The 71,722-nt window shown below is 43.2% G+C and overlaps 1 protein-coding gene across 1 annotated transcript; it reads left to right on the top strand.

The window, feature by feature from the left end:
- The first annotated feature begins 5,925 nt into the window (after window positions 1-5,925).
- On the top strand, window positions 5,926-49,980 carry RAB2A (RAB2A, member RAS oncogene family). Its single transcript, XM_075704741.1, has 8 exons — window positions 5,926-6,015; window positions 15,366-15,437; window positions 19,125-19,192; window positions 28,004-28,086; window positions 29,469-29,561; window positions 33,800-33,911; window positions 45,962-46,030; window positions 48,367-49,980. The coding sequence occupies exons 1-8, from the start codon at window positions 5,970-5,972 to the stop codon at window positions 48,460-48,462; spliced, it is 639 nt and encodes a 212-aa protein (XP_075560856.1). The 5' UTR covers window positions 5,926-5,969; the 3' UTR covers window positions 48,463-49,980.
- Window positions 49,981-71,722: the final 21,742 nt, after the last annotated feature.

A 71,722-nucleotide genomic window follows, 5' to 3' on the forward strand; every position in this document is an offset into this window, starting at 1 on the left:
CTTTAAAAAAAAAAAAAAGTGTGCCATCTAACTCATATTAAAGAAATATAAAAAAAAATTAAAAAAAAAACAGTGTGGGTAGCAGTTGTGATAATCCACTACGAAAGTAACATATCCATAATTTCACCACAGACAACGTAAAAAGTCAGTAAATACCACTGCTTGATGCTGCACATCAAAGACATTACAAGGGCTTCTACCATTATTTCAGTTTACAAGTTTGGGACAAGTAAAAGTATTATGAACCTAAAAACAAAGTACTAGACTCTTAGACTGGAAGGAGGAAGTACTACACTGATCAGTTGACAAATCTTTCTCTATGCCATTAAGATAATGATCATTTTATGATAATTTCAGATGTTTTCTCAATAGGCTGGATTGTCCATGTAGTCCCTAACCTTAATAACATCTAAAAGGGATTCTATGATGGAATTTGTAAGACCTCAAAATATCCTAGATCTTCTATAAATAAAGGAAGAACTAGGATGGCTAACAAGGAGCTGTTCACTTTTTATGCTTAACAGGTACCTAGAAATTCTCTTTCCAAAGGCAGATCTTCATTGAGATTTATATACGTTTGACTGTCTTCATGCAGGATCTGCTCTGCATATTTCCACATGAGGTGGGGTCCCATTCTCAACATTTATAATAAATAAAATATGCTATATATTGCCTTGTTACTTGCATAAAATACAAATCTAATTTAAAAATTATTAAATAAAATTCACAAACAAGATAAATTGTAGCATATAATTAATGTTCAGAAAAAGTACATACAGACAGATTAAATGCCAGACACTAGAAAATAACATTTCCTATTCAGCATCTGAATAAATAATTTAACAGCACAAAGGAATGATTTAAATATTGTAAGCTAAACTGAAGAGAAGGTAGAGATTGACTTCTAACAGTTAAATGACAGTACAGTACAAATTGTAATTAAAGTGTGGTTGTATTCAAATGTTGTGCTAGGGTTCTGTTTTTGTGGTTTAGTTTCCAGAAAAAATTCCTGTCTAATGTTTTGTTCTGCAGAGCATCTAGAGCTTTGGATATCTCCATGGCTCTTTCCTAAATAGTACTATCAGTGGTAAGGATCCTGCAAACCCCAGGTCTTTGCTATAAACCCCAAGTGAGTTTGCACAGTGATAAATGACAGAAATTTAGGGGAAAACTGAGTGACACAGAAAAAAGAGCAAACTCTAGTTTTCTCAAGTGTATTAAATTTGCCACAATATTGTCCCGATACTGTCATTTTAGTGAAATATTTCATCATATTTCTAAAGAGTTTGTTACATAAAATCACTAACAGATAGCATGTATTATTCAGGAGAACATTAACAAAAAAACAAAAGCAAAGAAACCCTCTGCAAGCATTACGATTCAATACTGAATAACCACTGCTTCTTTTACATCTCCTGGCTAATAATTTTTTTAGTAAGTGAGACTGAGTCCATGGTAACCTTCTATTAAAGTATTAATGCTTACTGAAAGAAGATATTAATTTGTCTGGAAACCAGAAATTTAGACAGGTGACAAGTAAAAATTTTAAAAAATACAATACCTATTCACTTACATGCCTCTTAACAGCATTTAAACAAATATATGTTAACCATAACTTGGAGGAAAATCAGTTTTGCATTATTCTCTAGTTGGAAGCATCTGAGGTTTGCAGGATGGCTGATAACACTCAATAACTCAGGCGTATGATCGCTTATCCAGCACCAAATTAGCTTGAATTTAGCATGGGATAGCGTAAGCAACAAATTCTTGCATGTTATCCTTGCAAGCCTCTACCAAACACTGATTCCGTAAATATCCCAACAGCAGCATCGCAAGCAACTGCAATAGTCCACGGCTGCGCACATGTAAAACTTCTCAAGCCCTGCCAGCTGCCTGGCGAACCAGAAGAGGTCTGGCTATCTCCTCACTGTGCAGCTGCTGACGCAAGCCGAGCAGCCAGCGAGCCGCTCAGCGGGGCATAGCCCTGCCGCGTGGGTCCCCTCCGAGGTGGTTACCTCTCCGTCTTACCAGGCTGCCGGAGCAGAAACAGGCAGGGCTGCCTTCTCTGAACCGTCAGTCACATCGGCAGGCTGCTAGATGGCTAAGCAGTAGCGTTAGAGATACCCACCCATTTCACTGGAAGGTCTGCAGTGTCTGTATTTTCTCCCCGTCAGCAATCTGTACTTTTACAAAACGGCAATTCCCTTCCCTGATCAGATTTAATTCAATCACATCAGGCAAATTCTGCTTGTGTCAAGCCTGAAGTCTAGAAGATGACATGATTTGGAAACTAAGAGACCACATCACATCAGTGAGGTAAACAGAATCACAGAATCATAGAATCACAGAATGGTTTGGGTTGGAAGGGACCTTTAAAGGTCATCTAGTCCCACCCTCTGGCAATGAGCAGGGACAGCTTTAACAAGATCAGGGTGCTCAGAGCCCCGTCCAGCCTGACCTTGAATGTTGCCAGGGATGGGGCATCTACCACCTCTCTGGGCAACATCTTCCAGTGCTTCACCACCCTCACTGCAAAAAATTTCTTCCTTATATCTCGTCTGAATCTACCATCTTTTAGTTTAAAACAATCACCCCTTGTCCTATCACTACAGGCCCTATTAATAAGTCTGTCCCCATCAAATACACTGGAAACTTATTCCCCTGGGATGTTGAGGAGAGATTGTCAAGGCTTGACCACCCTCAGAGTAATACCCTTTGTGGCTCAGCCATGTAGGAATCCCAGGAATCCCTGATAGCACCAGCGGAGACTTGGAGCATGTCGTGAGTGACTGCAGGGCTCTGGAGGAGAAGGTGAAGGACACGGAAGCCCACACAGTTCTCCTTCGTATTTCCCAGCCAAGGGAGAGGGTCCTGTAGGAGAGCAGACTGGGTCAGTACCTGTCTGTGTGACTGGTGTAACAGAAAGGGCTTTAGCCCTCACAGCCACGGGACCCTCTTTCAGAAGTGAGGACTGCTCGGCAGAGGTGGGATCCATCTGGCAAAGCTGTCAAAAGCATACAAAAGCATCTCAAAGCACATAAAAACATAGTCTGTGTGGCTGTGGGACAAGAATGGATTTGCCTGAAAGTTAATACGGAAAAATTAAAGCTTAGCCACTCCAGTTCCCCGACTCAGCGGATGACTCTGATAGTGCCAGAACAAGGACGGGTCCAAGAGCGGGTTAGTGGGGGCAGAGCTGCCCGCCCCGTCTCGATGAGCAGCAACCTTCCCTTGTACTGGATGAAATCTTTTCTGCTTACGGCCTGGTTTCCTGCAGCTTTGTTTCCTGTGGTTGAGGACGCACAAACCCACGTGAACAGCGTGACCGCCAGCTGAAGGTCTTAGGTGTAGAGGGAGCACTTAGGAAGGCTTGTTTTAGCGTGATTTCTTGATTGGGTTTAACAGCTGACCCCAACTGCAGCTTTTCCTTCACCCAAGGTACTCCACTCCATCCAGATGCCAGTTTTCATGATTATTATTAGGACAGGGAGCATAGAGGCAGACCCCTACACGCACGGATATGTGAAAGCAGAAGCCCAACTCTCACAGGAAACAAGGCAAAAACCGGTTTTCCTGTGAAAACTCATTCTGGATAGGAATTGCTAACTAACAAAAAATTCTATTGAAACTTCACTTCTTGTACATAAAATAATGGGGAAGTGGCTTTCTTCCGTGTGTAAAGGGTTTTTAAACTAGGAGAAAATGTCACATGCTGCTTTCCAATGCTCTGTCTTGTCCAGGCAAGACCTATTCAGTATTTTCATGAACAACCTGGGTAACGAAATAGCTGAGATGGAATAAAAAAATCAAATATGTTTGACAAACTGAGTGGCCCTGATCAAAATTACTGAAATTTAGCGAAGGGGAAAACAGTGCTTAATAAGGAGATACCAAACGCATAGATACATTTGGGTACTAACCTAGAATAGAGACCTAGGATGAAAAATAAAATTCAGATGCTATTGGAGAAAAAAAAAAAAAACAAGAAAAAATCACATTCAGAGAGGAGCAGAACTGGAGATACGCATATGACTTTGTTTTGAGGTGATGAGGCTGGTGTTACAGACACACGAGAACTGCTATTTTGGTCTCTACGCTTTACAAATAATGTTGAGAAACTGGGATAAGTACGGAGGAGGGAAAAAAAAGAAAAATGAAAAGGGAACATAGGAAGTGTGAATTTTCACGTGAAAAAGGTAGATATAATGTTTAGAATATATAACGGAGCTCCCTTTTCTTTATAGCAATCATTTTTTTTGCATGTCCACAGGGAAGAGGGCAATTAAAAAAAAAGCTTAATTTTGGGTTTCAGGTAATGAAATATGAAGACAGGATTTGGCACAATCAGCTTCATTGAAGGTTTTTACAAGTAAGTTAGACGCACATGTGTTAGAAGTGGTCTAAGTCAATGTTGTCCAAGTTGTTGACCTGACGCACCATGAATAAAAATCTTTATAAGGTTAAGAGCTACCAGACTGGTACAGCCAGAAAGGTAGACCTGTGAGTTCATATGAAGAAAATGTCAATGGCTCTTCAACAGTCCCACCAGTTCACAGTCCGCAAGCAGGTGAGCTGAAGGGCACCCCAAAGCATCAGCGGCCTTAGCACCTGAGTGGAGTCCTACCGCATTACCATTACCAGGCATCTGATGCAGCCTCGCCGTGGAACCGACCTGTGACCCAAGCTACCTTTGACTGCTCCAGGGCCAAAGGTCTGGGTACGGGGGACACCTCGTGAAGCAGCTGAGGCTAAGGAAGACCTTGAAGCTTCTTCCAACTCACCAGTCCCACGTGAACTCAAAGTAGAAAGTCCTCAACGGCAGCTGTGAACTTAGGCTACCCTCCTGGCTCATTGTTTCCAGTCAGATGAGGAAAGACAAGAAACAGAAAGGAAAAAACAACCCTTTCCAAGCCAGAACTCAAGTTTGATGGTGAAAATAAACTTGTACAGAATGGCTTGCTACTGTTGATGCTTAAAGGCTTCTCTAGCTCAGAGGTGGCTTCGCAGCCTCAGATCAAGCTTTTTTCCCTGGACCCTCTCATCCAGAAACACCTAAGGAGGCGCTTATGCTTCCAACAGCAGCGCCGGGTTCCTGTCACCCCCGCTCCTACTCCAGCACCCCTGACCCTGGCGCAAGCCCGGGGCCGAGCAGCACCAAGCGAAGGCCCGGCTGCCGCCATTCCCCGTCTCCCAGCCTCCCCCCGCAAGGCGCCTTTCTCCCCGCCGCTCGGGGCTCACCGCGGGGGAGACCCCGCCGCGCCCGCCGCCGCCGCAGCCCGCCGCCGAGAGCCCGGCCGCCGGGGCCGAGGCACCCCGTCACTTCTTCCTCCCACCGAGCCGAAGGAGGAACAGCTGCCGCGGGCCCCGGCACCCGCTAGAGCGGGCGAGAGAGGGGGATCAGCCCGAGCCCCCCCCGCCCCGCCCCGATCCCCCCGAGGGCTCCCGGCCGCCGCCTTCCCTCAGCCCCCCCGGCGCTTGCCGGCGGGGCGGGGCGGGGCCGGGCGGCGGAGCTCCGCCCCTCCCCCTCACGCCGGCGGGGAGGCGGGAGGCGCCAGCGCGCGCGCCGGGCCAGCGGCTACCTCAGCACTTCCGGGTCGGGGGCGGGGCGGAGCGAGGAGGTGGGTGCGTGCGTGCGTGACGTTGCCGGAGGGGTCCGGGGCCGCTCGGCGCCTGTTATTGTTCTCGCCGCCCGCTCTTCCCGCCGCCGCCTGCCTTCCCCGGCGCCTCGGGGAGCGGCGGGAGGGCAGCAGCGACCGAGCGAGCCCGCCGGCGCAGGGGCGGAGGTAGGAGGGAGCGAGCGAGCGAGCGAGCGGTGCCCGCGGAGGCGCCCGGCGGGAGCGGGCCGCCGCCCGGCGGCCGTTAACCGTTTCCAACCTCTCCGCAGCGCGAGCCCTGACAAGCGGGGGCGGGGGGAGAGCGCGCGCGCGCGCGTCACGAAGGAGCGAGCGAGAGCCGGGGAGCGGGCGGCCATGGCCTACGCCTATCTCTTCAAGTATATCATCATCGGGGACACAGGTGAGCGGCGGGGGCGGGGAGGCGAGGCCGCCCCGGGAGCGGGGGAGGGGCGGGCGGGCGGGCGGAGCGGGGAGCAGGGCCCGGCGCCCCGCTCCCATTTCCGCAGTGCTGGCGTCGTCGACGTGGTGGCTGTGCGCGAAGAGGCGGCTCCCCCCCGCCTCTGCGCTGGGCCCCGCCCGGGGCCTCGGCCTGCCTCTCGGCAGCTCCGCGCCCGGCGGCCTTGGGCCCCGCAGCAGGCCTGGAAGCCTGGCAGCCGCCTCCGGGCCCGGCTGACAGGCCGCGGGGCAGCTCGGGCTGTGTCACGCCCCTGGCTGCGGCATCTGCGCGGGGGGGGCGGGGGGGGGGGGAGGAAGAAGGCGCTGTCACCGCAAAACTTGCACCTGGGTAGTGCCCCTTCTTCGCGTCCCCGCGGCAGTGAGGCCTGAGAGGTGCCACGTGCCCCCCCGCAGTTTTGTGGTGAGGCCGCGACTATTGCTGTGAGGTACCTTCAGCTCAGGCCACAAGGATGCCCTTTCCGGCCCCGGCTGGAGGTGCTGTAGCAAACTGTTGAAGTATCGAGACATACTGTCAAAGGAAAATTAAAAGTCCTGGCTCTTGTAATTTACAGGGACTTTTTTTTTTTTTTTTTTTTTTTTTTTTTTGGACTACTGCTTTCCCAGATAGTTCAAGTTGCTTCTCCGTCTCCTCCGTTCCTCACCCATTTGCTTGCCACTCTTCAAAAACTTGCTCCATTCTGTTTGTCGTTGGCTGCTCGGTAACAAATACTAATGCTTATGAATGCTGCGGGCATAACTATATGCTGATAGGAATTGCTGTTTGAAGCCCCTTTGCCAATACATTCCATGCTTCCTCAGGATAGTGTGGATATAAGTAGCATACTTTCATCAAACTGTTGTCAGGACCAGCTAACTAACATAGTTAACTATTGTGCATCTTTCTTGTTGTTTTCCTCATACCTGAATAAATGCCTTCTTTAATAAGTTTGATGATACAGCTGTCATTTTACATGCTATTCTAAGGATACCTGCATAATTATGCTTCATACCTATGAACGAAATTATCTCTTGCTAGACTATAATTATACACTACAGCTGCATTACACATGAGGTTGTTAAATATACTAGATGCAACTACTGTGTGATTTTACCTTTTCTTAAACCTACATTTAAACTCTGGAAGCTTTTTTAGACTACTACAGTAGCAGCTGTAGTACAAATGAATCTTAAATATAGCAAATACAGAAATATATCGCAGCTATAATGACTGTGTTGGAAGCATTAGGCTGTAGATAATAAGAGAAAATTCTGATTTTTCTTGAGCATTTAGGTGAGTGACAGCTTGTTAAAGCAGAGGACAGGAGATTACCTGAGCAGATTCAGGGGAAGTAAGAAGAGGTTTGTCTGCATGGGATGATGCAAAATGGTAGTGCAGAATTCGGAATGATAGCGGCCAATTCTGATGCATCTCTGAAAACTATAATCGTTCAAGTGGTAGAGACAACAGCAAACAATTGGTTTGGTACATTGATCGTATACTGATTAAATTTTTACAATGAAATATCCTCAGTGTAATCGTCTGTGCTGCACTTTTGTGTTTCAGTTGCTTGAAATGTGAAATACGGAATGGATGTGTGTCACTTCTGAAGTTCTTTCAGCTGCTTAAGAGCCAAATATGGGATGAGTGAGGTAGAGAAGGGAAATGCAGAGAGCAAAACAGCTCACAAGCTTGTTTTTTAAATTCCTGTGGCTTTTATTCAGAGTTGCTACAGGAAGCTAATTAAAACTACTGCAACGATCATTCTTGAAGTGAATTAAATATGCCACTAGTGGTAAGTTGGTTTTGCTTTTATTTAGATCTCCTATGAGCTTTTTAAGTATTCTAGTATAGCTAGTACCGAAGATCCAATTTATGTTGTGCACAGTTGTTTGTTGCCAAAATGACTGTGATGGTTTAGGTGTTACTACTGTTCCTCAGACAAAGGCAGTTGAACTCGCAGCTCTGCAGATGGAAATTAAAGAGTGGATTGGGACTGTCCTCTTCAGTTCCGGTGGTGGTCTGCCATGGTGTTCCAACCAGTGAAGATATGCCAGTGGCCTTGCAGGCCATGTAATTTTCATAGTGATCATGAAATATATCTCTGGGACTTGATTTAGGGTCTTTGGAAATGGATCAGCTGCCTGGTGACTCAGCAATTAGTTGTAAACAAACTGTAGGAGAAAAGTAAGACAGCATCAGCTGAAGACAGATGTTAACATTTAGCTCCTCTGCCTTTTCAGCACTACAAAACAAAGTGGGTTGTGTGAGCCATAAACAAACCAGTGAAAAACCCCTGCAGTTATACAAGACACTTGCATGTGTCTTTTCTGAATTGTGATTCCACATACTTTCATCTACTTAAAACACAGGAATTCAGTATGATCTCAGTCTCTTAAAATGACAGCCACAGAAACTGGCTGTGCAAGACTGCTTTTTGCTCAACAGCTCTTGTCCCCTTGCATTGCTTGCTTGGTTGCATTCAGAGACTTTTTCTTTTGCTGGTACTTCAGGCACGGTAGGTTTATGAACATGGGATTGATTCTATTGTGGTTGTTACATTCTTTTAATCTATAAAAAAATACGTGGGTTTTGTGTAGTCAGAACTGTTTTAAGATCTAGTTAGTTTTCTGTTGTGGGAGAGACCTGAAATGGCATGGCTGTCTTTCAGGTACTCAAACAACATGGTCATAAATCTGCATGTTTTTTACATTGTATCAGTGGGACAGTAGCTGTGGAATTTCATGGAGTTGGTATCTTTAAGAGAAAAATACAAGTGTTAAGGAATACTGACTGCTGTGAGAGTTAACCAGGAAAAATCTTTTGATCTGGGTATTTCCAAAACATTATAGGATTTTGCAAATGCATTTAGAAGATATGTGGTGCATTCTGCTTAGGGCTCTGAGACCTTTGCCTTGGTGGTTGATGGGGTCTGTTTCATTTTGATTGATGGTAGGAGTTGGTGTGTTCATCCACTCTTCCCTACACATCTGGTTTTGGCCACCAGTTGAGGTGGACTTTGATCTGAGCCAGAGTGAATATTCTTGGCACACAAGTATTGCCTGTTTTTGCAGTTGGTGACTGAAAGTCTGTAAATTTTTTACTGAGAAGTTTTTCTGTATGCTGGTGAAATCTTCTTTTCTGCTTGATTGTTTTTGTTACCAGCAGTGTACCACATGGGAATAAACTGGGAATGATACATGAGATTTCTGTGAAGACTAGAGCTGGAATGTTTTTTTTCCAGAATATTTATTATGCATTAAACAGGATTTTCTTAGATTAGATTATGTTTACTAGATTCCACCAGAGAATGCTACTGAACTTTATTATGCCTGAAATACCAGTTTTGCAATGGCCAGATTTCTTGCCACCAACGTAACTTGGTAGTTGTATCCCACCTAAACGTCTCTTAATGACGAGCGTTGCTGCATCTTCCATGACCAGGTCTGTCTTCAGCTTTCCTTGAATGTGTTAGTAGCCCTCAGAGCTTCTTGCATAATGAACTTTCACTTGCCTTTCAATTTCTGCAGATAGTTGCTGGTTATAAACCAACAATATCTCAAAGTTTTTCTTATTAGGGGAAGATGATGAAAGAAAATATAATTGCTTGGTGATCTAATTCTCCTTAAGTAATCTGTCTAGTCAGCCATTTCACTTGTCTAGGAGATTCTCAAATGTTGAAATTAAGCAATTGAATTGGCTTTATTTTTCAGGCCTCCTTGTGAAATGCTTCTAGTGTCAGTGTACTTTGTTCTGGAACAGCAGCTGCTATTAGCTAGCAATGTGCATGACCAGAGCCTCTTGCCTTTAATTTCTACAAGTATGTAGCAAGACTTCTTAACTAAGCAGGTTTTCATCTCAGTAGAACTGGTGTTAACATCCCATGATAGTCTGAGAACTTGTTCATACTGAAATCCAGAGTACTGATCTGTACTACTTACGTCTTGCTTTGAGACCCTTTCGATGATACTTTGATCCCTAAAAGGGCGGATACTAGGTGTTGTATAGGTACATCTTATTAGCTTCTTAGAAGTTACCTAGAAATAACAAACTGTAAGTAGATGCCCATACAAATGGTTTCATGAGACTGTTACTGTGTGCTCTTGTACTAATTCTAACCTTTAATTATTCCCCCCCCCCGCCCCCCCCCCCCCCCCCCCAACCTTGACTAAAACCGTTTTATTATGAATGGCTGGCAGTTTTCTAAGTCTTTTGTGATCATCCAGGACACAAAAGAGGTTTTCTACAGACTCATGTAGCTTAATTTTGTTTGGAAAGAATATTTATTTAAACCTGTAGAGTTAGTTGGGTCATGCCATACTAAATGAAATGTGATCAAGCTGAACAGCTCCTTTCAGTTCATAGGTCTGCACTAATTTTTATGTAGAAGGGAAAACTTAGATCATTGGCTTCAAATATGCTGTTGTAAATAATTTACAGCAATGTTTATTTAAGTATTGAAGCTGAGTCATCTTTAAAAGAGTTAAAAAGCCATTTTTATGATATTACTTTCCCCAAGCTTACGTAGTCATCATGAAAGATTTTGGAGGTTATTTTCTTCCCTTCTTGTCCATGCTATAATTGGTATGTGAAGTCCCTTTGCTCTATAACTGGCAGTTTGGAATTTTCTAGTTTGTCCTTCCTATTAATTTAAATTAAATTTTCGCATTTGATGATGGAGTTGTGACTAACAGATAATTGGCTGAAAAGAGGTTAAGAAAAACCTTTGCTTTAGGTTAATGTCTCATTATGCTTAGGCCTGTGAAAGGATAATATTGCACTTTGAGTTGCATAAAGGTGCTGTGGTTGGAAAGGAAGGAGAGAGGGAATGAGCTGAACCCTGTGATAAGGAAAGGGCTTATGAAACATCTGGAAGCTGTGCAGACTACTAGAAAGAACCAGGAGTAGCTCATAAGCCAGGTTAGAGGTATGTATCTTGTGACATTTGTACTATTTAATTACCTGTTTTAAATCTGAGTTGATTTTAAAATCTGTGTTATTTGAGACTTGTCTGTTGTTTGAGACTGTCCTTAAGCTATTTAAAGATGTATTTTTGTTTGTTTCCTAAAGGGAGGTAAGAGAAGCAGGAAGCTTGTTACAGCTCAGTTGGTATTGGAGCTTCCAAGCTGGCATAGTTGATTACACGTGTAAGGAGGAGGTCTTGCTCCCCTTACCTTGTGGTGACTTTGATAGTCTACCATGAGCTGAATCAACCTGCTAACACAGTAGAAAACTACCTACTTATGGGGGTAACTTTTTGCTTGGTAGCTGAATCAGCTGACTTGGCCCAGGGAAGTGCTTACCAAGGTCTGGAGTACTTTCAGGGGAGGAAACTGGACCTGGGAGGATTGGTGAGGGCAAGATATCAAAGGGGGAGTAGGTCTTCATCTCTGTGGGTGGTGAGCTGATTGATCACCCTATCTTGTGAAGCAACAAGAAAAACATAGTTCTGTGAGATGGCTGAGTTAAGCCAGTGTTTATCTGCTGCCAAAATGGGTGGACCTGGTTACCATTCCTTGTCTCAGCTGTGAATTTCTTAGCTGTCAGCATCAGTGCTTGTCTGATCCTTCAGAGAGCCAGTTCAGCTCACAAAGATGATTTAAAGAACAAAACCAAACAAAGAGCAGGTACGGTCAGAAATATGTAGGAGCCATTTTAAGTAAGGAGGTGGAACTGTGTGGGAAGGAGTGAGTCTCCCCATCAGAGGCAGCTAGCAGATTAACGGAAGAGATTTGTCTTCTGGATTCAGTTTTGATACCCAGGCTGGGATGACTACTACTGCAGTTCTTTTCCTCTGTCACCTTTCTTGGGCTACAATGGTGCTGTAGGAGCACTGATGAGTTTCAGCTAGTGGTAAGAAAAGCCTGGGAGTTTTCCTCATGTTGACAGTAGTGTACCTCTGACTTTGCAGCTGACAACTGAACTTTCCTTGCCCTATTGACAGGGAGTCACAGGAGCTGAAAGGGGAGAAGGATGCAAGTCAGCTTTCTTAGCAAAAGCCATTTAACTGGCTCAGCTGTATCATCACCTGTGCTATGGTTCCAGAGCTGCTTTTTAATTCCCATGAATACAGCCTGCTACTGAAAAGAACAACCCTTCCCTTTGCTATATATTTTGTAACCCTAGTCTCGTGCGCATACTAGTGTTTTGGGTGACTGTAGTTTTATGCTGGATCCGTTTCTTGGTTTAGCTCATTGCATAACCTTATGAGTGAGAAGGGAGAGTTTAGCTTTATCACATAGCTGTTCTGGCTTGCAGAGCAGTGAAATGAACACTAGTGTTGATAGAAGGAAGGGAGGTGTTGGAGCATGGCTGGGCCAAGGTGGACAGTTGCAAAGCTCTGGCAATGCTTTGCCTAGGGAAGTTGGCTGCAGAGTGGCACCCAGATAAAGAGGAAGCTGTTAAGGGAGGCAGAGGAATTTAGAGAACCGGCTTGGGCTGATGTTTTGGAATTCAGAGCCAGAGGGTAAAACTACTGCAGCATAAGTTCCACTTTCCATCACTGTTTGGGTGCTAAGGAGTGATGAAGGGATCCTAGAACAGGCACTTGCAACGAAGGATGCTGCTCCCCTCTGAGCACATAATCCATTGTTTTAATTTGCGTTTTTTTATTGTGTTTGTTGGTGAAGTGTATCCAAGCTCTGCTCATTTCTTGTTTTAAGATACTAAGATCTTTTTTTTTCTCTGGGGGTGGTTTATCTGAAGCTATATTAAAGTAATTGTGGCAGTAAAATGGAGAATGAGTTAATAACTGAATTTGTCCCCTTTGTGTTCTACAATTGACTGTCATAAGACATGCTAAACTGCTTTTTCCAGAGTGTCTGCCTTGTTTCAGGTATAAGATTTACAGTGCTAAGTGAATGAGATACCTGGTAAACAGCCACTTTGCTCCTAGAGTTAACTAGTGTAGTTACTTTAAACCATTTGTATGCCATGAAATTAGCTGCCATGCAACTGTTAATTGATCTTTGCAGCATCTGTTTATATCACAAGGTGATACACTGCTCAGGACTTTGTATACAGCTTCTCTTCCTGATGCAGGTTCATGGCTGTGTCTGTGATAGCACAGTCTGCTCAGGCTCTGGAAGTGAACAGGCCACAAGCTATTCTCATAAGAACTTTCCTGTTGCAAACTTGCAATGTCTTAAAACTATAAAATTAAAACAAAATATTACTATTAAATGTAGGCAATAAAATATTTGTAAGTACCATCTAAAGCAGATTATAACCTAAACTTAATGGGCACTGCAGCTTCGTTTGCAACTTTTGGAACCTCTTTTTCAGTCAACAGCAGTACAAAACTTAGGGACTTCCAGATGCTTTTTGCTGAAAAGTTCTGAAGTAGCAGGAATGGCACTGAACAGAAACTAGTTATTTCTACTGTTTCTGTGTGTGAACCCATCTGTCTGCAGTCTGCTTCTAAAAGGCCTGATACATAGAAGTAACTAGAGGTGCAGTCATCTTGTGCCAGTTTGAGATGGGGCTTGCCTCAAAGGGGCTGTGCTTGTCTGTCATCTTCGCTGTGCTGACGCTAGTGTTTGTATGTTCTCCTGAACCAATAATCTGGTCACCAGCCTTACAAGAAGAAGGAATATCACATTGCCACTTGAAAACTAGTACTGGGACACCTAATCGAGTGTTACTTTGTCGATTAGATTCTGAAATATTTTTCTAATGTTTGTAAGATTTGTACAGGAATATTTGATAGTTTTGAGGCTCTAGTTTATTCAACGATACTGAAATCGCTTTGTAAAGTTAATGGCAAAAGCTATTCTACATTCTATTTCTGGTGTTATTTATAGGTTGTTTTTTGTAAGTGGGATGGTGATTATGTTCTGTGATGGGACAGCTGTATTTCATTGGTGGTATAAAAGTTATCTTATTAACTCTATCCCAGCCGAAACCAGGACAATATGTAAACAGTGCTCTGCGAGTAGAAGAGTTTTTAATGTTTTAAGGTTCCTTAGAGACTTGTGTTCTCTGTCCCTACAGCTCCAGTACTCTGCCTTTTCTTCCCCCTTCTTCCTTCTTACCTCCAGCGCTCTTCCCTCATTCCTCATTTCTATTATGTCCACTAATTTTGTTGAAAAAAATCTATACCTGCTTCCAAGCTGCTTGTGTTCTGACAGCTTGCTATCATAAACCAGAGAGCTATAGAAATGAGATCTGTTAAGGCCGATGCTGCAAACTTTGCCTTGGGCTGTAGTTCCATGCCACTCTAAGCTGTTGATCTGCTGGCTGCTGCATTTTTCTTCCCTCATTTGAACTAACTCTCATGCTTGTCTGACCCTTTGTGAAGCCATTTGTTTGCTTTGTCACTCTTCTTGTCAGGTTAGTGTGCTAACCCAGTGGACAACTGAAATGGCTTAGATGAGTTCTGAAGCAGTATGGAGAAAGGGGCATGAACATGCTGGAGGGAAGAGGGTACGGATAGCAGCACCAACAAGTGGCTTAGGCTGCTGGAATTTCTGCATTGCTTGGGGTATTAATCTTGGAGTGTCATCAATTTGTCACAACTTGTTTTGTGACAAAATTAAATACAAGTCTCCTGTTTCTGTTAGATGTGATTGAAACTGGCCACTTAGCTTTTAAGACCAAAATGACAGGTGGGCAGTGATTATGATTGTATAGGCTTTGTTTCCTCATGAAACTGTACTAAAAAACCATTGAGAATGCTGAATTTAGTAGTAGAAAGATCAGTGTCACTATATGCAAACCTCTGGTATGCATATCTTGTGTTTTGCAGTATGGTTCTTTTCCTTATCCCTTTGTTTGTCTTTTATTACCAGATATGTCACTCCTGATCAGCTGTTGCTGACCTCCAGTATGTGGCTAAAATAGCCTTATCTTGCTGGACAGATAAGAAAAGTACAGTGGGAACTTGGATGATACAGGATTGTATGTTATGTGATGTAGTTCAGAATTTCAATGTACGTAACCCAAATGTATGACTGTCAAGTTTAAAAGGCTGAAAAAATGAAATTTGACTGAGCAGAATGGGAAGAATGACCCTCCAAGTAGAAAAACAAACCTAGATAGTTTGAGTACTCCTATTGACTGCATTAACTTTTGCTTTTCTGTGCTTTCACTAACAGAAGAAATTGCCCTTTTGCAAAGGTTTGTAAGCATAATAGTTTTTTATGGTTTAATTTTCCTTGTTCTTTTACTTGGAGGAGGTCATTCTAGGTGAAATCTAGTATTTCAAGTTCTAATAATGAATTTTAGCCAATACATACCATTCACTTTAATTTCTATTGGTTCTTAACAGATTTGTTTTTTTAATTTACTTAAAACTTCTTTCTTTTCTTTTTTTTTAGGTGTTGGGAAATCATGTTTATTGTTACAGTTTACAGACAAGCGGTTTCAACCAGTCCACGATCTCACTATTGGTAGGTCTCTTTTGTCCCCCACAGTGCTAATGGTTGAGCAGCTAGGGTACCTCAGCATACCTTTATGAGTTTGTTGTGCTGCGGTAATGTAGGATTTGTACTGTATTAAGGTAGCAGTGAATCTTTAGCTGATTAATATTTCTTAGCTAATAAAGCCAAGTGGAGGCCTTTTTTCTTATTGGGAAGGTATAATCTGAAAGAATTTTTAAAAACTTATAGCTGTAGTATCTCAACAGTCTCTTCAGAAAAGCTAAAAACTGAGTATGGAAGCAGAATTGGCCAAGCTTGAAATGCATTGATGGTGATGAAAATGGCAGATTTTTCACTAGGGGATGGAATACTAGCCTAGCCACAGAAACTTGAAGAAAAGTTACAGATGTAAACTAAAGCAAAGTTAACCTTAAAGATGAATAAACAAATTTACTATTTCAGAAGACTAACTTTAGTTAGTTAGATAGAGAAGGATTGAAGTGTGGAGTTATTCACTGTTTGGAATGGACAGGGGGTTTTCTTCCTGACTCCTCAATTGGATGTGGACCATTTGTGTTAGGTATGATTTGCTATTGTTGATACTAGGGGAAATGAATGCATGTTGACAGAATGCATTGCCTCTGATCTAATACAGTAAATTATACAAACTTTTCTTTTATCTTTCCACACAACATATGAGGAATAATGTGGGAATAAATTCTTCTGTAGGCAAGCTTAGTCTTCAGATCAGCTTCAATGTTAAGCATGACAGATGCTAGCCTCTGATAAGGTTGCAGAACCTTTGAACTTCTTGATGTTATTTCAAGGAACCTATCAGCTCTAATCATGATGAGCTGTGCACAAAATGTATCCCTAGTCTCTATTTTTAGTTTGTGCCCTGGAATAGGTAGACTTCCTGTGTTTGGGAGTACTAAAATAGACGTTTGAAATACAGACAAATATGCTTCATGTAACAGAATGTATCAGGTGGTTTGGTTATGGCTTCCCTTTCTCTCCATAGTCCTCCCACACCTTGTGTGTGGCTGTCTAATATAATTCAAATTCTTAGGCTAACATCAGTTTTCAAATATTTCTGAGGTCTTGGCAGCAGATAGGCTGGCTGAATGAAGAGCCTGAGTTCTTTAGGGAGGCATGAGTTATTGTCATCTTTTCTTCTTTAGGCCTGCCAAATACATGACACCTTATATATCACTTATGCCTTTGGCAGCCCTGTCACATCAGCAAACTGATAGGCTGTGGGAAACAGCTTTGCCTCAGCAGGGTGGTTGTAGTGCCAGTTCTTTGCCTGGCATATAGCTACCTGGAATTTGGGAGCAAAAACTGAAGTTAGTGGGATGAGAAGGTGAACCTGGATAGCAGTGTAATGAAGCATGTAGGAATGGAGCATGGGAAGCTGCTTGGAAAGGGGAAGAAGGGGCACAGGCTGAAAACACTTCTCCTTTCACTTAACTGACAGGGCACCTGTGTGTGTTTTGGCCAGGAGAATGCTTCTCCCAAGTACCCAAACAGGTTGAGAAAGACAGAGGTAAATAAAGAATGTGGGTTCAAAGTCATAGGAATGCCCATGCAGGGTGAGATGGGACGGGTTGATGGTACCTAATGCACTTTCACCTGATGATGTTAAAACTCCTGAGAACCTGTAGATTGAATAAAAAGGCTTGTGTTACATAGCCTAACTTTTTTCAATATAATACAATGTTTTTAGCCTATGGAAGTGCAAATTCTATTCCTGCTGTGAGCAGCTCAGAAGAGGAGAAGGGAAACTGAAATTGGACATGTGGAAAAAACATATTTCATCTAGGGTTGTTCCAAATTCAGCCCCAAATTTTAGTATAGCTAGCCTAAAATGTTGTCTCCAAGATTTAAGAAATTCAGAGAGAAATATTACCTCTAATGAAAACAAGATGGTGGGGAGGGGAAGATAGGTCAAGTACATAGAAGCAGGTATTCTTCTTTGAGCTACACTGAGAATTGTGTATAATTTTAATAGTGTACTCTAAAAGAGCTTACAATGCAACAACTATCTCGATTATTTTTCATGTGGGAATTGAAGTATCTGTTATTAAAAGAAATGAAGGAGGGAGGGAGAAGCTGCATTGATGCTGTTGGGGTGGGGAACAACCAAAAAAACCAAATTGAACAACAACAACAAACAAACACACACACAGATAAACAACTGGAAATAAAAAAACACACAACATTTGTAGGTAGACATGGGTGACAAAAAACACTGTAAACATTCTATTTGGTTTGTCCGTTGCCTTTAGGACATGCACTTACTGTAAACCTGAACAGCTTCTGTTCCTTCTTTAAAGGAACAAACTAACCATCAAACTGTGTGTGTCATTTCAAATTCAGAATTTTCTCTCAGCAGGTATTTTGATGGAACAGGATGAATATTCTTTTAATTTTTCTATGGGGTTGTGTGTAGAAACTAAAGATACAGGATGATTGCTGGAGTTAAATCAGCAGCTCTATATCTCCATTTTGAGATCAAGTGATACCTGCAGTGTTGACACTTGTAGTAGTCCAAGTACCTTCCCCTGGCTTTGCAATCAACTTCAGAGAGAGCATTGTCATGCACCTGCTTCCTCCTTTCTGCCCATCCCCCTCCATTCTTTCAACTTGTTTGCATACAGTTACTGCAAGCTATTTGGATGCTAAAGAGAGACAATTTGGCCCATGACTTTTATTTGACTCTGGTATCCTGTGTTGGGGAGAGTGGTTCCTCCCTGTCCCCTTCCCCAGAAGTCATTCTCCAGAAAGCAATGCTCTCCCCCCAAGTATTCTAAACAAGCTTTTGAAGAGGCGTTTGGGATACTTCAAATCAGGGCTGCTTAACTGGAAGACTTCAGTCCAAATCTAGACAGTGACCATTTTTAGACAAAACTTAAGCTACCAGATCTTCTTTTTTTCCTGAAATAATGGGTATATGAAGCATAGATTAATGGAAACTTGATAGCCTTTAAATATGTCCACTATCTCTAGGTATTTGTCAGATTTTAACTACTGTAATAACAGCCTCAATTTATGCTTAATTTACTATTAGCAATCTTAAAATTGCTTTAAAGGATGGTACAAAAGGCTGAATTTTTCCTCTGAAGAAATTCCTTTTGTTTATTTGAAACACATTAATTTTTTCCCTCGGTTATTAAATTTGATCTTTAACTAGCTAGAATTTTGGAAGCACTTTTTTTTTCATAAAGGCAGATGAGTTTTAGTTAATACAGTAATAAAATTTATCTTGTTGAAGGTGACGTTTGTATGCTTAATAGAATATTGATAAAGAATCGTAGGTTTAATTTCTTCTAAACTGGCTTCAGCAGTCTGTCATTGGTAGTGTTAAAATAGCTGTGACTCTTCAATTTCCTGTTTGCATTCAAATGGACATGTTTTTCTGCCTCTGATCTAGAGCTACTAAATTGTTTGGAAAACTTTGTAGGAAATACCTTCTTGATGCTTGCTCTAATTAATGCATTTTTAAAGCAGGTGGAAAGTAATAGTTTTTTTCCTATTAGAAAACTTTCCAGCTCTTTCAGGCAGCTGGAAAATTAACTAAAAGCCGATTGTGAAAGAGATTTTTTCCTACAAATACAATGTTGAGTTAACTTAAACTTACGTTCTTGCTTTCATAGTACTTGGCATTCTTCTTTCTGATATATGCTAATAATGTAATCTTTTGTAAAATCTATTCAGGTGTAGAATTTGGGGCTCGAATGATAACTATTGATGGAAAACAGATAAAGCTTCAGATATGGGATACGGTAAGTAATAAATAATAAAAATTATTTAAACGTATGGCTCCGCTAGCTTTCCCTTTGTTCTGGTTAAGCTCTCTATCGTCAGCACCCATGTGAGACGCTGTACTTTGTCTTGCACCTTTCTTTGTTTTCTATGAAGATTTAAAATTTGCTAAAATTTTCTTTTTTTGTGTGATGTTTTCTTAAAACAGTGCAGATTTCTGCTGTTTGCACTGTAACTTCCTCGAGTAACACTTTGCCAGATTTGTAAGACTGGAATTTGTGCTGCCTCACTTTTTTGTGAAAGTTTTCTATGTTATTAGGAACTTAAATTTCTCTAAATAGTCTTTCTCTGCGTTCATGCAAGGTCTGGGTAATATAACATCCTGTTAGCAAATTGTGATGTGTCTACTAGCTTTAATCAAGAATTCTCTAAAGGAAATATTTGCATTTTCAATGTAGAAGAAAAGATAAGGCTCACTGTTTTCATAGAAGGAGACTTAAGAGCTCAAGTTCACTGTAATCATGAAGATAGTAAATACTTCAGACGATCAAGAAGGGACGGGTAAAAGCTTAAATTCTCAAAAAGCCTACCAAAAATCAGATTTTGACTTTTGAGGGGGTTCAGTTAAGAACATACATTAGCAAAGGCAGGTGTTTTCTTCTTGTCAGTCACTTTACCATAGAGCAGTCAGCCTCAATGTCTACACTTGTTGTGATGCAACACAAGACGCTCATGCTGATAGCTGTGTCTTTCAAATGTGCTTAACTGTTCCCTAAGGCAGGGCTGTTTGTTTCCTTTTCCAAAAGCATTTTAGGATACCTTTAGAAACTGAAAGGTAACATGAGCCATAGCCTCATGTATGTGCTCTTTTTGGTGTAGCAAATCGATGAAGGGAGATACGTTTGTATATGCATGCCTATGTACATGCACGTGTATATAAAAATGTAAACAAATGTGATATTTTAGCTAACCTCGTAAGAAAGATCTAAAGTACCTTACTTATTTTACAATTTCATCACTTGAAATGGCATCTACCACCTGTGCCAAGGTCTGTGAATCCTTGGGTTTCACTTTTCCTTTCTGATGCATTTAGGCCAGTCAAGGAGAGTGCAGGTATTGGACCAAATTGTTCATTTGTCTTGTCTGTCTTTAGTCTCTAGATTATTTCCTTTCCTGTGTCTTTAATCTTAGTAATGGTTTTCGATAGTTGGACAGACTGAGAAATATTTTTGTCAAAACTGGTTAGTTGGTAATTGCCTACTATGAGAAGTTAAGCTGTTCTTTTGTGGAAGTATGGTTATTTGAGCTAGTGTCTGTTACAAAAATAACTTTTAGGGAACTAGAAGTGAACAGAAGCTGGTAAGGATCAAAATTACTGTTCTGGGAGCTATTAAGCTTTGTGAGTTTAAAGAAGCTGTGTAGATGAGGTTGGTTGTCTTGTGGCAGTGTAACACCGAGAAATATTAAAATTTCTTCTCCTCAGAAGAACTTCATTGTTGTAGAGAGATACTGGGCTTGTTACCAGGCTGAGTCAGTAGCCCTCATTTTGTTGTTGAGGGAGATGTTCTGTATTGTATTGACTGTTACTAACAAGTCATTGTTGATGAGCAAAAATAAGCAGTAGTTGAAAGAGGGAATTTAAGTTCTCTCAGATGCTGCAGGGGGAGAGATCAGTGATGATACTAAGTAACACTACTTATGTTCTCTAAATTGATATGAATGAGAATTTTTCCTGTGTATTTAAATACAATATTTTTAATATCTATTTCTGCTTCGTTTCATGGAAATAAGTTGTTAAAATGTTTACTTTTAGTGATTATTATGTTTCTATAACACCTTAGTCTTCTTTAGACTAAGACTAGTCTCACTCAGACTGAGACTAAATTTTGGGGGGGCCAGCCTTGTTTAATATCTTTATCAATGATCTGGATGAGGGGATTGAGTGCACCCTCAGCAAGTTTGCAGATGACACCAAGCTGGGTGGGAGTGTCGATCTGCTGGAGGGTAGGATGGCCCTGCAGAGGGACCTGGACAGGCTGGACTGATGGGCTGAGGCCAACTGTATGAGGTTTAACAAGGCCAAGTGCCAGGTCCTGCACTTGGGTCACAACAACCCCATGCAACGCTACAGGCTTAGGGAAGAGTGGCTGGAAAGCTGCCTGGCAGAAAAGGACCTGGGGGTGTTGGTCGACAGCCGGCTGAACATGAGCCAGCAGTGTGCCCAGGTGGCCAAGGCGGCCAACAGCATCCTGGCTTGTATCAGGAATAGCGTGGCCAGCAGGAGCAGGGAGGTGATTTTCCCCCTGTACTTGGCACTGGTGAGGCCGCACCTGGAATACTGTGTCCAGTTTTGGGCCCCTCAGTACAGGAAAGACATTGAGGTGCTGGAGCGTGTCCAGAGAAGGGCAAAGAAGTTGGTGAAGGGTCTGGAGCACAGGCCTTATGAGGAGCGGCTGAGGGAACTGGGGTTGTTTAGCCTGGAGAAAAGGAGGCTGAGGGGAGACCTTCTCGCTCTCTACAACTACCTGAAAGGAGGTTGTAGTGAGGTGGGTGCTGGTCTCTTCTCCCATGTAGTTAGTGATAGGACGAGAGGAAATGGGCTCAAGCTGCACCAGGGGAGGTTTAGGTTGGAAATTAGGAAAAATTTCTTCACGGAAAGGGTAGTCAAGCATTGGAACAGGCTGCCCAGAGAGGTGGTGGAGTCACCATCCCTGGAAGCGTTCAAAAAACGGGTAGATGTGGCACTTGGGGACATGGTTTAGTCTAGTCTACCCTTGATTGGTTTAGTGTGGACTTGGTAGTGTAGGTTAATGGTTGGACTGGATGATCTTAAAGGTCTTTTCCAACCTAAACTATTCTATGATTCTATAAATATCTGAAATAATCTTTTCTTTTTTCATAGGCTAATTTCAAGTAACTTCTTGGTTTCCATACAAGTGAGCTTTCTAGTTAAATTGACAGTGTTTTCTAGTAGTTGAAAGCTTGCACAAAAAAGTGTGTTGTGCAAGACGGCATAATCATTGAAGATGTGTCTCTTTTCCCTAAAACCATGGTGTGACCTGTCCATCCACTTTCAGATATTCTGAATATACTAATCCTTCTTGGAAATTCAGTTATTTTTCATGTATTTACAAATTATTTGGATTTAGTAGTACCAAATAAAGTTCCCGTAATTCATTAAATGAATATTTATTAACCCTCAGAGTTCTTTACTAATTGTTTACTTCATGATATTTTCTACTTGCTTTGGTAGTCAGAGCATATTCCTGTGTTCATGGGCAGTTAGTGAATTCTTCTACTGAATTTTTACTAGTTTGACTCTTTAACCATTGTACCTGCAAGAATGTGGCTACATCTTACAGCTCAAGTTATGATGACTCAGTGCTCATGGCCCTCTGTTTTACTGCTGTAAAGTAACATCAAGAACTTGCAGAGGATCTATTTTGGTTCCTTAAACTAGTTTGATCATCAGTTCACATAGCAGCAAACAGTCTGTGGGAGCATTAAGTTATTTCTGGATCCATGGATTGGGGGCAAATTTGTCCATTTAGTAGTTGTTCCTACTGCAGTTTGTGCAATAGGACCATCATCTGAACTTCAGTGCTGGTAGCTATGTTATTGTTCACATCCATGATGGCACTATAGGAAGCTAAGGTAACTTGATACACCTTCTAGCTTAGTGTTTACAAACCTTTGTCTGTCATGCACTTAAATGTATTTGGTTATTGAAATACTATAGTATTGGTATTTTATTTTCTGACTGGTTATAGATTTCTTGTCAGTTTATCTGTGGCTTCCTACAATAATAGAGCAAGCCCTTGCTTAGGATGAGGCCTTAGATGGAAGGAGAGCGAATCACTTCCTTTTGTCCATAGTGGAACTCCCATTTTAGTGAGGGTAGCTACTTAAACATATTTGAAACCTTTAGGTTTTATAATATGAAATCATGAGGGTACTTGTAATAATGGAGGGTTAAAGCTTAATGTTTCTCTGATGTATTGGGAATTGCTTTGGATGTCCAAATGGCATGCATTCAACAACATCAGAAGAAAAGGCATATGTACAAATGATCCGTATTTAGACATGCGTACAGTTTCACCCTCGGGGATCTTTAGTCCTCTTGAAATTTCAGTTCTTATTAGGATGCTGACAGGGTTATTCTGAAGCAACATGTAACTTGGCTGAATCCTCCACATAAATTCTGACATTCTTAAATTGTTACAGATTCCTCTTCATAAGTGTCTTAGTTCTGTTCTTTTTCAGGAATGTCTTTGCTGGAAAGCAGCAGGTTGTGGTTTTTTATTTTTATACTACTTTTGTGCCTATTCTTTGTACTATGCATGCTAGTAAATCACCTTAAAATCCTTTTGATTCTGGAGTAGAGACATGATTGCAAGAAAGATTAATGCATTTGTGTAAACAATGTGCCATGTGACTAAAAGGCAACTGTTAATTTATTTACAACTTTCAAAACTCTATTCAAAGGTATGTATTGCTTCTCTCTCTGGAACATTGTGTTCCAGGGATCAGCTTTGTGGAGTAGTTCCCAACTGGCAGTTGTCATAGGTAGCGTGACACTTGTGCAAGTTGGTTGTTAGATGCCTTTTAGTTTTCTATACAGCTTACTAAAGTGTAAAATAGTTTAAATGAGTAGTAATTTCCAGTGTGAATGAGGTGTTCTGTCACCAGGTTTGAATGTACCACACATGTATGCCCCTTCCAAAACTGAAGGAGTCTAGAGCTACTAGCTATGGTGTGTTGCAGTTTCTCATTTGTCATGTAGATTTATACTATAAAGTTTCCTCCTAATAAAAAACACTGGTGAGCTTGGATGTTCAAGGCTTGCTGGGATGTACTCAGGTAACTTTGTCCTTGAAGAAACTTTCCAAATTCTTCAGCATTGAGAATAGAGAATTCAATAAAATTAATGGACTGCTTTTTAGGGAGGTGCACTGTTGTGGATCCTATTTCACTATCCAACTATGTTCTTGTACTGCATCCTGGCTTTTTTTATTTTTTCCCCCCTTAGTTTATAGACTCAAAACCATGCAGTTAAGGAACTTGCAAGGAACCCTGTTTGATAGCAGACTTGCTTGCACATTTTGCAACTGACACCTACATGACTACACCACACTTGGAAATGACACTGAGATTTCCAATAGGAATAGTAACACTTGGGAGTCTTTTTTCAAATGTGCCACAGATACTGTGGCAACGGTAACAAAGTTACATAGGTTAAATGTTCCTGAAAACTTTAGTGCAGGCACTAAATCTCTATCTATCTTAGTGACCTAAGGTGATTGATAATGCTTCATGTTCTGCTTACATCATTATTTTGAAATTGTGTTTTGGTCTTTATACTGAGGTATATTTAGAGAAACACATGGGATATATGTCCATGCAGTTCTACAGTTCAAGCAGGGGTGAAGATTCTCATACTATTTTGAAGACTTGTAACTCCTAGGACTCTGATTGTATAATTCTGTAGTATCAGAAAGTTTGGGTTTTTTAACCAATATATGAACTGTAAAAGCTTGCAGTCCGGAAAACAGCCAAAATAATGTTACTTAGCACTTAAAACGTCGCTTCTTTATCAGAGGCCCACATTTTTTCATTAGTGAACTACTCACATCAGAGCTAGCACCTTTTTCTCTGAAGAGAGAAGATGCATGTTCAGGCCGGTTCTGTATGCATTTATGGGTTCCTGTAGGCAACCTTGTCTGAGTTAGAACTTCTACATGTGAAAGAGCTGTCATGGTCTATCTGTTACCAAAAAGATGTTGCATCTTTCTACTTCCACTGCAGTACAACTCTGAAAGTGGGTATAACCAGGGGTTGCCTTGGAGCAAAGGCTTGTGTTGCTTGTACTAGATGTAATATGGCCTTGGGAAATACCCTGTTTAACATTAATTTATTGGCTTCTGCCACTACTGTTCCCCAAGCGCTCCCTCTCCCCCCTTCCCCTCCCCGCCCTCCCCAGCCCTGGCACAGGTTGCCTGGAGACATTGTGGAGTCTCCATCCTTGGAGATCCTCAGAAGCCATCTGGACACGGACCTGGGTAACCTGCTCTGAGTGGCTCTGCTTGAGCAGGGGGGTTGGAACAGGTGGCCTGCAGAGGTCCCTTCCCACCTCAACCATTCTGTGATTCTATGAAAAAAGCCTTTTAATATGGAAGAGAAAAAATAAAAGGAAGTGCTGGATTTTGGGGGAACATGGAAGGGATGGTAACAATATTAGTTCCACTTAAGATAAAGGGCTTTTCTCTGGTATCAAAGCTGTTTTTAATTTATAGTGAGCTTCCATACTGCTCCTTCTGTCTGTTGCTCCTTGTAGCAAGTAGCTAAACTTGGGTCGGTCCTACTGTGCAAGACTGATAAAGTACAGTTATAACGCATTCATATTTCTTTTTTAAAAAGTCAGTTTTGGCTAATAGCCTACACTTTGTTTTTTCTTTTTTGAAATAGCTTGTCCCCCTTGGGGGAAAAAAAAGGGGGGCAGCGCACAGAGAGCGAATTGTCAGATGAAAAATGCTTGAAGTAGTAATGACACTAAAAAAAAAAAATCTGTGGAGTATATTCTACATGCCTAAGCCTGCTATGTTGACCTTCTAGGTGTCTCATTCAGAATGGTACTGTTAAAATAGACAGGAAATGATATATAGAAGGTGTTTATTTTATATATATTGTAAAAATATATAAACATAAATATCATGGAGTTTCTTTACAGAAACTCAGTTTTCTTCTGTTCAGAATGAAAGGGAATCAATTTGTGCTGCCTGTTGGTATATGTAAGCACAAATTCGTTATTGCAATATTGGAAGATTGTATCTTCTTTGGTGAAGAAGGGGTAACATTTTCCACCCTTTCCCCAGTCTTTCCTTCAGGAAGTAATGATATTTAAATTTCATCATGGGCAAGTGAGACACGATTAAAAATGTTACAGTATTTTCAGGATTTCGGTACCGAACTTTTGTAAGTGACTCGTGTAAAAACTCACAATTCTTACGTTCTTGTAAGATCTGCTAGAACCTCTGGCAGTCTCAGTTGACCATGATTAATTTACTTGGAGATGAACAGTTTCATGTGTCAAGGTGGAATTTACAAAGGTGAAACAGGAAATCTTAATGTGGTAGACTAAGTCTGCTTCATGTGTGATTTTAGGCAATATGTGGAATACACTGGTAACAATAACATGTCTGTTGTCTAGTTAGGAGAAAAATGTTTTACGCATCTATCATGCACTTGAGATAGTCACCACACCAAGAAAAAGTTGTAGAGTTTAGTGCAGCTTCTGGGTAGGCAACCAAGTATTGTGCTAAAAACTTGGGGTTTTTTTTCTATTCCTTAGTGTATTCTAGCAGACTGTCTGTATTCTATTACCTTAGTTTGCATATAGATGCACTTGGACTCTTGGCCAAGTGCATATGCTGGTGTATTCTAATCATGTTGAAACTACTAAATATATTGTCTGTCTTTTGTAACTTTTTCCACTGGAATGGCTGAGATAAAGTGTTTTCTTAAACTGAAGTAACTGATTATTCTGGAAGGTAAGGATGCTTTCTGAAGATTGAACATGTTGAAACTTGTGCCACTGTTGTTCTTAAGTGACACAATCTAGGTGAAGTTCTCCTTGAATTCAAGAAGACCTTACGTTAGAAAAGTACAGTAACTGTGAGAAGAGAAAGTTCTCTGTACACTAATTTTGTAGGTAGGGCTGAAGGGTAGCCTGTATTTGATAAATAATCTTGCTTTTCATGGTATTAAATCGTGGTAATTTCCTATAGTTCTGCAGATAACTGTCTTACTGCATATAGGGTTTTTTTCAGCATTAATATTAGTATTTCTTAATGGTGTTCTGTGTTATCTTTGGATTATGCTAAAGCTTCTGTTATTACTAAATATTAGAAGTAAATGTTTCTCTAACAACTGTCAAGTGCTAGATAGCACTTTGAAAAACATGAGCATGGGGAGCTCAAGGTCTGCAACTATGAATATTTATTTTTCAGGACTATGTTCTTTTAAGTGCTGAGATTTTTACAGAATACTTTTATGTGAGAACTATCTAATTTATGTAGGATCTCTTAAGTTTTTCACCAGTGCATATGAAGAGGACTCTTGCATCCTGTAGCTGTTTGACAAGCATTATTTATCAAGTACAGAGGAAATTGATTAACTGTGGAGCAGAACTGTGTAAAATTGAATTCAGAACCATTTTCTGTTTTTTCATAATAAAATGATTACTGAAAGAATTCCATCTGAAGACTGTTGAAAGCTGGCTGCAGTTTATGATATAACGGATAAAATCTGCATCCTTGGCCTTCCAACAACCTTTACACCAGCAGATGGTGGGCGTAAAGATGTCATTCATCATTTATTTACAATGGGCTTTATTTATTCTAGTGTCAACAGCTGCCCCAGGGAGCAGGTTATTGAATTCAAATGTGAAGCTCTGGGTTATTTGCTTCCTTTCAAATTTGTCTTCAGAGCTTAGTTGCTAGGAGTCCATTCTGTGCTCTAATAATGATTCATGTATTGTGAAGCCGTTCAGTAAATTGGGTTGTCAGGGATTGCCAAAAAAGGTTTAGGGGTCTTGTTCCGATTTTTTTTTTTTTTTTAACAGCACTGTGCTGTAGTTGGTGTCTTCTCCTTATGTGCCTTCTGTTGCTAGTGTTAGAGACTTTGTCCCCGGTTGTCCCCTCTCTGGTTTCCCTTCCATACTCTTCCTTGTCCCTATCCTCTCACAAGTAGAATTCTGTGATTCTAAGTTTGTGGTTTTCAGCACCAAAAAATAAACTTGAGGTATGAAATAATGAAACTTTTGTCTTCTACAGGCAGGGCAGGAGTCCTTCCGTTCCATTACAAGGTCATACTACAGAGGGGCAGCAGGGGCTTTACTAGTGTATGACATTACAAGGTAAGAATACCAAGGAGGTATAACTGGATTAAAATTATATATCTTTGTAGAATTGTGCTATGGTATATAGCAGTGTTAAAATGTCTAAGTTAGTTTGGCTTTTTGTATAGATATTTAAAATTTAATGTTTTGCCAACTTTCCTTGAGTGCTCAAAATCAACATATAGCCTATGTAACTTACATACTTCCAATTTTCTCTGTATAGCAGTTGAGAAAAAGTATACATAAAGTCTCAGGAAGAATGAAACAAAATATTCTTATAAGCGATTTGACCATGAACCTCTGGATTACCTTCATTGAGAAAGACCTTGAAATATTTCATTAATTCCTTTCTAGTATTTTTATTACCATGAGATATAATTTTTCTTTAATTATAGCAGATTTTTTACTGAAGTGCCATTCTGCAAAGGAGTGAAATAGTAAAACATCAAGGCTTGGTTACATAAAAACACCAGGAAACTTCTACCATTGATGTGTTTATGAGGTTGGGAAAACACGGGTCTTAATGTGATTTTTTTAGCAGCTGTTCAGAAGTGACTAAGGTTTTCCTGCTGTATTGAATAAAGTCTCTATACAACTTGTTATCTGCAAAACTGTGGGTACTGTGTCTGGTTTATGAAAATATTCAGGCTCCAAAATCCTGTTAGGGGGTGTGGCTCCCTTGTGGATCTTGGGTCTTGTTGCTGAATTAAGCAACAACTTCTACTTGAGATTTCCTAGACATTTTTCCTTTTGCTCCCCGTTTATTTTTAAATATCAAGAAGCAACATATTCTTCCCATTAGATTTCCAGCAAATGAATCTTTGATTCATAAATAGATGGTTTTACTCTTGTGAAATCTTAAACACACTTTACAAGCATGTGATTTAATATTTAGTGTACACATTCTATAAAATCTGTAACATGCCATGTTCATGTACCTTACTTTAAAAGACTTTGCTAAATTCATTTTTCAGTTTGTAAACTCAGAAAAAATAATTGTCAACCATTTTCTGCCTTCACTATGACAAATAACTACTATGTGAGTATGTGATTATTTGTACTGTTGTTTGAATTGGTTGAGGCTGTTAGGGACTTCTGAAATTCCATTCAGCAGATGTTATATGTATATAAAATTACAGATTCTTATAGCTATAAGAATTCTCTTTGCTTTTTGTAGAAAACATGTTTTCAATTGCTTTTTAGGCAGAGTTCATTAATGCTCCTTGTTTACTAAATTTTTGTTCACCTATTCTCCGTCTCACAAAGGGATTACTAGCTTTTATCCCTGGAGCATGTGTACTAATAAATGAGTTGGTTACTCAAGTAGAGAAGCTGACTAGCAGAAGGGAAAGAGATTTCTTAAAGTACTGCTTTTAATTTTCATTCTCTTCCATACTTAGGAGGGACACTTTCAACCACTTGACAACTTGGTTAGAAGATGCTCGTCAGCATTCCAATTCCAACATGGTTATAATGCTTATTGGAAATAAAAGGTAAAATTTAACCAGTTATGATTTTGTGAGTGGTAAAGATTTATGACCTCTCAGGATTTCAGCTTTTGTGTTTTCTTATTTGTAGGCAGTATGTTAACTTCAAATTACTTTCAGTCACTGAACGTAGTTCTATAGCAAATCTAAAACCTTTCCTTTTCTAGTTAGACTAATTCAATGTGCAGCACGTGTGGATCAGCTACCTTATGTTCTGAGTACCTTTTTTAGAAGTAATGTTATTTTAAGAGGATTGACTGAATGCATGAAGTCATGGATTATATGATTTATTTTTCTTTTTTTTACATTTGGAATCACCATTTAGGAGCACCTAGATCTCTCCCTTATAAAGAGAATATGACTCCTAATTCTAGGTGTTCTAAAGTGCTTTAGTTTTTGGTTAAGAATCACAGCAGAGAAAATGTCATTAAAAGAAAAGAAGCCCATACTACAGGATTCACTTCAAAAACTTTTCTCAAATGTAAGAAGTGCATACCTCAGTGTTTATATGAGACATTTCTGAATCCTAAGCCTGTTTCGTATTCTGTATGTTTTAGCTGGGGTTGGGGGCACAGAATGCTTTTTCACCATTTCCTAGTGAATTCAGGCTGCTCTTAGATATTGGGTGATGAAAATACAACTAGAAGTTTTGGAAGTGTGTTGTGGTTTAACCCCAGCTGGCAATTAAGCACCACACAGCTGCTTGCTCACTTCCCGCCAGCTGGGATGGGGGAGAGAATTGGAAGAGTAAAAGTGAGAAAACTTGTGAGTTGAGATAAAGACAGTGTAATAGGCAAAGCAAAACCTGTGCAGACAAGCAAAGCAAACCAAGGAATTAATTTACTACTTCCCATTGGCAGGCAGGTGTTCAGCCATCTCCAGGAAAGCAGGGCTCCATCACATGTAATGGTTACTTGGGAAGACAAAACACCATTGCTCTGAATGTCCCCTCCCTTCTTTCTTCTTCCCCCCAGCTTTGTATGCTGAGCATGACATCATATGGTATGGAATATCTCTTTGGTCAGCTGGGGTCAGCTGTCCCAGCTGTGTCCCCTCCCAACTTCTTGTGCACCCCCAGCCTACTCGCTGGTGGCGTGGGGTGAGAAGTAGAAAAGGCCTTGATGCTGCCTAAGCACTGCTCAGCAGTAACTAAAACATCCCTGTATTATCAACACTTTTGAGCACTAATCCAAAACATAGCCCCATACTAGCTACTGTGAAGCAAATTAACTCTATCCTAGCCAAAACCAGCAGAAAGTGTGTTACCCAATTTGTAAACTATTATTTACTTTGTCTTCTCATCAGCTAGACTGTCCAAAGTTCTAAAATGGTTCACTGAGACTTCGATCTGTATTGAAGGTCTTTATAAAAACACATCAGTGAATACATTAAGTTTATCTGTAACTTTTCTAGTTTTTGATCCAGTGAACTGTAGCATCATGTCTAGATTTTTTGCTGGATGTAGGGTTTTTCCAAATATGAAAAGTATCATCTCAGAATTTGATAACCCATTAGTTATGGGCCTTTACTTAATTGACCTTAACTTGTCTCCATGCCTTAGCTATTCTTGAAGGTAAAGATGCCCGTTGAAATAATGGTGTGTATGCTTGTCCCTTACCATTTAATGAACTGATAGATCATTTCTTAGATACTGCTGAGAAACAGCCTTGTGGTACAGAGAGTCTGGCTTTGCTCTGGCCTGTTCACCTCTTATTTTCTTCTTCTCCCTTCTATTTTTTTCCCTCTACCTCCCTGTGAAAAACATGTTAAGCATTAAGCAGTTCTGAAGCTTGTCTGCATTTTTATACATAATCTGGAAAACGACTAATGACGTTCTTTTTAATTGAGGAATGTGATAAGCATAGTATTCACAAATTAATATAAAAATGTAATCTCTTTTATTAAATGAAGCTTTGGTAAGCCTGTGATGTCCCTGACCAACTGTTCTTATGCTTATGTGAGTAAAAATATGGCACTGAGAGAAACAGTAAAGTGTACTATTTACTTGTCTCAAGTACTACATGAATTTGCATACTTAGTTGACATCTGTAACTGTTCCTGAGTCTTCTTAGCTGTTGAACTAAATTTTTATGCCTTGCATTCTGCTGATGCAGCCTGTACCACATGATTGTATATTGTAATATGCTACTTGCAGCTCGCTCAGTAATTCCCAGTTGCAACTAGATTTTTTTTCAAACAATAAATATACTTAAATTATGTATTTTAAGTTACAGATTAAGGTGCCACATGAAGTAAAAGTTCTTTAAGAAGCTTTTTAAAGAGGATTATTTTCAAGTCTCAAAGAGGAGGATGGGAAAGAAACTTCTTCAATTATATTGCATTATCCTGAAAGTGTGTTACAGGAGTTCTTAGCGTAGGGCATGGGTGGAAGGAAGAATGTGTATACAAGCATAGTATTTTTGAAGGAATTAATTTTGTTCTTACGAATCCCAAAAAAGCACTTGGTATACATTAGTAGGACTGACTTATTGCTGGATTTGAGGAATGTTGAGAATTTAATCTGAAATATAATAGCTGTTTTTTGAAAACATTACAAATACTAGTGTTAAAATATGACAAATACTGTACTTAATCTTCTTTCCAGAACAAAGCATAGCTATATTGATCTAGTAAGACCAAATGCCTCGAATTATTGGAATGGAGAGAGGAAGACAACTGTGGTTAGTAGAAGCAGTTAAAGCTCTTTAAGAATATGTTTAGATATCAGTAGTGAGTTTTGACTGGGCTATCACTGCAGTTTTCCATGCAGCTGCACTATTTCAAGTCAAGAGTTACTTATTTCTGTTCTGTCGTGGAGGTAACACTGTAGCGAATCAAGGTTTTAACTAAGATATTTTTGAGGGTAGCGTGGTAGTAGCAAAGACAGACATTGCTCAAGTTCAAAAATATGATGTCAGATAGCTACTTCAGGGATGTGCAAATTAACACCTTGTTAAGATAACTTAAGCCTGAGGCTGAGATACTGTGAACACTTACATATAATGAACATCAACTTTAACAATGTTTTGAGAAGACATTTCTGTATCCTTATATTCAAATGCTCCATGTTTAAATGATGTGCTGAATTGTCTTGACTCTGTAACTCATCTGAGCTAGCATGTAGTGGTAAAAATAACAAAAACCTGCTTTGCTGCAAAATAGATGCCACAGTGAGTATCGTTTATTTTTTAATATATGTGTAATTACAAGAATGGCAGCACTGAAGTCCAGTGTGATACTTTTTACTGGTATTCTGGCTGCAAATTAAACCTCTGTATTTGCATGCTGTTTAGTTTAAAAATGTGTATCTGAGAAGACATTTTTACATGCACAACTTAAATGAAACTATTTAAATATATTTTGTATTTATTGTTTATGTATAAATGTAGCATTGTTATTGCTCAAGATGTAATATACTTACAAAGAAGGACAGAAACTGTGTACTCCTTGTTCCTAAAGAAGCTTTAAAAAGTAAGAGTGAAATACTTATATGTCTATATGACTTACAGAAGTGGATTTGTCTTCAGTTGTCCGGTCGAAGAGGGGGTATTTTTTCTGTTATTTTGTGTAATATTTAACTTTCATCTAACCTGCTTGCAAAGCAGGAAACAAGAGATTGTATAACAGTCACTTCAAGCTCTTCTGCTGCTAGAGGGCCAGGCCTGGAGTTTCAAAACCTAAATGCTAGTTTGTTGGGAGAGAACAGCTAATGTAGTTCAAAATAACTTATTTTTGCTTTTAAGTCTTTTTATCAGAACAGAAATTGACTGTATGAAGTTTTGTTACCAAATAGAAAAAAATAACTCTATTTTAAAAATTATTTTCAGTATCATTAAGAAATCTTCTATAAAACTTCCTTACCAGTTCAGCTTTGCAGTGTGGATTGGTAGATAACATTATACTAGAAAGGAGTGATATTTACCTAAAATGACAGTGTCTAAAGTTAGCGTTCAAGAAATAGCTAGATAAGTATACACACATCCTGTTGAAAGCCATTTCTTGAAGTCTTTGATAAGATCTATGTCAGCTAGGATTGATAGCTCGAGCAGATGTGATGTCTGTGGCTACTCCATATACTATAAGTGCAAGACTTACAGTAATTCTGCTTTATGTAAGGGCTTGAGTAGATATTCGTATGTATGTGAGTTCTAATGAGGGCTCTTGGTTTATAAGCATGTCTCTGAAGAATAAGATTTATGTGGACAGGTTAGACCACCCAACTAACTTACTCTTTTCCATCTTAGTGATTTAGAATCTAGACGAGAAGTCAAGAAGGAGGAAGGTGAAGCATTTGCACGAGAGCATGGACTTATCTTTATGGAGACATCTGCCAAAACTGCTTCCAATGTAGAGGAGGTAACTTTGCTTAACAGTGGTATTTTAGTAAAACAGTTGTTTTGAATTGCACTTAGTTATTTGTACAGATACTATTCCTCTAGGTTTTGGATTCCTTAACTTGAATTAACTACTCTTTTAATTTATATTATGAGAAAGACAATGCCTATGTAATATATTTGTTCTTTTTTAAAATACTTGATCAGAGAAATGGGTGCTTCTGTCTGTCCTGAAATCTAAAAAGTAAGACTAGAATAAATTTGCTAGTCCAAAGCAAGTCAAGCTATTGGTATCCTTGGCAGATGTCAGTCTAACCTGTTCTAAAGACCTCTAATATTTCACAAGCTCTTCGGAGTGATCTCTTGCAGTGCTTTGGTATTTGTATTGTTGTCATCTTTACCCTCTGCTACCTAGCAGGCATCTTTGCTGCAATTCACGCATGCAATTTCTTTTTCTGTCCTCTACAGAGCTGCTGAAGAGGCCATTATCTTGATTGCTGTAGTCTGCTGTGTATTTGAATAAGTTTTTCAGTCTTTGCTACTTTAAAGAACTTAAGTCTTTTGAGGTTTTGCTTATAGTTCATATTTCTGGACATATGTGAGTTCTTATGTATCTCACCTTGATTTAGTGCATGCCTTTCTTGAAGGGTAGTTGTGATGGGTTGACCTCAGCCAGCAACTAAGTGCCCATCGAGTTGCTTGCTCATTCCTCCTGTCCAGTGGGATGGGCAAAAGAACAAGAAGAGCGAAAGCAAGAGAAACTCAGGGGCTGAGATAAAGAGTTTAATAAATGAAGGAAAGAGGTGGGGGAAAGCGTGATGGAAAGGTAGTCGCTCACAACTTTGCACAAACAGATTGATTCCCAGCCAGTCTCTGAGCAACAGCTACTTTGGAAAGACTACCCTTTGTGTTTTTTACTGTTGAGCATGATGTCATATAATATGAAATATCCCTTAGGCCAATTCTGGTCAGCTGTCCTGACTGCGTTTCCCCCCTGGCCCTGATTTTGCCTACTCTGAGCCCTATTCACTGTGAGGGGGCAGAGTAAGAAAGAGAAAACCTTGACACTCTTTAGCTACTGGTGAGCAGTGCTTACAACATTGGTGTGTTATCAACACTGTTTTAGTCACAAATCCAAAATGCAGCACCATACAGGCTGCTGTAAAGAAAACTAACTCCATCCTAGCCAGACACAGTACAGTGGTGGACAAAGAGCTCCAGCTGAGATGTTAGTCCCATGTAAAGCAGAAAGCTTGCTTCATATGTCTTTCAGGCCCGTATTCCGTTCATACATCGCCACTTACTAACCTTTTTTTACAATAGCATGACATAGTTCAGCTTCTCATGCTACATAATCTGCCCTTTTTCCCAAAATTGTTCTAAATGCAAAAAGGTGGATAACTGGTGAGATATTCTTTTAGTGGTAAAGCCTTCTAGTTATGAAATATGTAGTATTTTTTGAAAAGTTATAGTAAGAGTAACAAACAGCTTTCACTGGCTTCATTCTGGTTTGTTACTTCCTGATTCTAACATTAGCACTTCTCTCCATGTCAAAAAATATATACTAGTGAATGAGTTGTCCAATACCTAGTACATCTCCGATTATCAGGAGAGAAATGAGCATAAAGGTCTTTGTCAAAAAAGTTCAAATAGAATCATCTTCTGATGATACAAGTGAGTGAGTGCTTGCATGTATTAACTTTCTAATTCTGATGGAAAAGCTTTAGGATATAATCCTTTCTAGTGACAATCAAATGCATTCCTTAAATGGTATTCTCAGTCCACTAAAAGAGGTGCCATGATCTAGAATATTTACAGCGAACAAGCAAATTCTTAATCTTTGAGCCAGTAAAAATAAGTGAGGAGAAACAGTAGATATGGTAGGTGACAGATACTACTTTGTGGACGAAAGAAGAGACCATTTTAATTTTAATGCTGATTCTGGACTGTTCAGTATCAAAAAATAGAAGGAAATGAGGAAATTGTGTGGAATTTCATTCCTCAACATTTGAGGAAAGAACAAGTAGTATGCAAAATGGAGGCAAATCTAGCAAGCCTTCAGTACTTGACTTCAGGACTGGAAAGAAATTATAGTTTTGTGACTGCCTGAGGATGTAGAAACTAAACAGGAAGAACAACATTTGAGGTAATTCAGCTAAAATCAGATGAAATTTTAAACAGAAGAAATCTGTGGCCCTATGTCTACTCATGTTATCTTATGTGGTGGCATTGGAGAACATTTTTACTGGCTTCTTTGGGAGATTAAGGGCTAAGTAACATGGTTTTTGCTAGAAAGGGTATGTATTTATACTGTTGAATATTTGCATTATGGAAGTAGACTGGATCAAGAAGGCTGGACATTGCAAGTCTCTGAATTTGCATCTGGATTATTATATCAGATATTTTCAAATGCATTTGTATTACATGTTGAAGCAGACACTTTCTTCTACTTCCTTAGGTTTCAGATAAATCATCAAAATACTTTCATACATTTAATCTGAGTCTTTTAAATAGAACTACTGGGGTCAAAGGGGTGCTCCCTAATTGTGTGGAGGTTATTGGGGGATGAGGGGAAAAAACCATGGGACTTTGGCGGGAAGGAGTATCCCCTTAATTACTCAGCAGCATTTTTAATCCATGCTGATAAATCACTGGTGACTATAGTGTATTATGCATGGGTTATGTAGTTAACCATTACAGTGCCAGGATGCCTGTAGAAATCTTTGAAGTCAAACAGGTCTGTATAAGATACAGCATCAGCAGTGTTGAAAGAGCAGGTGATTTTACTTGAGATACGGATATAGCCCCAGAGAAAAATGATAGGTGTAGATTCTAACGAGATAACAGTAAAGACATACGCAAACAAAAGTTTACATGAATACAGCTTTAGAAATATTTAATAATTATTTGTATTTATTAGGCCTCTCTTCTTTTCTCAACTCAGTTTTATCATTCTATAAGTCCTTCTTAAATACAAATGTTTAAGATTTATTTTTAATTCAGTTATCAGCCTTCTGTCCTTCTTACCCATCAATAGGAAATACTCCTCAAAAAGGGTGCTTTGGAGAAAGACACTTTACTATAAGGCACATGCATGTATACATACGGAAATGCATAGATACAACAGGCTAGAACACTCCCAGATAAATAACTGGTGTCTTGTTTTCTCTTTCCTTTCCCAAAAGAGGGATTTTACCATACAGAGATCATGTAGTTGACTAATAAAGCCTTGGCCTGCTGCATTTGTGCCTGTGTTGTGTTGCTTAGTGGTTGCTATGCAAAAACAATGTAGTAACGGAGATGTATTTCTGGGTATTGAAGGAAGTAATGTAAGTGTGATGGCCAGGAAAAGTGACAACAAAGAAGCTACACAGTATTCAGTAATAGGGCTTAAACTAGTTTTCCACCTGTTTAAGAGGAATAGTTAGATCCAACTTTGAGGTATATGTCTGAAGTAGAATTAGGAAGAATATCTATTTTTTCTGGCCAAACTTGTTTTGTGGATTAAATGGTTTTTTTTTTTTCTCATTATACAGCTGGTTCTCAAACTTTGCTTTCTGAATCTGAGGCAAAAGTACTCATGGCAAAAGAATCAAGTCTGTCGAGGGTTTAAAAATAATTGTCTTGCATTGTTCAAGGAAACCCTTCCTCAAATCACTTGAATCCTGTAGTCCTCTGTAGCCTACCCTTAGTATGTGGAAGCAGCGTATCTCATTATAAACATACATGGCTGCTTGAAATACTAGTCGCCAGAATTTTATTTATTTAACAAAAATGCTTTAATGCATGTCTTCAGAGTAGAAAATGGGGTAAATTCATCTTTAGTTCTTCAGCATGGCTGCTTGTATCAGTAATTTCTGAAATAGTAAGGGAAACTTCTCAGGCAGTTCTAAAAGCCTTCTGAGGTAATTCTTCATGGAAAAAGTTAAAATAATTTCAGAAGTGTTCTGAATCAAATGACTCTGCTTCCTAAAAAAGCAAGGTAGTAGCTGTCTAGTATTTTTTTTCTGAACTGCTCACATTGCATTTTCAAGTCTCTTTAGTTCATAGAAGATGGATTAATTCTTATATATCTTTTGGTTGACATCAATAAGTCTCTCCACTGTATAGCTTGCGTCCTGCAGGTGTAAAGAAACTCTTCAGCGAGTGCTTTTTATCCATTTTAATTAATCTTGAGACAATGTTAGCTATACAGGTTACTGTATTGTTCTAAGTCCCACACAGTTAGTGGGTTATCTAACCACGTTCCACATATTCTGAACAGCTACTTTGGTAGGGGCATTTTTACAGCACCTGTAGATCTGGCATGCAATTCTTAACTTTATTGTCTCTAGTGTAAGTCTAGACTAATACCTGGCCCTGCAGCAACAGGGCTAGTAACTGCGTGGCTCTTGTACGCTGAATACCAAGTTCTTGTAATTGGGGAATTCAGGAGGGGCAATGTGGCATTACAAACTGGTTGTGCTACCTAAGTTAACAGACAGATCTCCACTGTAAAGCACAAGCAGATAGCCATAAGCCTTGTGCTCCTAGTCAGTGCTGTTCAGTGTACAGACTAATTGCATTTCATGTGGATGTAGTACTGAAACACAGCCACACATGGGTGTATGTCTCCTGTGTTGTACCAGAAGCAGCTAAATGTTCAGAGGAGACTTTTTTTGCCTAATGGATTTTTTCATCTCTGTAGTTGAAAATACATGTTTCTCTGTCAAAAGTGACAAGATAAACCTCTAGACTTTGTTTTGATCAGTTTGACATTGTTTCTGACCCAACTGTATCTTACCTTGTGTCATAGATGTCTGTTGTAGATGTTTGCAAGCTAATGGTGGAGTCCTTAGCAGTTTTTTTTTATGTGAACAAATTGGCTTCTGTCATTAACGTTATTTAAGCTGTTTCCCTTGTTTAAACCTGATTTCCAACACTGTGTAATACTTTAGTCAATCTCTAGCCATAGCAGTACATTGACCTGTTCAGTGCTCGGATCTTAGGACAGTTTAAAAATGTTCATTGTGTTCTTCGGGATTATGTCTTGTAACCTACATCTTGGATAAAAACATCTAACAGTGGAGAATATCCTGTTAGCTGTTTATGTTGTGCAAGGCTGTTGGGGATGTTTATACCTGTTTGCACAATAGGTAGTTGATAGTTGGAGTGGGAAGTAGATGTAGGCTCTTCCTTTGTAGTTTCTGTGAAGGCTTCTAAGAATTCAGTGTGACCACAGAATGAAATCATCATGTTGAATATGGAATGGGATTAGGTGAGAAGAGTTTCTGAATCCTTGGGAGGATAGAAGCATTATTGGGGGGGCGGGGTGGGTGTTAAGCACAAGGTTATAATTTGACTGCTGTGCAAAGCCAGTTATACTAGTCTCTTCAGTGGTATCATATTTATTTAAGCAGTTTTGTTGTTGTTGTTGAGTTCCTTTTAGCCTCTGTCTAAAGCTATCAAGATAGTCAGCTATCAAAACATAATTGAATTTTTGTGCTTTTTTTCTTCAGTGATTTCTAAGCTGTATCACCAGTCCACTTCTTTCTTTACAGTTCTGTTTAAAAAAAAACCCAAACACCCCCCACCCCAAAAAAAAAAAAAGAACTTGACTATGTTTTGGAAATGTTCAGTAATGTACACTCTGAGCATGGCTGTTGGATTTCTCCCAGTAGAATGCATTGTTAAATTTGACCTGAAACACTGAACTTGTTTTTAATTCATGTTGAAAGGAATCTGGTGTTAACTTTTAAAATCTTGGTTATCATATCTGTTCTACTTTTTTGAATTGTGGATGGAAAGGTGTGTGCTCTGAAGTACTGCTTGCAGAATTCAATGTTGCTTACGTAATTTTTTTTTCCTAAGAAAACACTGTGATGCCTATGAGTAGGCTTTTCACTTGTTTGCACTTACATCTGATGTCCAAACCTCAGGCATGTTTGCACTTGTTTTAATCATAACATCAGTTACTTTCCTACCTTGCATTAAAACTACACATAATACTTAGAATTTTCTTTCATTTGCAAGAGACGTTAACAATTTTATCACATTTGGGTTTTTTTCATTGGTAGTTCAACAACAGTGTATGACTGTTAATTGTAGTCTTATCTGAAACGTGCAGTTCCGAGCTTGCTGAGTGGTTTCTGCTTGGACAGTGTCTAACACTTGTAGAGGCAGAATAGAATCATCTGCGTGAACTCAGGGTGACCATGCAGTCTCCTACAGCACACAATACTTATCTTTGTGTCCCTGGAGTGTCATTTGTTTGAATCCATTCACATGCACTGATCCTCAAGAAGTAAAGATACCTAGCTGTATTTGGGAAGCTGGAATAACTGTGTGCGTTCTTCTTGCAATCCAGACAGCTACTTTCAGTAATGATTGATGTGATCACCCTTAAGCAAAAGAGTTTTCTGAATACTGGTCAAACTAGTACTAGACACCATCACTGTTCAGAAGCTGATCTCAACTTGAGTTGTACTAGTGTATCACTGACTCCTGGTATGGGAGTTGATTTTACTAAGCTGTTTCCCATATGGAGGGGATTATATAGCTCTATGCCAAGCTTTCATCTTAAGAGTATTGTCTTTGTTATTCCAAGTTGTCTGCACATAAATAGAATGCAATAATGGATTCATTATTTAGGATTAAATCTGAATAGACTAACGGTTTTGACTGAAAAATGGAGCACTCCTGCTACATGTAGCTGGATGGTCATTCAATGGTTTTGTTTCAGCTGTAACTTAATTTTCTCTTCAGGCAGCTTCTTTTATACTTTTGCTTAAGTGGATAATGAATATTCAAAACCCTCCTAGAATGTTAATAACTTTCATAGTAAGGTAAAGTGACAGACAAGGTGTAATCTGACTAGAACTTGCAAAAGAGCAGGATTTCTAGTTCATGAGAATCTTTTTAAAAAAAAAACAAAAAAACCAAAAAACAAAAAAAACCCCCAAAAAAACCCCAAACCAAAACCAGTTAGGTTTATTAGCTTATATCAAAACCAGTATTCCTTCAAGTTCCTTGAAATCAAAGTTCTGTGACCTTTCAGCTGTGTGAAGCTGGCACTTTAGCCAGTTTCTCCCATGAGAAAATACAGAGGTGAAGCCTGTGTTGGTTCAGCTGTGGGAGAGAGAAGGGGCAGGATACCTGGCTCCAGTAAAGATTCACAGCTTTTACCTCCTTGTGGCAAACCCTTGGACTGTACCCCAACTGTGCAGTAAGGAACACTGGCTCTGGCACAGTTCTTGGAGCTTCTGGGTATCCCGAGGTATAATCAGAATAAAAAGTCTCAGTTAATCGAGGGTTTCAGGCTTCGTAGAAGAGCATGAAAACTATGATATGGCTGCCTGCCTGAGCTGTGGATTCTGCTGGAGAGATGGATCCTTAGTTCTGGGGGGTTTTATCTTCTTTTTTCCTCAGGTGCTCTGTCCTTAGTAACTGTTCAACAGCAGCTGCAGGACTTTTTGAGACACTTGGAGCTCTAATAGTGTGCACCTTCCCAGTAAGTTTGTCAGAAAGATCGCACTTCAGTAGGTACACATCAACAAATTGCTGTCAAGTTCTGTTTTGTGCCTGTGCACCTGTACTTCAAAAATAAGGCTACAGATGTGTTGGGGTGCTTTTTGGGGTGTAGGTTCATTATATAGCACCTTCCTACTGCTTGATAATTAACCCCTCTGTAGCCTGTTTAGTGTTCTAGGCTTCTTTCTGAAGGATCATTTAGTTATAAAAAGTATTGTCTTACTGTGCATAACAGAGCTTTGGGATCTCACTCTATTAAATGGCTATCCAGCACCACTTACACACTGGGATGGTGAATGCTCTAGGGGTAAATCCATTTGTGGTCCATGTTCTTACTGTTTCCAAATACGTTCTTTAATACCAGAGTAGTCTAACTATATTGTATCTTACTGCTTAAAAATAAGACAGGAAGTTGGGAAGGAGGAGTAAATTCTAGGTGTTGGCTGACCACAGAGGCAAGGGTCATGCTTTAGAATTTGTGAGATGTTTAACCTTTAAGCATTCCTCATTTAACTGTTAGAAAGCATTCAGAAATAATGACTGCCCAATTTGTATTTCAAAGCACTAAATTTAATATTGCCACCAGAGGGCAGCATGTTACATGAGCTGGCAGTGCAGAACCTGATATATTCTGACTTTAAGCAAAGATGAACTTGTAAAATCTGACTTTTGAAAGGATCAGTGATTCATTTACAAGTTTTTCCTGTTACGTTCAGCTTATAGCTAAGCCCTCAAATATTCGGTGTGGCATCAGCTTTCTGAGAAAGAGAAGTGACATCGACGTCTGCCAAGCAAAAACTAAATGTACCTGTTCTATAACTTGCATTCTGGTGCCCTTAGCTTATTACTCCTGTGTACAACTTCCATAAGACAGAGGTATCAGGAACTTACTCCTTTACTTCCTACGTTGTTTTTACCAGTGGTGGTAAACCTACATTACTTGTTTACTTTGTGTGATAAAATGGATGTCAAAGTTGATGTAATTCTGTGTTCAGTGTTTTTAGGATTAATTTATCTTAAGTGCAGCATCTGTACTATTTAGTAGTTGGGTTTTTGTGTTTTGGGTGGTTTGGGTTTGGTTTTGGGGTTGTTTGGGGTTTTTTTTCAGGTGAGTGTTGTGAGACTTCTTGATTCCCATGTAGCAATGTGATCTAGGAAACTCCTTATACAGATCATCTAAAGTGATATTACACTGGTATGTTGGGACTCAAAAACATCCTTCGTTAGCTTTGCAGTAGGTACAGGTGTGACAACAGGCAGATCACATCTTACAAGACTGACTTTCCCACTTGTACAGTAATGTGATTTTCCTCAGCAGGGTATTACTATTACCCGAGAACCTAGTTATAATGTGAGTGCATTTGAAAAGCATGTTATATTAAAACAAATCACTGAGTAACTTTGTATACAACCTTTTTTTTTAATGCTGCGGTACAGATACATTCAGTAGTCTTATGCAGAAAAGCATCAGTAATTTGTGATTTAGAAGGAATAAAACTAAGCATTAAATATAGACATTTTCCTGAAGTTACATCATTTTCTTTAATTTTCCTGAAATGTAGTCTAGAATATTTATATTTGGAAGTCTAACATGCCGGTTTTTGCAAAAGTCTCTCTCTTCCTTTTACGAGTAACGGAAGTACTGTGTACTAGGGCCTTGCCATCTTTCAGGTGACTGAGTATAAATCCAGATTGAATCTGGTACTGCATCTACTGGGGTTGTGAAAATAAACCTGGACCTGAGCTGATTTGGGGTGGAAGTATCTTTGTACAGTGTTTTAGTAACAGCAGCATTACGGGGATGTACAGTGCAACCACAGTAGGCTTGGGAGGCAGCCAGCCAAGTCCGTGGGCTTACTGGTTGAGGTCTTGTGTTGTGTGGAAGTGGCTAAACTCCACCTGGATCCAAGTTGGTGTGTGAAGTGCTACAGCTGTGTTCTTGCAGTCCCCTGCACATGGTCTAATAAATCCAAACTGGATTTGAGGGGAAACCGCTCTGTCTTTCTGCATCCATGGCTCAGTTAATCTGCAAATAGGATAAACTGCCCATAAATAATCGAGAGTTTATAGTATACTGCATGTTCCAGATAAGAGTTAGAACATGCAGTATTAAAAGAGATTTTTAGAAGTCGTCAGTTACACTGAGTTCACCTTCTTGTCCTTGCTAATTGGGGCACTAGCATGCAATGCCAAAATCTGATACGATATTCTTAAAGTGAGTAGACTGCTGTTTTCAGAAAAGTTCTCAGGTAGTTATTTTGAATCCGCTTGCACTTTGAAGCATAAGCTAACTTAAAATACATGGATGCAAGAAACAAATGGAAGTCCCAAGGGATGCAAGTCTCTTTTCATGGCTGACTAGCAGTAATTTTTCAGAATCCATACCAACTGAAGAAAACATGAGGTAGATTTATTATGTGCTATATTCTTGTCGAACCATTGTTTTCAAGTAGGAATTATTTATATGTGACCCAGTGTAGCCTGGCATTTTGCCATGCAGAATAACAGTACATACTGTTTTAAAACTAGTATGTGATGCACCAGAGTCACTGAGGGGAATGTGGTAGTCAGATCGTGTCTTTTCAAGACAACTGAAATGATAGAACTGAGATGAATGGAATATTTGGATTTTTCAGATGGTTTCTTAGGCAATATGTTTAATGTTAAAATAGACTGTACCGAACTCAGTATGCTTTTTTGCTTTGTACAGTACATGTGTAATAACTATGTTGAAGGGGGGGTGAGGATTGAGTGTTGTTAAAATGCACTGGAAAATATAGTGTGACTTACTATTTTTTTGTGAGGATAGATGTGTTCCTGTGGTGATCTGTTCTTGAGCATAGCATGCAGGAGACATTTGGTACTCAGCTGTGTTTGGAGTTTGTAGTCTTAAAATTCTAGTTTTGTTGGTCTAAAGTAATTTTTATAGATCTAATGTAATTCTCATGAAATTAATTCTAAGAGCCCAGGTATCCTTAGCCAACATCATGTAGAACTGTTACGAGTGCCAATTGTTAAGTGCTTGTTTACATGAAGTTATCATAACACATTTTTAAGACTTCAAGTTCTGTTTAATGTCCCCCTGAAATAGAAGCAAGCAAGTATCCTCACAGATTGCAGCTGTGTGAATTTCCAGTTTTTGACTGACACCTTTCAGTAGGCCCATGTATGAGGCCATTACAATAATTAGTGTGTTATCTTGGTTTCTGATAAGTTTGAATTTTTTTCTTACATCGAAAACTTCCAATGTCTGAGGAATTTGAATCAATTCGTAGTTGGCTGAAAGCCAATTTTTCTCCTCAACTCTAACGCGTGTTTGAAAAACGAACTCACTTCCTAAGTGCCTTGTGAATCTGCAATGATTAATTCTTCTCATTATTTTGCTGCAAATTCTCATGACCCTCTGTGATGATTCGATCACCCACTTAGAGTTTATGCATATTCATATCTTTCCGCTCCTGCTGCAGTCGTTCAAGTCTCCTTCACTGGCTGTGGTGTGTGCTTGGTGCAGTAATTGAGCTGCAGTAGATTGATTACTCTGGGGAGCTGTAAGGCCTTTAAAGGTGAAAACATATCAGTCCTGTTAATTAGGAAACAAAGCTCTGGTGGCAAGTTCAGCAGTCAAATGCTTCCAGTGTAGAAATGAGGAAAGGTATGATTTGTTCCTCTCCATGAACCCTGTTTACTTTTTTTATATTTGAATTAGGTCTGTATTTGCTGTAATAGGCTTCTGCAGAAGATAGTGTATCTTGTATGATTGCATGGTGTTGGTATTTTAAAACAAAAAGAACTATATGTTTGATTGTAATTATTAGCTGCTGTTAATCACGTCTTAAATTATACATTATTTTAGGTATTGCTTGACCTATAAAGTTAAATGAGAGATGAAGAATGGAATCACTGATTGTAAACTTTAACGAAAAACGTTTATATCATTCGCTTTCTCAGACCTGAATGTCAGTCTTTTCTCTGAATTAAAACAATAGATTTTCAGAAATCATAATAAAACCTGGGGCCTCTCCTTTCTAGTATTAAGATGTCTATTGCCTATCGTGTGCAAGATTAATTAAAGAGAATACGTTCTTAAAATTAGGTGAATATTAAATGATAGCATAAGGTTTCATCCAGCAGACAGCATCCTTACATCATCATTGTAAGTACCCTGTGGTTTTATGTTGCTAAGCACTCTAATCTAGAGTGGCCTATTACAAAGATATTAAGGGTAGGGGAAACCATCTGCCACACAATCTACCCATAAGGGTCAGAAATAAATAATTTAAAAGTAATTTATATATCTTAAAAACCACTTTTTCCCTGTAATTACTGGACAACAGATTGTAGAATACAGATGTTATGAAAATGCCACTGTTTTTGTAAACAGCGTGTGATCCATTGCTACTTCAGGGTAGGTTATAGGATGCTGTTGTCATACCTGTTCCTGCTGAGGTCGGGAAGAAAAGTCTCACTGAAACAACTGCACATGAGATTGGATTCCAATTAGTGCATCTTACACCAAAGGATATTGCATTCATTGTGTTTGTGGGTTTTTTCCCTCTATTTTAGGCATTTATTAACACCGCAAAGGAGATCTACGAGAAAATCCAGGAAGGAGTTTTTGACATTAATAATGAGGTAACTTTTTAGTACTCTGAACACTTTTTGTTTGTTTTTTAAATGTACAAAATTCACCTTCCCTAGGAGGCTGGACAGTAAAATATTTGTCTGTTCCATTTGGATGTAGAAGTGTCTGCCATTGTGATAAAAATGGATTAAAATAAGTGACCCTATCCATCCATGAAGCATCACAAAATAATATAAATCCCCAAAAGAGAAGAAAATCCACTTTCATCCACTTCTCCATATGGTGTCATCTGTTTTCAAAGATAATTTTCCACTATGTAAATGGGGGACCATGTTGATATGCCAGATGCACTCCATGAGCTGTCCAGTGTAGGGGAGGGATTGCTTTGAGAGTTACATAAAAGACTTTTGAAATGTTCCTGGTTTAGGTGGCTGGATTCTGTAGGGAATAAAAGATTAGCCATTTTGCCTATGCACATTACTGAAATTATAGATTATCGGGGCCTGTCTCTTTGCTTGTTTGTGGTGGGGGTGGGGAGGCGGAGCAGGGAGCACTTCTATAATGCGAGAGCCTAGAAAGACCTATAACGTCTCTCTTGAATTTTGAAATCATCGTGCTGCTGAAAATCTTGAGCAGCAATGAGAGAGGTTCATGGCCATAGAAAAAGCAGATTCAAATGCAGTGGTTGTAAATAGAAGTATTAGGATCATATAGAAATGTTAGCATCATATAAGCTTCCTGTTAACATTCACATAGAAAGTCACACCCCATAAAGTTTAAATTTGACAATGTGGTCAGTCCTTTCCGATGCCCAAGGTTTGTTGTTTTTGGGTTTTTTGTGTGGTGGTGTGTTTTGTTTTTTTTTTTTTTTTTTTAATCCTGCATGTCCCTGAATATCATTGCAGAGGTGCTTAGTGAAACCACATGTGAAAATCTGCACCACCACTCTTGTTCTGTATCTGTTCTGTGAATAGGTGCATGCTCTGGGACTGTCAGTCTGACACATCTCTTAAGCGTGATAGTCCTTGCAGAATTGTTCAAAGAGTAGTGAGGGAATTGGCAGGGCTCAATTAAATCGCTTCGCCTCTTTCAACATGAGAAAATTTAGACTATTAAAAATATTGCTCTTATGATTTTAGAGAGGAAATAGCGAGAAAATTCAGTAGTGTGCAAAGTATTTGCATTAGAAAACTTGTAGCTAAATAAGCCTTGAATAGCAGTTCTTCAAAGACACTAATTCTGACTGGAAAAATGTGTGTGTGTGTTTCTATATGGTGTTTTGGTGAAACACTGTTGAAATTCAGTTTAGTGTTGAAAAACTTAGAATTTTCTTTAACATTTTTCCTAAAGAAAATGCAGCCGGTAGTGCAACATAAATTGGACAGTAATCAGAGTGTCTGGAAAAAGCATGCTCATTGTATCTGTCGAGTTTCATATAGTAGCTGACTGCTTTACTGTGCCTTATGGAGCTTTGATTGCAATATGCTGTCAAGAGCCAACAGTCCGTGCTATTTATTTGGCTTTACGCCAAGTCTGGCTCCTTGATTCCTCAAGAAGTTGCTATCAGCCCAGAGGGGGCAAAACCAATGAGCCATAGGGCATGCTTTTTATTAAAGAGGAGTCAAAGAGCGAAAAGAAACCACATCAGCTGCTGTCAATACTGAGCTAGTGCCAGAAACCCCAAGGCTACTACTGTTGCAGAACAACTGCCAAGCACTATAAATCTGAGATTTACTGTGACGCAAAGTTTCCTTAAGAGCTTAATTTCTGAAGCTACTGTATTACTTTTCTCAAAGTGCTGTATTTTTAGGTAAAATCCACTTGAGGGAGTGAGGGTTAAGATATAAGTGTGATTTTGATGAATGAAAGAGCTACGCTGTGTGTGGGTTCTTGGCAAGTAGCCATGTCTTTCGGGATCATAGAAATTATTGATGACACAGAACACTCGTATGCCCTTAGCCTCTACAGCTGATTCAACACAGAAAGAAATGCTGTCTAGAGAGGAAAAGTTTTATATTAAACTATTAAACTAATGGAGATTTTGGTGAGAGGGGAGAGGTTATACGTTCCTAGCAAATGCTATGTATTTTTAAAGCCTCATACCAAGTAGTATTCAAATACAACTCTTGCTCTGCGTTTTTGGTTAGGAGTTTAAGGTACAGAGTTTAACACAGAGATAAAATTTAAATGAGAAGGAAAGCATCTGCCTTTAAATAATATTTAATTGCCAAGGACATGTTGCTAAAAAAAAAAACCCACAAACTTTGCTATATTTATTGCATACATTAGGAGAACTTGCTATATGATCATCTAAAAAAAAGAAAAAAGCTTTTCAAGTATGATAGTGTTCTGAGATAATTACACTGTGTATTAAACTTCATTTCAGGCAAATGGCATAAAAATTGGCCCTCAACATGCTGCTACTAATGCAACACTTGCAGGCAATCAGGGAGGACAACAAGCTGGAGGAGGCTGCTGTTGAGCCTGTTTTTACTTTCTAGCTGCCTGGATGGGGCCTACTAACTTGTTTGTTCACCCTTCCCTCCCCCTCCGCCCCGCTCGCCTCCACTTCAATTCAACTGAGACATGAAACTTGTAAGTTGGTTTCCTGTTGCAGAAGAAGACTTTATCCTTCAAATTCTTGTATAACTTTGAATAAATGGTTAATGTTCACTTAAAGACAGATTTTGGAGATTGTATTCATATCTATTTACATTTGATTTCTAGGTCAATTGATGTGATTATTTTTGTTAAATGTTGTCTTGTGCCCTTGACTACGAACTGAATTGTATTAAACACTACAAAGTCATCTGAGTATTTTAATCAGTTTGTGTAGTTAGGTTTCCCAGCTCCTGCGGTTACCTAATGTTTAATATTGTAGAGCTGTCCTCAAGTTTTTTGTCAATTTTCAAGGCTATAAAGAGAAGCGGAAGGACTCTTTTAATTCTGTATTTATCACTTTCTGTATATATAGTTTAATAACCTGCTTGGGTGTACTTGCCAAGCTAGAATTCTTTAATGCATTTGCATAAATTCTATACTACTTAGAGCTTGAAAACTACAGAAGCATTACTAGAAGTTGCTTGGACGCTAAATTTTAAGCCTTTTTGACATTGTTAGCATGTTCATCCTCCCCTGTCATTATCCTGAAGTCCAAGAGAAATGCTTAATGTATATTACTAGAGGCTACGTACGTGCTATCTATTTTAATGCCAAATGTTTGCTGTTTGTCCACAATTTCCACAGCACCTCTTCAGAAATGGATTAGCTGTTTGCCTTAACGAATACTATAGGTAAAAACAGAGTGTGAATGAAAAGTAGAGGAGGAGTTGATAAACTTAAAATGGCACATTATAAAAACATTAATCTTTTCTTAATGTTTTTTTCTTGTTTACCACTTTATTTCTAGGTATATTTTTCATGCAAGGACAGTTTTTCAACCTAAATGTACAGTGGTTGTGTAAAGTTTTCTTTTAGTGACAACTTGTAATCCTAAATATATGGTAAGCATCTTGTCTATTGTGAAGAGGGTGTGAAAATAAAATCTGCCAGTTTGGAAATCTTGATGAAAATCAAAACTAGAAATGCTTTGGTACTTCTTATGATGATGGTCGGGTGGGGGGGGATGTTTTGACTCAAATGAAAGGGTTGCAACAGTACAAAACAAAATCTTGTGTTTAAGTGTTTATTTGTTAAAGTACAGAATATTCATGTCACTTATCCTATAAATGAGGAAACAACTGAGTTTCCACTTCATCCTATTTATATAAATTGCAGATAAAAAAGGGTGACACTAATGCTAGGCCATGCTTCATGTATTTAAAAAAAAAAGGGGGGGGGGGAGTTGGAAATGACTGCAAAACTTTTGTCTTACTGGACCAATACTGACTGCAACACAGCACTGGGGGACATGGATCCTCATGTCATCCATTCTCATTGTCAGAACTTTAACATCGGAAGTGAATAAACTTCAGCCTGACAGGTGTAACATAGCAGTGGTTCTGAGATTAAATAAAGTTTAAAAAACCATGTGGAACCTTTTGTTTGTATCTGGGGAAAGGGACAAGGGATGAGGATTTGCATTGGTTGCCAACTTCAAACCTTTCTTACACATTCAGGAGCATTATAAGCAATGCAATATAATTGTTTAAACTATTTAAATTCTTAAGAGGGTACTCAATTTACTTTCAGCTATTAACTGTTTACTATATGATGCTTGCATTTATAAAACACAAGCAGTTACTGTTTCCACTGAAGTTTGAAAATGGTGTTGCATGACGGTAAAACCATAGGACCGAACTGCATTGATGCTGAGGGAAAACTGGCTTGTAGTAACTAGATGCTCACAAAAAGGAATGAATGAACAAGAGTACTTGCTTGAATTAACTGCTTGAAGCTTTTTTTGAACTGGCAACACTGCAGAACTCAATTGCTTCAGATGAGATGGGAGAAAAGCACACTCTCCTATAGCAGCCTCAGCTACGTTACAAATGGGAGTAAATGTCTCTTAGCTGTAAAAATTGCCCCTGTTAAGGGAGCAAAGGAGGGGAATTTGTACCCTATCCTAAGAAGAACAAAAATGCATGCTGTTTTAAGTGGTGATGATTTACAAAGCTAAAGCTTCTGACAGCCACTCATTTTCTGAAAGCATGGAAGATGTATAGAATTGACCAGGAATCTAGGGCTATTACAGCAAAGAGCCACCAGCACTCTTTTTTTTGGGGGGGTGAAGGGCAGGAGGAATGTGCTGTGACTTACTATAGTCAAGTGTGTGTATTGTTTTGGGTTTGTTTTTTTTTTTTTTTTAAATCCTGCTGGTTGGTCCTGGCCTACATGCCAGTCTTACCCTGTGCATTATATAAAAATCTGGTACTTTCAAAGAGGAGCTAGAGCAAAACTGAAGTTTCCTTGCATTCTGCCGGGCTTTTTGTCACAAGCTCTGTGCGTACATAATCCTTTTGTTACCAGTTAGAAATCTGTGTGTTTTAGTGGGTTTTTTTGAGAAGCCGTTGATGCTATTTTATCCTATTAGAATTTGAAAATTATATAGCACAGAACCTAGCAGCAGGGTTTACTTCTAGAGCATGTGCTTTACAAGGTTATTCTTTCACAGGTTTCTATTTTACTTGTACATGAGTGACTGATAACTTGCCTAGCTTTCATGTTGAATTTCAGTTGCTTTTATTGGTTGCATTTTTGTAACCAAAGAATTAAAACATTTCATTATTCCCCAGCAACTGCACAGCCATTATGTGTAATGTAAGACTACCATCGATACTGAAAAACCATAGCATGGTGCAGTTTCCCTGTACTCCCAGTTTAGCATATGGTAAAAAACTATAGTTAACTTACAAAAGAGTAAATTTGGAGTGACAAATCCTCTAAGCATGATTTTAAGACTTGTCTCTCTTATTTCTACTTGAAATGAGAAGCTCTGGGAATTTTGGCAGTCGTTTAAGGAAGATTAACACTCCCCTCAATCTTATACCTGTGTGTTTCTGTTGACTTCAATCATTCTGATTTATTCTTGTGCAAGATCAGACTCAGCAGTGACTTAAGGTAAATGACTGCCAAAACACTTAGTGATAAGCTAAAATAACAAGAGGCTGTCTGAAGCCCCTAGCAGGCGGTGAGCACTCTGTTCCCCGCTCCAAAAATGTCTCCTTTCTGCTGTGTTAGACTCTTTGTGACAGTTCATTGTGTTGCTGACTGGTTGAAGAGCCTTCAACCACAGTATTTATATACTGGTGCAGTTGGAAGGGCATGAATTTGTTTTAGGCTAAATGGTATACATTTAAGTTGGGAAAGTTATTTCTGCCTTAAAGAGTTTACTTGTGACTGTTAGAGCACTAAATCTGTTCTTGGGAAGAAAGGAAAACTTCTTCTCAGGCTCTTGAGTTACATTTAAACTGAATCTGAGTTAATAAAAAACCTTAGAAATATCGTAAGACAATTTTTGGCATTAAAGGATTTTTTTTAAGTAATCATTCTAAATGAGGGGACCCCAATGTTGCCTGCATCTGTCTCAGAGTTGTCACCAGTGGGGTATTGCTTTTGTAAATGCTGAAGCCTCAGCTGGCGACTCCTCTTGACGGACTAGTCTTTTGACACTACTGATTGTCCTACAGCTTGCTGCTTAGGGTTTTTTGGTTTTGTGGATGACTGGTTCCCCCCCTCCCCCAATGAAGTTTCTCTTGTGTATTATCTCATTTTTGTCTTGTCTGTTCTGGTACTCTTCTATTCAAACTGAATCCCGTGAGCAAAGTGCTGCTCTCCATCTTTACTGCTCCACATCCGTTACACCTACACTTAAGGGAACTTGCCTGATACGGGGCATTTGCTTTGGGGATGGAAGGGTGGGGCAGAGGGAGAGAGGGGTTATTCTATCTTGCTGCATGATATAAAATCATGAGGGAAGTATGGCGTGGGTTCTGTTACTTGTTACATATACTGCGTGTACTGTTTTGCATGTGTGGGGGGATATAATTTGCCTATTCCTCTTCCACTGTTGCATAGGAGGAGATAGGGGAGAAGGAAGAAGACTAACAGGTTTTATTTTGATAAATTTGATTGCTAGTATCATACTTATGTATATACTTCATGTTCCTCCCCCTAGAATCTCTGGGTTTTCTGCAATGTAACTTTAACAGTATGCAGTGGTGATTTATTTTAATATGGTACTGAAATCTCCATTTGTAAATAATCCAGGCTGCTGCTGTGTAAGTAGCTGATGAAATGTCTTTACTGGGTCTGCTGCGTATGAAAGAAACCACAACATTAGGCAATAAAAACTACTAACAGAATGTTACGAAACGCAAGACCATGACAAAAAACCAGCATGTTGTGGATCTATCATTTTTATTCTTGGGACAGATTTTATTATTTTTGGAACTATTACAAGACTTATGTTAAATATTGTGGATGATAAGAGGAAACAGACTCTTGGCAAACATGGAAAACCAATTACAGCATATTACCCTATTCCCCTTCCAATAAAGGAGGGGCAAAGCTAAAAGTTTATTCTTTGCTTAGCAGCTGGGGGGGTGGGGGGGGAGGAGTGTTCCTGGTTTAGGATTGGCTTGAGGAAAGAGACTGTTGCTGTAGCGACCTTACTGTGGGCAAGCCAAGCTGGAGAAGGCAAAACCAGTGTGCTCCACAGTCAGTTTTACCCCAGTCTAAAAGAAGTGCACTGTTGTCACAGGAACACTGATCAAAGAAATAGCTATTCTATACTACCAGGTACACTGTTTACTTAAAAATAAATTTTTAAAAAATTGTATTTGGTTGCAACCTCCAATACTGCAAATCTCCCTGTTGTGGTGATGAGTATTTCTGAAAAATTGTTTTGACAAATAAACTGGAACAGGTATCTGACACTCAGGCACGGGATTTAACTGCTAAGTCCCATGGCTCTGTGTGACATAGAGGTGAAATAAGGTGTAGTGAAAATCTACTCAAAAGTTTATTTAGAGGCCAGTTTACTACAATGTCTACACATCCATTTGAATTCCTATCCTGAATTACAGATCTTGTAAAATTATCCATGGCAGCATGAATGTAGATGAATCAATGCATTGGCGTGTTCTGTGTTCTTTTTCCCCCCACAGCATAGTTACGATTTTTGAAGTTCCTTCTTTAAAGAGTCAGAGATGCAAATGTTTATATTGGGCAGAATCTTGTTGATGGTTGGGACTATGGTATGTTTGGTGTAAATTATAGCAGGATCTAATTAGCCTTTCTTGCTTAAGCCAAGCCCAGTACCACGTATCAGACTAACTGGAAACTTACTTTTCCTAGACTTAAGACACAAAATACTGGGAGGCGAGAACATCCAAGTGAGAGGACAGCTCAAAAGAGACCAAGGCACAACTCTAACATTTGTCAATTCAACATTGTCCAAGTTAAAATACTCAAGTAAACAGTACGCTGTCTGATTTAGGGCTCAGGAAAACACTCTCAGATGCAGGAAATCTTTGAAATAATGTGACTTAGGAGACAACAGGGGCACTCAGGAAGACAAAAACCCATGGCGTTGCTTGCTGTCTCCTACGAAGATGATGATGTGGCGAGAGGCTGCCAGCTTGGCAAGCGTTACCCAGCAGCGGGACACTGCCACCTATGTCTGGGAAGGTGTTGCTGCACTGGGCTGGCTGTGATGAAGGGGCGTTCAAATTTGGACACCCTGGTGTCAGGTGCACATTGGCAATGCTAAGGCCGGAGCTGAGGCAGCTTCCAGAATTTGAAGACACATATGGGTGGTTTAAGGAGGAGAGGTGGGAACAGAAACAGCAGCAGAGGGCATGGGGCAAATGAACTTGTCAAGTGCTGGCTGAAAACAATGCCCAAAACCACATACAACACTGGTCTGGGATTGTTGTATACAAATGCAGCAAAGCTTTGTCTTGAATGTAGTTGGAAGCAGATGATTCCCCCCCATTTTTTCTATTGCATTTTAATTGGTGAGGATGACTGGACCTTACTCACAGGTTGCTGGTTAGGTTCGTGTCAAAAGTACTCAAGATGGAGAACAGCAGAACAAAAAAGAATTTGTTTCTGGTGTCCTTGAGAGTCAGTCCAGCCACACTTCTAAGCAAAGCGTGACTGACTGACCTAAACTAACTGCTCACCAGCAGGTCTGTCAGCCATCAGCTGACCATCAGGTGTACAAAAATCCAGCAGACAGGCTGTGCGGATTCTCCTTGCCTCATGTTGTTCAACTTTGATCTCGCAAGTAAAACATTCCTGCACAGAAACTAAAATGCTTGCAGTGTCTCCCATAGCTGTTGCTATGAAGCAGAAAGGCAGTTTGTGAAGTATAAACATGCAATATTGTAGTCCTGTCTGAGATGTCTTTCTGTAAAGCCATGTAAATTCAGAGAAAAGGACATCATCACTGTCACCGCTGAAGAAAATCTAGCTTATACAATCATGTCATGGTATTGGCCTGCAGGACTGACCACTGTGCATCAGAAATTAATACTTTGGCATTTTCTCTGGATTCCTATCCAGGTCTGAGTCTATTTTGTTTCCAAAGCTCCATGTCTTGTTTCTTGCATGTTTCTTCACATCTTCTTTTCCTTTTTGTTACTTCTCCCACCTTTTCCTTTCCTGGTTGGAGGTTGGGGGGGGGGGGGGGGGGGGGTGTCTGTTTAGGGGGAATGACTGAAGAAAAGGAGCATGTTTACAGTTCCCTATTCTTCTGGAAGATCTTTATTAACTGTCACTGGTAAAAAAAAAAAAAAAAAAACTTCAGTTTGTCTACTTCCGATGAAGTGATGTTTGGTTTGCTGTTAACAGTGCCACTATATAAACTTAACACACAGAGCTGGTCATAGACTCACCTATTTAACTCTGTTGAGGACGTGGGAGAAGTACGGGACACGCAAGGAAGCCAACTGAGCTGTGCCTAGCGCAGACGTGCTGCAAAACGCTGGATAACCACGCTGGGGGCGTGAGCCCTGGGCATGGAGCAGTAGGTGGTTTGCAAGGCTGAAGGCTTGCCTTGCTGATAGGCCTGCACGGAGGCTGCTACGTCCTCTCTCCCGGGTCATCCACTAGCAGTGGGCGGCTTCGGTACAAACGTGGAAGAAAAATGCAGTTGCCTACTAGCGATGCTTTTTGGCCAAGCAGCATTTGAGTGGTGGAGGTTTTTTTGTGGGCTTTGGGCTTTATTTTGAAGGTGTACATAACTTCATTCCATCCTACCGGCTTTCCAGTTTAATGCAATTGCTATGCAAGGCGAAAAGCAGTTTTCCTTCGATGTCAGGTGAACTCTGAAGTTCTTGCTGCCCACCAGATGTGAAGAGGATCCATTCAGGGCTGCAGTAAAGGAAAAGCTGCTACTGAAACTACTGCTTCGTGAGCCAAGGAAGGAGGAGACATCTCTCATTATCTGGGTGCTGAGAGCCAGTCTGTTAGAGCCATCTCCTCTTCCTGCTCCACAAGGACTGAGGCGTCTCTTTGAGGTATGCAAAGCAGCAATGCGATACTCCCCAGGCTTATCAACCGCTATCAGCTGGATCTGCTGTTCGCTCCAGACTCCACCTTTGCTTGGAAAGCCCTTGCAATTCCATGAGGTAATTCTCCCTCCCAGCGCTGTGGCTTGTTACGACGACCATGTGCTCCCGGCTACCAGAAGCCAGGGCAGAAAACGAAAAAAGCCTACCGCGGTATCCATGTGCCGTAACTTCCCCTTTCTCCATCCCGCCGGGGAAGGCTGCCGTGCTTCGCACGCTCTCGCCCCTGCCGTCGGGGCAGGGGTCGGCCTGGGCGGGAGGCCGCAGAGCCGCGGTCCTGCCGCCAGCCCAGGGGCCTGGCCCACCGCCCCGCCCGGGCCTGGCCCGCCGCCCCGCCCGGGCCTGGCCGCCCCGCAGCCACCGCCGCTTCATCCGCGGGCCTGAGGGGAAACCCGCGGGGGTGGCACCGAGGCCTCCGCGGCCGCTCTGGGGCCCGATACCCGCCTGCGTGACTGTGATCTAGCTGGGGCTGATTAGGAACAGGTCCGGACTAACATACCATAAACACCTATTAAACCCAAATAAATACGTCTACAGGGGGCTTACGTTAAACGGGTGCAGCTTTGCCTGCGCGGGGCAGCCGCAGCGGCGGCGGGCACCGCACACGGCGGCCCCCCGACGGAGCCCGGCCCCGCCGCCGGGTCTCCGCACCGCGGCCCCGGGGCCCTCTCGCCCGCGGTGCGCAGGCCGGGCCGGGGCGGGCCGGGGCGCTCTCCCCGCTCGGATCGGGGGGGGCCGGGGCGAGCCCCGCTCCGCTCCGCGGCGGCACCGCGGAGGGGGGGGGGGGGGCGGGCTGCCAGTGAGGGGGCGGTGCTTGCCATTGGCCGGCGGCCGCGCCCAATCAGCGCGGCCGGGCAGTCGCCGTCAGGGGAAGGAAAGCCCGCCCGCCGTGACGTCGGGCGGCGCGGGTGGCTGGGGGAGGGGCGGCCGCGCCTGTGGCCGCGGGAGGGGGCGGGGCGGGGGTTCCCCCGGGGGGGCGGGGGCGCTCGGCGGGGCCGTGCCGTGCCGTGCCGTGCCGTGCCGTGCCGTGCCGTGCCGTGCCGTGCCGTGCCGGTGTCTCCCTCGCAGCCCCGCGGGGGGACGGGGGGGGGGGGGTCCCGTCCCGCTGCCCGAGCGCGGCCGTCGCCACGGCAACCTCCGTCCCGCGGGGGGGAGGGGCGCAGGTAGCGGGCGGCAGCGCGCGCGGGTCCGTCCCGCCGCTCCCCCCTTCCCCCGCTCCCCGGGGCCGCCGCCGGTTGCTCGCTGTTCCCCGCCGGGGCCTCTGCCCGCAGCGCTGGGCCCGCTGGGGTCCGGCGGGCCGGGCCGCGGCGCTGTGAGGGGCGGCCCGAGGCCGGGGGGGAGCCGGGGGGGGGGGGCGGGCGCGGCGGGGGCCTTTCCCCACCTCGGCCGAAGCCCTCGGGGGCTGCGGGCTCGGCGGCCGTGTGCCGTGGCCGGCGCAGAGCTGTCCGGCGTTCCCGGGGCAGTTTCTGCGACGACAGAGCGCGGTGGCTTGAGGCGACGGGCCTGGCGCCGCAGGCCTGGAGCCCGTCGGGCCGTGAGGCGATGCCGCTGCCCAGGAGCGCGCCCGAGGCCCAGCCCGGCCGAGGAGGTCGAACCGTAAAAGGCGGGGGTCGCCTCCCAGAGCCAGAGCGCTGGCCAGCGTGAGGAGTCCTCCCCAAATGGAGAGGACGGGGCGCAAAGTCAGGCCAGCGCTTTGTGCCCGGGGTCCGATTCCCTGGCATTACGATAACCGCGGCAGCTGTCGGCGAATTTAAGCCAGGCCGCTTCCTCAGACCATCTGGGGGACTCTCCTTCGCGTTGTATTTGCCTGTTCAACAAATGTTTTCTGCAGGCAGCCTCGCTGGCGGTGAGCGTTGTCCCCTTGCTGCGCGAGCAGGGAGCCGCGCTATGGTGCGAGCGCAAGGAGGTGTGGGAGGGCGGCCTGAGGGGTGACTTCAGCCGTAAAATTATTCCCTGCAAACCTGGGGCTGCGTTTCTTGTGGTCACTGCAAGGGCAGCCCAGCCTGTCACCCCCCCAGCTCCCCCCTGCACCTGCAAAATCTGCCTGGAGCCCGTCCCCGAGTCCCTCCTCTGACCCACCAGCTGAAGCATCGCTGACCCGTGTGTTGTGGTACCCAGCCAGCTCTGTGACCGGCTGTTTACAGCAAAGACATAATATAGCTATTCTGCTTAGAAAGAAAGGATAGGAAATTAGAGGCTTTTCGCTTCTTCCACTGCATTTTATTATTTATAACGGTATCTCCAAAATAGTTTCAACTTCTTGTGTTAAAAAGTTACTGCAGTGGAGGAAAAACACTTTTCTTTCACTTCGTTTTTGTACTTGGCAAAATGAAGCTGAGAAAAGAAGCAGTGAAGGTAAATACGTTGATCTTTAAGCGGTTAGACAATTGAGCTTTTATGTCTGTAAATTTTTTCACAACATTAGGAACAAGTAAACGTTTTTACCGTCACCTGTTTTACTTGTGAATGCAGCAAGAATCTCTCTGGATTGTGTACCCCTGCACATGCCTCCTGTAATGATACTGGCTTTAATTTTAGTATAAACTAGACTGGCCTCATTGAGAGGAAAAATAAAGCAATGTAGAGAAAACGGAAATTCCTCATACAGTCAGCTTTTCATTAATTAAAGTCTTCTGTGGATGATTCTGTACTAAATATGCTTAGTAAAGTTTCATCTTACACAGATAAAATAGCCTTTTCTCATTGCTCCAAATCTTAAAACCCAGGGACGTGCTTAAAAGTTGGCGGTGGGCATAGTCAGTATTTGCCTGGACATCTCCTTCCATTTTAATTTGCTTTTTGGACAGGTAGAGTACACCACAGGCATGCCTGGACATTCGGCCCTTCTGAGCAGTTTGTCATTGAGGAGGCAGATAACTAAACTGTAAACTCAAAGTGAAACCCTTTCAGTGCTCACAGATGAACACCTCTTCTCCTTTTTTGACCTCCTGATGTCCTTAGTTTAGGTGGGTTTAAATAAATGGAGAAATGTGTTGTATGCAATGCGTACTTCTAGGCACACACTAATAGTATGTATGCATTGAAATACTATTTAGTAGAAAGACAAACATCATCTGAAAAGCACATAAGCCTAATTGATTCCAGACACAACTGGCCTGGATTTTGTTTCCTCTTATTCCAACTTTCTGACCTTGTAAAAATTACCTTGATTGTGTTATACTAAAACAAGGCCATGATCTTGCGAAAACTACCATGTGAGCTAGTGCTGAGGAGTACCGAGTAAAGCACTGTGTACGGAACAAACGTCGACAACGTTAGGCCCTGAGTTTGTTGGTTTGTTTTCCTCTGCTTATATCTAATCGTGGTGAAGCAATAGTCTCACTTCTGCTAAGAGCTGAGCCTGGGTTTTCGTTTTTAAAGGAGGTGAAAAACGTGTAGTAAAACTTACGATTTGAGGTGAATTATATGTTTTAAGTTCTTACAGCAGTTTAAGCTACTGGGATTTTGTGGCATTTAGGCTAGGGGAAAGAACAGCGAGGGTTTAAAAATGTGTATCGCCTGTAATTTTTTCAGTACTTGTGTGTGTGTGTGGTATCTTTGTTTTTCAGAAGATTGTTTCTAGGGCTTGGTAGGAAAGTTTAAGGACTTAGTGGCTTTCATGATAACCCTTACGATACTATTGTGCCTTTGTATAAATATGTAAAAAAGACCTAGGACAGCATAAAGTGTTAGATGTGCTGCTGTCTTTGGCACTGGAGAACTTCTGAGTATAATTACATTTTCTGCTTGACAAAAATCCAAGGCCCAGGTACACCGATCCTTTTAAAAATTGCAATAACTGCTGCTGCTCCTGTATTTGGGAATCTGCGGCTTGCTAGCCTTAAATCTCTGTGAAGAGTTGTGACAGAAGAAACATCTTTCCAGCGTGTTGAACTGAACGGATGATCCCTCTTGTTATTTCTCTGAAGGCTCTCCTTTTGTTTTTTTCAGGATCAAGAATAAACTATGTATTTGTGTCTTTGTCAGCAAGGCTCCCATGGGGCAATCCTTGCGAGCACTGGGATTGCCTGTTTGGCAGCGAGAAGGCTTATAAAAGCAACTCCAGGTGGAAGTGGGCCTTTTCCTGCTCCTCCCTCCATCCTGCTGCAATTCCCTTTCATCCAGGCCCTGAGAACTGCCTGCCTGTCAGACTAAGCTACAAATGTAAGAGAGCTGTGGTCACTGGACCAAGATATTAGGTGATCTACCTTTACTTACGTTGATTCATCGGCATGTAAATGCTTTGGTGAGTTTCCTTGTAGATAATGTAGCCCATCAACTTACGGTGGTCATACAACAGCAGGTGTAACTTAAAAAATTAAGTGTATCTCTAAAGAAAATGAGCCGCTTTTATATGTCATTTAACTTGGCTTCTAAGAAGTTGGCATGAATGAGGCTGCCATCTTGTTTGGGCTTTTTAGCTCCCTCGTCAACGTTTCTTATTTCCCTACAGAATGCAAGGTTGACATGGTGTGTGGTAGATTATTTATTAAATACAAAAAACTGACAGGATGTGCAGTGTTCTGACCCAAAAGTCATGTTGGTAACCTACTGCACCAAAGATTAAACAGTCAATATTAGTGCTACTGTTTCTGTTGTCTTTATCTTCGAGCAACTGTTTTACTACTACTTTTCTGTTAAGTTGTAGAAGAGCTTCCAGTAAAATCCCGCCACTTTAGAAGCAGTGATATAATCTGTGCTCTCGGTGTGAAAAAACCAGCATGTTCTGGCTTGCATTTTTTAAGACAGAAAACAATTGGTCCATGGCTTAGAAGTTGTGCCATTCAGCGCAGCGATACTTTGTGCGTGGCCTACGACGTGTGACCTGTGGCGCTACAGATGCGGCGCACGTCCCCTCCCTCCTCTGCCACCACAGGATGAAGACACGAGGTCTTTCTGCCTTGACTGAAATAAGCCAGTTCTGTTCATCTGCCAGGAATGTACAAGTAAATATAATGATTGTGTAAGTTGCTTGTAAAACCCAAAAGTATAAACAAACTTGTGCATAGGAAAGGTGAGCTTCTGGCAGGTTTCCAGGGGAGTTCCGTCAGCGCTGCAGAGCTGAGGCATTCCTCTTTAAGGACAAGGCAAATTTTAGATATTTACACGATATCAGAAACAGAAAAGGTGCAGAACGGAGGGATACAAAATGAGGTGTCTGCTGGTGGTGGTGGTGCTTTTAACACTGACCTGTGGCTCTAGATTTATTTCTTCACGAGCGGCACTCAGCGGCGTTCAACACCTCTACTTTCAAATCATGTCAGCACGAATGACAAGTACGCAGCACTTCGTGGAATCATATCTAACGTTTCTCCTAGGAAATGTATGGATGAAGTGAGGTGTTCCTTTATCTGTAAGTTGGTACTATTGGAGTACATTTTGTTAAATTCAGTTTATATTTGTAACATTCAGATAACAGTGCATTGTTTTAAATACTTTGATGATCAAACCCTGCTTAGCCAGGTAGCTGTTTTTTTTCTTGCAGTGAAGTGCTGTGCAAGGGATACGTGTTGGCTGGATTGCGAGAAACTGTGAAGATCGTTCAAGTAAGTTTAGGTCCTTACATGTCTGCTGAATGTATCTCACGCTTCTTGAACATCCCGATACCCACAATAATTAATGCAGGCTACGGCGTGAGTGCATTATCCTTTTCCTCCATATTATGCTATTTCCATAGAGTATTGATTCATACTGAGTTTTAGCCCTTCTCTTCAAGGGTTTTGTGCCAATGAAATGAAGACTGCAGCCGACAACTTCGCTACTCTGTCACGGCAGAACTCTGATAAGCTTTAAACTTAACTATATATGAGACCATTTTCTCAGGGGTGGGTCTGAAATAGTGAAGGGAACAATTTATTTTACTTTTTCTCCTCTATATACAGGTACAGTGGTTTTAAGTATGTCCCTATATCCTTCTAAAACTAAATTTTCCATGCTTGCCCTTTCTGGAGAGAGGAAGGACAAGATAGAAGGGGAGAGAGGCAGAAGAGATGTCACCACTTACTCTGCTGTAAGGCACCAAGATAACTACTGTGGTAAATGCGGTGTGAGGAAACGCGAAGAATAATATGGATTGATGTAATGCAGAGCACGTTTGTGAAATGTCTCAATTACACCAAGCTGGGAGGGTGGCAACCACTATGGATGATCAGCTCAGAAATCAAAAGGAACTTAATAAATGCAAAAGTGAAATTCAATTAAACCAATTGTCAATTTCTTGCAGAAGTCAAGGTAGATGGTTATAGGGGGTTTGTAGAGAATCCCTAACAAGATAGCAAGGGACAATGCAATGCTTTTGCAAAATGCAATGCTCTCTTAGGATTTATCAATAGGTGGCATATGTAAGTCATAGAGAAAGATGTAAAGATGACTCCACTTAGTGCTGGTAAGGCCTCAGCTGCAGTATTGCCTTCAGTTTCACGTTCTGTGCTGAAAAATAAAGTACACGACAGGGCAAGAAGAGAAAGAGATGTACAATATAAAAGGAAATGCTGAAGGAGGGGAGGATGCTGAGCCTGAAAAATGATTTTTAGAGGGAATTGGATAAATTTTCCAATGTGTAAAAGGTTAGAAGAGGTTTGATCAACTGTTTTTGAATGCTGGGGGAAAGATGAGATAAATCAGATCTGTACAGAGGGAAGATGTCTAGGACTGGGTATTAGGAGGGTGGGAGGATGATTTAATTGGGATATTAGGAGAGTGGGGGGAGATGCAACAACGACTTTTAAATCATTACAGTGAAATACCAGAACAAGCTACTTAGGAAGTTCGGGTATCTGCTTCACGGAGGGTTTCCAAGAACAGGTTAGACAAACATCTGTTGGGGATTGTCTGGGCTACTTTATCCTGTCTTCGTGCAGCCGGGGGGGGACCAGATGGTCTCTTCAGATCCCCTCTCGGTCCTCTTCCTAGAAGTTTACCAAGCAGGGAGGGGAGCGGACCTCAGTGTAATGAGAAAACGGTATCAAACTATTAGGCAATCCTCTTTCAGAACAGAAAAAGAATCAGAGAGAAACCACATCCAACTTAACTATATCAGTAAATGTGGGGGTCTTTCAGTTGTTGTTGACTTACCATTTTATGCGGCATTTACCAAAAAATACAGGGAAAAGTCATAAAACTTAACACATTTAAGGTGTTCCTTACTGCGTTTGTGGTGTAACAGTTTAAAGAAACAATTTTACATGCATCTTTTTCTCGATGAACGTAAGTAGCAAACATAACAAGTTCGTAAGTATTTTTCAAGGGTATTTTAAATGTGTGTTTGGCCATGGGTTATTAAATTGCCTCCCATTTTCAAGCAAGGAACGACTGCATGCGTAGGTATTTCTGGCCATACCCGAGAATGTTGCACCTGGGTGCTCCTTGCATGTGCAAACCCAGGAAATAATCGTGACAGATCACTCCTGCTCCCCAGTGCACAGAAGGAACGCGTTATTCAGTACCTGCTCTGAGAAAAAAATTTGTCTTGAAGGAAAGCTGAATGGAAACACGAAAGTCAGCGCCTCGCCTCCTCGGCAGGTGAACTCCGTGACTGCAGCAGCGTTTCCCTCCCTCCCTGCCTCCCTCCCTCCCTCCCTGCCTCCCCCCCGAGCCGCGCGTTGGGAAGTTCCAGTGAAATATAGCTGCGGTGGAAAGTCCTGCTCACGGCGAGGAGACGTGACCTCTCGGCGAGTCAGATCCAATTTTACAGGCGGCTCTGAGTCGGGGTGGAGCCCGTGAAGTGAACTCTGTATGCAAGAAGGAAGTGATGTTGGTGGCAGCTTGTGTTGCTAAGCAGATGAGTTGCCGTATTTTTATGTCAGCTGATAGTTTTGTCGGGTGTGTGACTTCATTCTTAGATATGATGCCTTCCGTTTATTAAGGGCAAAGGTCAGAAATTGTCCGGGCTGCGATAGCTGTGCCTCTCCATATAAGAAGAGGCACGTTCTACTGAGCCGTCAAAGATGGAAACGGGAGTCCTTAATGCTGCTTCCGCACGGTGAAAACAAAACCCACCGTGACACTGTCAGTTCACGTCACGGTCCAAGAGCAAACGTCCTCACGAGCAGGGATGTTGTCGAGTAGGTCAGTTCCCCGGTGTTGCTCCATTTTTCACAAGAACTCGCTACCGCTCCCGACTAAAGAGCTGGCCTGTCTAACCGAGCGTCTTGTCTCCAGCAGGAGTGGCAACAGGAGGGGCTGAGGTGCGCGGTCGGGCGCTGGCCTGTTAAATCAGAATTTAGACGGAAAGCTAAGCGATCCTGCCTCTTTCTTTGCTACGCTGAGCGGCGAGTCTCTTTTGGAAGGCGAGCGGGTTGTTTGCCACCTCTGGCACTCCGGTGGGTGCTGCCTTCCAGCTGCCCAGATCGTCACGGCTAAGTGGCAGTACCCGGGCAGCGTTTCCGAGAGACTTGAGGGGGAGCGCGCAGGCAGGTTCGGGGCAGCTGCCCGCAGCTGTGCGCGTACCCCCGCGGCCCGCAGTGGCAGTCACGGTGCGTGCTGTCTCAGATGGCATTTCCACCTGTTCCCCCCTTTAAGGTCTTTGGTTACGTCCTTAAGCTAGCCTTGAGAGCGCCGTATGTTGTTATCCTTGTTCTGAGAGAGATTACTGTACCAGAAAACGTCCGAGGAAAAAAATGAATTTGGGGTGTAGCATCCATTCTTCTTGCTGCTGCTGCTGGATTCCCGAGGGTGAGGCAGCGGGGGGCATGACGTGCCCCAGAGAGCTTTGCCCCGAAAGGCCTGGCAGGTGAGCGGCGCGTGGACACGAGCTGCCGGAGCTTGCCGCCCCTCTGCTTTTCTGGTTCAGTTCAGTTAAGGAGTTCCCTGCCACAGAAGTGGCTGTTTGGGCCAGGTCCAGCTTTTGTCACTCCGGCTGGCTTGAGTTTTTTAAAAAAAAAAAAAAAAAAAAAAAAAAAAAATCAACCTACACAACCATCTACCCTGGCTTGCCCTGTGTTCCCTTAGCTTGCTGGTGCCACAGGGTGGCTCCTTGTAGCACTTGTATTTCTAAGGCTTTTAGCTTTTCAGCTGAAATCGTTACGGTTGTTCTTGCTGATAGGAGTCTACTGCTTCCTGGTACTAACCAAAATCCACGTGCTCTCGGTATTTCAGCGTGCCGTACATTGGTGAACAATTTCTTCTAAAAAAGGAATACTGTGTTTCTTTTGCGTGTGGCACATCGTTATCGCCTGTGCCCTTTTGGCCAGTTTCCCCTCAGTCTGGTGTGCTTCCATTGCTACCTAATTTTTGAGAAACTTTGACTAAAACTTTCACTTGTGAAAGAAAAAGAAACCATTTGTCTTTTTCGCTTCATTTGGCTGAAACAACATTCAGAGATGAATAAAACGTGAATGTGTGTCAGGGCCGTGTGATTTCGGAGCCGCTTCCCACCAATCGTGGGGTGAACTGTGATGCCGTAGCCTGTTTGAGGCCGTGGACTGGCAGCGTGAATACCGAGCCTGAAGTGCCTGAAGGGCGGCTACTCCAAGCACAGGCTTGGGCTCCTGGTGCAGTTTCAGGTCCCTCCTTGCACAAACAGAAGTAAAAGAAAGGCTGTGAGGTTAAGTTATTGAGGTTTGGGTACATCTGTACAGAATTTCCTTGGGAGCTGCAAGTTCCTTCATCAAAGCAAAAAAGCCTTTTGGAAGAAGGCAGCTGGAGGGTATGGCACGAGTACTTGCTGTTGGAACCGATGCACGGTTGGGAGCGTTGCAGTGCTGAGCAGGTGAGGAAGCAGATGCACTTCGAGCTTTTCTCAGGCGGGGTGGGTTGCTCCGAGCCCCCTGTGCAGAGTCCTCGGCACGAGCAGCTCTCAAAGGAGCCAGCTGCCTGGGCTGGGTTGTCAGAGGTGAGGTGCAGGCTGCTGGGGCCTTGTGGCCCGAAGGGCTACCTGCGCGCGGCTCGCGTGGGGACTCGGCATCCTCAGGTGTCATCTGCCGCCTTCGGAAGTGACGGGGCCTGGACCTTAAGATGACATTTTGCTATACCCGCCTTTTAAAACAGAAGCTGGCTCTTCAAAGCCTGCTGAATAAATAACCTTCCTTTGTATTTTCATGTGGTACTAAATCATTTGCATTTTGTAATACCGATGTTTTAAAACAGATGTAAATGCCGCTCGGTAATCGCTGTGCTGTACTTCTTACCGAGTACATTAACTTATCTCTGCCTAATTATGCCTGTCATACAGAGTGACTCGCTCGGCTTTGTACAACCTATCCCCACCTTGAAAGTTTACCTAGCTAGGTAAAGTGTAGCAATTCGTCGGGGTTTTGTTGGTACACATACCCTTGCTCTGCAACTGCTGTTGAAATTCTCAGCCATTAATGCAAATTCTTTCTAATCTGCCAGCCAAATGGCTGCCTGCATCAGATGGATGACTTCGTCCCAACAGCATACAAAGGCTTGGGTGGCTACAAGCGAATTTTCATCCCTGTCATCTCTCGGATATTTTAATAAGCTGATACCAATGAGGGTAATCGTGAAGACTGCCATGTTGCCGTTTCCTCACCCTCCTACAGAGCTGCAAAGTGCTTGTTGATATCTTGGGGAGTTACGACTCTCTCTTTGGGGACTGGCTGAAGCACGAGTTAAGGTTTCAAAACTCCTTCCTCCGTAGCAGCTACGCAATGGTGTGTTTCGTCCCTGTCTGGTTACTGCCATCGAGTATGCATGTGTGTGAGTGCGTGCCATGCCAGGACAGTGTCCCACCTCGGAGCGGTGAAACCCTGCAGCGCTTTTCCTTACTCTCCGTCTCCTATTGTTGCTGAGGAGTTGGAGAGCGGCCGTAGTTCTCCCCCTTCTGTGAAAGTGCCATTTGCGGATTCTGTTTCTTCTAATGTTGGAAAACGTCAGGAGACTCCCTTCACATTTTTATTACCCGAGTAGTAAGCCAGCTGATTTCGCAGGCCACGGCCTGAGGGTGATTTATGGGACCCGGGGAGCTGGTTCTGTGCCTTCAGCAAGAGGCATGCACCAGAGGCTGGGGCTTTTTTTTTGCCTCGGAACAAACATTTATCTAAGTACCTACACACGTCCCCCCCCTCATTGCTGGTGCCGTGCTAATACGCTTCTTTTTTTAAAGAAAAGCTGCATTTCTTTGACTGCCTTATGCTGTCGCCACGATATTCTTTACACACTTTTCACGCTCGGAAGCTTTGCAATCTGATTTCTGCTCAACAAGAAACTGAAACAAGTTTCTAGGGGGAGCAGTGAGGCTGCTGGCAGTTGGTCTCAGAATGAGTTTCTCCTGCCACTAAATCTTGGAGAACTTAAAATCTTTGAAAGCAAGGGGAGTTCCAGGCAAGTTTACGCTATGCCGGGGTGCGTGGCTGCCACATTAGGGGTGCAGTTAAATGATACACGCAGAAAACCAGACTTGCGGGTAAGTGTTTCTAGGCTGTTTACTCTCCGGTCTATCAACATACTGCAAGAGAAAACTGAAACTGATTACATTCAGTAACTTGGGAGGATACCTCTGTGTAGTTGTTGGGGTTTTTTTTTTGTGTTGTTGGGTTGGTTTTTTTTTTTTCCCCAAAGTGGAGAAATGCATGTTAAAAATAGAACCATCGTAAACCGAGCAAATTTGGTGAAGGTATACTAGGGGCATGTGTTGCTTCAAAGTTGGGTTTTTTTTTTTAACAGTATTTCCACTTGCTATTTTTAGCCTTATGGAAGACCACGGTGAAGAACAGGGAACGTATTATACCGCGCCGTCACGTGCTATCAGCTTTTCAACGCGTTTTTCAGTCGAAAGCATGGGACGGCGTCACCTCCCCGGCTGCTGGCCCCTCTCTGCGTGACTGCGCGGGCCCGGCTGCACGGGAGGTGGTGACGCCTCTCCATCCGCAAACCGTCCCTTCTCCCGAAAAGGTGCTTTCCCCCTAAACCCAAGAGAGATTGAGTAGGCCAGACGTGAACAACGTGATGTGGAACAGTTTCAGGCTTCCTCTGGAGAAGCCTGAAACGTTTTTGTGGCCGTAGCGGCCCTCACGGCCACAGCCGCGGCGGGGACGCCCGGATCGACGGAGCCGGCGGCCCAAGAAGGGAGAGGACAAGCTTTTGACATCCACGTTGTCTGGCTCCAGCTCCCGGCTTACTCGCCACGTGTTAAGAGCGCGTGGAGGAAAAGCTGTGCGAGATCCTATGAAGACGCCTTCTCTCTTTCCCGCGGAAGAGGTACGAGGGTGGGTGCGGCGGCCAGCCCCCGAAAGGGAGCGGCGGGAAGGGGAGGGTGTCCCCTGCTCGGCGGCACGTGGCTTCGCCGTGGCCCCTCCAGCCTGCTGCGAACGACGGCGGAGAAAAGCGTCGAGCGGCTCGCTGAAAAGTCCTGCAACGCAGAGCGTCTTTACCCTGGGGTTGCATTTTAATCTCTTTATACTTTTAAGACGCTTACTTAGTTTCCAGAGCGATGCAGGGAAGACTGCTAAGCGTGCTACTGGTAATCACTTTTTTTTTTGGGTGGGATTTGTCTAATTTACTTACGGAATGAGTTTGTTTCGGTTTGTATCACGGATTTGAATGTACAGCTTGCAAACACGACAGCAGCGGGCCCCGGCCCGGCCCCGGCCCCGGCGCGGCGGGGGCAGAGCGGCCCCGGCGGGACGGGGGCGCTGCCGCGGGCGGGCAGCGCTTAATGGCCGCTTCCCTTTGAAAACCCGACCCGCTCGGGACAAAGTCCACCCGAAATCGCCGACTCGAGCCATCCTACCCCCTGCCCCCGCCCCGCCCCGCCGCGGCGGCCGGGAGGAGAGCGGTGCCCGGGGCCGGGGCAGGCCGCGGGGGCCGGGGCAGGCCGCGGGGGGCCGGGGCAGGCCGCGGGGGGCCGGGGCAGGCCGCGGGGGGCCGGGCAGCCTCCCGGCGCGCCTCTCGGTTTCACTTCGCCGCCGCGTTTGGGAAGTTCGAAGCGCGGGAGTGACACGGTGCCCCCCCCCCACCCCGGGCTTCACCGGGAGTTTCCCGGGACGGGACGGGACGGGACAGGAGGCGGCGGCCGCGCCCGGCGCTGACCCCGCCGTGCGGGGCTGCCCGCCCCGGTCACCGGCAGACGGGGCGGAGCGGCGGGGGAGGCGCACGGAAGACGCCGTGCCCCGCCGTGCCCCGCGCCTCGTCCCCCGCCCCGCGGCAGCGCTTCCTCGCCCGGCGGCGGCGGCGGGAGCCCCGGCGGGGCGCTGGCGGGCCGGGCGGCGGGGAGGTTAGTGACCCCCGCCCGCGCCTCCCTTGGGTTTGGCGTTTTTTTTCTTCTTTTTTTTTTTTTTTTTTTTTTCCTTCTCCCCCCCCCCCCCCTTCGCCGCTTTCCTCGTTGCATAAATTATGCCGGGCGGGGCGGTGACGTCGCGGCGGGGCGGGGCGCGCGCGGCGCTCGCCCCCGGGGAGGGGGCGGTGTCGGGGGCGCGCCTTGTGGCGGCGGCGGCGGCGGCGGAGGGAGGGAGGCGGCGGCGGCGGCGGGGGCGGGCGGCGCAGGGGGCGGCAGCCGCCGGGCTGGCTGGTGTCGCGCTCGGCTCGGCTCCGGCGGGCGCGCTCGCTCGCTCGCTCGGGAACTATCGGATTAAACTTGAATCGAGTGAAATTACACAAAGGAGCGAAGCGGAGCCGGGACCCGGCGGAGACCCCGAAACTACCCGAGACCCGCGCTGACCCTTCCTCTCCCTCCCCTCCCTCCCACCCCTCCTCCGCCCGCCCGCCCCGGTCAGGGATCCCCCTCCTCCCCTCTTAGCCCAGCCCCGGTGCGAGCGAGCAACTCCGTGCGTGTGTGCGACCCGCACCCCGCCTCGCCCCCCCCGGCCGGCGGCACCAACTCCGGAGCGTGTCCCCTCCTCCTCCCCGGCCCCTCGGCGGAGGGCAGCGAGGGAGCGAGCGGGGGACACCGGCCCCCGACGGCCACGCACCGGCCCGGTGAGTGACCCCGCACCTCGCTGAGCGCGGAGGGAGGGAGGGAGGGAGGGAGGGAGGAGGGCGCCGGCCATGGAGCCGGGGACCCGCGGCAGGTCGCCGTCCCCGGCGGAGCGGAGCGGAGCGGAGCGGGGCTGCTCGCTGCCGGGGGGTGGGGGATGCTGCGGGGCCGCGGCTCCGGGCGAGGCGGGGCGGGGGGGCGGGGGGGGTGTCTCAGCGGGGCACTTCCCCGGGTGTAAATGGCTTTTTGTTGTGCTGCGGCCGGCCGGCCGCCTGCCTCGCCTCGGGGGAGGGGAGGGCACCGGGGAGCCGGAGCGGCGGCGGCGGCGGCGCCCCTTCCCCTTCCCTTCTTCCCCTCCCCGCCCCCCCGCTCCTCTCGGCAAGTTTGGAGGGTGACTAAAAATCCGGGAAAAGTTGAGCGAAACTGCGCGGGGGCGGCGGGGCCCAGCGCCGGCCGGGATGGCCGCGGGAGCGCTTCCCCCGCTGACCACGCTGACGGCCGCGGCGGCACAACAAGCGCTAACAAAGTGAGGGCGCTTCCCCGCCGCGCACGGCACGGCACGGCACGGCCCGGCCCGGCCCGGCCCGGCACCGCCCCGCCCGCCGCCGCCGCCGCGCTCCCGGCACATGGGTCGGCGGGGCCGGGGCCGGGCCGCGGCGGGGGCACCCCCAGCGGAGGCCGGGCGGTGGGTGGCGGCGGGCGGCAGGAAGGCGGGCGGGGAGAGGAGGAGGAGGAGGAGGAGGAGGGAGGCGGGAGCACGAGGTGCCGCTCCGGCCGCCGGTGCGCGCGGCGGGGGGACCGTCCTGCCCCGGCGGCGGCGGGAGGGGGCAGGGGGCGGCCGGCGCTCTCCGGCGGCCGGAGAAGAAAGGGGAGCGGGGGAGGGAGGGAGGGAGGGGACGGGAAGGGAGGACGCTGCCCGAGCGGTGCCGGCGGACGCCGCATAATAGGGGCTTCCCCCCGCCGGGCACCTCGCTCGGCGGGGCCGGCAGCGGGGCGGGCGGGTGGGTGGCCCCGCTCCCGCCGCCGCCGCGCACATGGGGTCGGGGCGCTGCCCCCCGCCGCCCCGTTCCGGGCCATTTTGAGGGTGAGCGGAAAAAGGTGTTTTGAGGCCAAGCGGTCAGGGTGGTGGTGGGGGGGGGGGGGGGGCCGGCGCCGCGTGCGGGGAGCGGGCAGCGCGTGTGCGTGTGCACGCGTGTGTGTGTGTGCGTGCGTGTGCGGTGGCGGGGGGAGGGGGGGGCAGGGTTGTCGGCGAGTCTCGGGGAGAAGGCGCTGCAGGCACCGAGCAGCCATCATTACACCGCGCCCGCGGATCCCGCCGGCGTTACAGCGGGGGACGCGCCCCCGCGCCGGGGGAGCCCCGCGGGGCGGGCCCCGGGCCGGGTGGGTGCGGGGGCGGGGGGGGGGGTGCTCTGGTGCCGGGGGAGGGGGCGGCTGCGGGGCAGGGGCTGGAAATGGAGCCGGCTTCCTCGGGCGGCTGCGGCAGCCCGCTCACGCCCGGGTCGAAAGTAGTTGTTTTTTAAACAGACAATGGACAAAAGGAAAGTCGCGATGCCCGGAGTTCCCTTCCCGCGGCCGGGGCCGCTCGCCGCGCCGCGCAACTCTCCCGCACTTACCCACTTTCTGCCTTTGTTTTCGTTTGGGAAGGGACTGAGCGTGCCTTCCAACTACCGAAAAGGGCGATTTTTTCATTTGCGAGAGGCTTGCTTCCCCCCCCCCTTTCCTGCCCCCCCCCCCCCCTTTGGTCCTTCGTGGATTTCTGGCTTGGGGAATATCAGAATAACCTCGATGCGATAAGTTTGTTTCTGTGTCGATGTGCGTCTCGATTTTACTTTCATCAAAGCTGTGTTTATCCT

This window comes from Pelecanus crispus, chromosome 2 (assembly GCF_030463565.1).
Source record: "Pelecanus crispus isolate bPelCri1 chromosome 2, bPelCri1.pri, whole genome shotgun sequence".
In the NCBI taxonomy this organism is placed as follows: domain Eukaryota; kingdom Metazoa; phylum Chordata; class Aves; order Pelecaniformes; family Pelecanidae; genus Pelecanus; species Pelecanus crispus.

What these genes read in the sequence shown, in the direction of transcription:
- RAB2A (XM_075704741.1), top strand. Translation starts at nt 5,970, where the DNA reads ATGGCCTACGCCTATCTCTTCAAGTATATCATCATCGGGGACACAG. An exon ending in AGCTTCAGATATGGGATACG is followed by an intron (nt 19,193 to 28,003) that starts GTAAGTAATAAA and finishes TGTCTTCTACAG; the next exon opens with GCAGGGCAGGAGTCCTTCCG. An exon ending in TTTTTGACATTAATAATGAG is followed by an intron (nt 46,031 to 48,366) that starts GTAACTTTTTAG and finishes ACTTCATTTCAG; the next exon opens with GCAAATGGCATAAAAATTGG.